Source organism: Monodelphis domestica, chromosome 2 (assembly GCF_027887165.1).
Source record: "Monodelphis domestica isolate mMonDom1 chromosome 2, mMonDom1.pri, whole genome shotgun sequence".
NCBI classification, from domain to species: domain Eukaryota; kingdom Metazoa; phylum Chordata; class Mammalia; order Didelphimorphia; family Didelphidae; genus Monodelphis; species Monodelphis domestica.
This window is the reverse complement of record NC_077228.1, coordinates 282,923,858-282,995,946: the sequence shown is the minus strand read 5'-3', so window position 1 is coordinate 282,995,946 and position 72,089 is coordinate 282,923,858. Positions and strand designations below refer to the sequence as shown.

The window sequence follows — 72,089 nt, the reverse complement described above, 5'->3', positions numbered from 1 at the left end:
AAAACTTTATAGTCGTCTTCTACTCTTCTTTGCCCTTATCCTTTCTATCTAACCAGATGACATGGCTTACTAGTTCTACCTACACAAAATGTCTCACATTCATTACCTTGTCTCCACTCATATACCACCTTAGTTCAGACTCTTCCTTCACCTCTCACTTCTTTCCTCATCATTTTGTCCTCCACACAGTGGCCAAAGTAACATTCTTGAAGCTCAGATCTACCCATAGCCTTTCCCTGCTCAAAATCTTCAGGAGCTTCCCATTGCCTCTGAGATCATATACCAGTGATGGCAAAACTTTCAGAGATGAAGTGCCATGCATTGCCCCCACCAGAGACCACATACTGTGCCCATTGATCCCACTGGGCTGCTGGACAACGGGGAGGGTGAAGTGAGAATGTCCTTAGTAAGTATAGAAAGGAGAAGGGGAGTGGCTAGAGCACTCTGCTCTCCTCCAGCTCTGCCACTTGTGAACTAGCCACCTTACCCACTATGTGCTCCCATTGGGTTGCTGGGCAGAGGGGTGGGGGATGTGAAAAATGTTGTCAGACACAGTGGAGAGGGGAAGAGGAGCAGCTCTCCCCAAGTTCCTCCGCCTTTCTAGTAACAAACTAGGGGTGGGTGGGCGTGGTGGTGGCTGAGTGTCCACAGAGAGTGATCTATGTGCTATCTTTGGCACCTAGCCATAGGTTAACCATCACTGTCATATATGAACTCCTTCCTATTTCACAACCAAAGCCCTTTACTGACTCAGGGCTTATTGTACATACTCTCCTTCATATACTCTGTGGTCTAATCAAATGAATCTATTTACTGTTTTCAGATATGACATTTCCTTTCTCTTTTCCACTCTTGAATAGATTGTCCTCATACCTCATGCCCAGAATGCATTCCCTCCTTATTTATGATTAGAATATCTGTTCGTTATTTTGTTTTGTCTTTGTTCTTGATCTTATTTGGGGTTATCTTGGGGAAGATCATGGAGTGGCTTGCCATTTCCTTTTCCAGATCATTTTACAGATGAGGAAACTGAGGCAAACAGGGTGAAGTGACTTGTCTAGGGTCACAAACCTACTAAGTGTCTGTGGTAAGATTTTTTTGATGTTGTTAATCCTTGCTTTCTGTTTTAGTATCAATACTAAGTGTCTGTTCCAAGGCAGACAAGAGCAATAAGGGCTAGGCAATTGGGGTTAAATGACTTGCCCAGTATCACACAGCTAGTAGGTATCTGGCTAAACCACCTAACTGCCCCCCTCCCAACATGATCCCCTTCCCATCAACTTTTTTTTAAACCCTTACCTTCCAATTTGGAGTCAATACTGTGTATTGGCTCCAAGGCAGAAGTGTGGTAAGGGCTAGGCAGCAGGAGATAAATGACTTGCCCAGGGTCCCACAGCTAGAAAGTACCTGAGGTCAGATTTGAACCCAGGACCTCCCATCTCTAGGCCTGGCTCTCAATCCCCTGAGCTATCCAACTGCTCCCGACCCTTTTTTTAAAGTTCACATTTGAATGCAGGTCTTCATTACACAAGATTTAGCTCTCTAGCTACGGAGCCACTCAGCTATTCCTTAGATATATCTAGCTTCCTTCAAAGTCTAGCTTGCATGCTTTCATCTACATGATGTATTTCTTGATTCCCCAGCTGCTGGTGTTACTTTGTATATATTTTGTGTTTTGTTATATGTGCAAATCTTGTTTCAATTTTGTCTTTGTATTCCTATTGCAGAGTACTTAGCACTCTTTAGCCATTTGATGCATGTTTATTGATTGAATAAGAATCCTTTCTAAAATATACCTGACAAATGGTTATTCAGCCTTTGTTTAAAACTCTGCCTACTCTGGATAGAATTTAAGCCTTTTCTAAAGGATACAGTGGATAGAGTGCCAGGCCAGGAGTCAGAAAAATGAATTCAAATTCAGCCTTAGGCATTTACTAGCTGTGTGACCCTGGACAAGTCACTTAACTCTATATCTATCTATAAAATGAGCTAGAAATGGAAATGGCAAACCACTCTAGGATCCTAGAAAACCCCAAATGGGGTCATAAACAGTCATGTTCAGACATGACTGAAACAAGACTGACCACAAAGACTCTAGTCTAGGTAAATCTACCTTCTCTGGAGGCAGTTCATTCCACTTTTATATAGTTTATATAGTTATATATCTTATATAGTTTTAATTAGAAGGAAGCTCCCCCCCCCCCATTCTGCCCTTCTTGGCCAATTAGAATAAATCTAATTCCTTCAGAAGGACAATCCTTCAAGTACTTGAAGATAGCTATTAGTCACTCCTTATAAATCTTCTTTTCTCTAGGCTAAACATCCTTAGTTCTTGAATCAGTCTAGCTGTGGCACTAAGTGCAATCCCTTCACCATTTTAGTAACTTGCTCAAAGTCCCACAGTTAGTTAATGGCAGAAACAGATCTAGGGTTCAGATCTTCTGACTTCCAGTCCGATGATCTTCCCACTACACTGGGCTACAATAAAAACAAAGCAAATCAAAAAAGCAACTCTCTTGGTTTGGGTTGGGATTGGCTAGGGATTTGAGCCTCCCTGAATGAGGAGGGAGAATTCTAATCCAAGATTCCAGGATGTAGGTGTGGCTTCCAGGATAAGGCCAAAGATGGCTCCTTTCTTTTCCAGGCTAAACATTTTTTTGGTTCTTCTTGCCATTCCTTTTGGAGTAAATGAATGAATCAAAGAGAGGGATGACCTGAACAATTGCTGCTATGGGCTACTTATTTTCCCCTAGGGCTCTGATCTAAAAGGCTGGTTCTAAATGCTTCCCAGGCTAAGGGAAGTCTTATTCAAGTAATACAGACAGTCCCTCTTCTCCTTCCTCCTCTACACCTTCCCCTTACCTCCAAGAATGTCATTTCTTTGTCTGAGGATGAAGGAGGGGTTATGGAAGATATGTGATGGATTTCTACCTACTTTTCTATATGGAGGTTATACATCCTCCTTTACCATGAACATTTTTTCCCCAAACTTGCCTCCCTAGAGATTTGGGGTAATTTCTCCAGGTAGTGTAGAAGATAGAATGATGGGTTAACTTCCATCTACTCTGATTTCCTCAACTGTAAAATGGAGTTAATAATTGTATCTACTTCCCAGGGTTGTTGTGAGACTCAAATGAGGCAATATTTGTAGAGAGCTTAGCACAGTGCCTGGCACTTAGAAGGTGCCCAATAAATTTTTCTCCTTCCTTATCAGTTGAATGATGTGATCTAATTCCCATTGCAATAGCTCATATTTTTAGGATATTCTAGTGCTAGTACTTCTATTTCTGTTTGCTATGTGTTTGGATAAAGTGAATTTACTTACTATTCACTGTGTGTGTGAGGATCTTTTGGGTAACTAACATTTGGTGGGAAGGGTCTGAGTCTGTTGGGGCAGCTTCTCCTTTAAGGGACAGTGGCTAGGGAAGTTATGAACTTTAAAGTTGTCTTTCTAGACTGGTACTATGGAGCAGGTAGATGTATGTCTAGTTCAATGCCACCCTGCCCAACTTCTCTCAGAGGTGAACAGATTTGCCAGTCTCCTGGCCCCTTCTTTGGCTCTCCTCAAGGCAAGATTCATAGTCTCCTCTGGAGAGACAGGTGCAAGATTTCCGAGATATCTATCCCTACTTCCCCTTGAGTCTCCTGTCTATACAGTTATATATCCTACGTGGGTATAGAAAACCTACAAGACCAGCCCATACCTTATATATGAAGATATATGCTGGGGGAAAAGACACAATCCACCTCCCAGAAGTTCTGTACAGAATGAACAGTTTCTTTCAGAATTGGCAGATCTCGGATGGCGCCAGGTATGGCACTAGGAGTAAGGGAAAATGCTTCTAACTAGCAGTATGGCCTTGGACAAATCCTTTCCTTTATATGTCTTAATTTACTAACATCTACTAAATTTCAGGAGGCTAAATAGCCAGATTGGATCCTGGGTCAGACATAATGGAGGTAATGTATACAAAGGCAATTATAATGGAATCCTTGTAATCTAACAGCAGAGGTTTGCCTCAGGTACACGCTGGTTTACTTGACATTTTTAGCTGGGTTCAGATTTCCATTTTCCTTTTTGTAAACATATCTCCTTCTGGTAATTAGGGCAGATGTCAGCATCCTTTGGAAAATCAGGATTCTTCTGATAAGGAGAGTGGGGGCATGGAGAAGTATTTGAAAATAGCCAAAGTCTCTATATAAAGCCCTACCTCACAAATATTCTCTTCCACACAGATTTTGTTGGATTAAAAAAATAATCTTTGCCACATAAATATTCTTTGCATGGTTAAGTCTTTACACGTTAGTGTGAATTGTTTTTAATCACATATTTAGATTGTTTTAAAAGAATTAAATGACATTTAAATAGCTGGTTTTTAGGGAAATTATCCGATTTGATCTTCCACAGGCATTATTATTCCCATTTTAACAAGTGAGAAAATGAGGTTAGGAGAAGTTATGTAACTACTTGCCCAGGGTAAAGATTGAGGTGTTCCCTCCATTCCATGAATACTCAAGTGTCAATGGCAAGCTTTGAATTCAAGTCTTCTTACAGGTTCAGTACTATATCCATTGCACCATACCTAGAACAAATATTGGACCAGTAAAGAGCAGATCAGAGCCTGGTTCAAAAGTGAGGGTGAAAGGGGGGGGGTTAGTTTAGGGAGAAAGCAATGTTCAGTCAGTAGAAGGGAACATTTATTTAAGTCTATTATGTTCTGGGCACTGAGATAAGCCCTGAGGGATAAAAAGGAAGGCAAAGAGACAATCTCTTACCTCTAGGAACCTAAATGCCACTGAAAACAATATGCAAACACCTATGTACAAACAAGATATATACAGGATAAATTGGAGATGGCACAGGGTGCCAGAGGGAAAGAAGCCAAATGCCACCTGGCAGTTCAGAAAGGAGGGAAGCTAAGGCAAGTGGATAGAGTATCCACCGAGAGTCTGGCAGATTCCTCTTCCTGGGTTCAAATCTACCCTCAGACATTTATTAACTATGTGACCCCATCAATCATTTAACCCTGTTTGCCTCAGTTTCCTCATGTGTAGAATGAGCTGAAGAAAGAAATAGCAAAGCATTCTAGTATCTTTACTAAGAAAATCCCAAATGGGGTCACAAAAGAGTACTGAAAAACAACTACATAACAATAAAATTTCAGAAAGGAGGACAGTGGGAAAAGTCTACCAAAAAGACAAGACAGACCTTGCCTGTATTACCATTTTGCCTAGAATCTAGGCTGGTTGCAACTGTCCAGTCTCTGTAAACCTTCCACTTCTGCAATGTTTGGCTCTGTTGGTAGCTATGTGATAAGATCTTCTATTGCTTAGATTAAAGGTTTAGCAAAATATTGCCGGTGATTGCAGGTTTGTGGCACGATTTTGTCCCTGAGAAATACCCTAGTTGCAGCCTGAGAGATAAGGAAAAGAACTAGAAGATAGGATGCAAATCACAGAACTGGGAGGTATCAGACAATTTGAGTGAAAGAATTGGGTGGAGAGGCATGTGGTGACATAGGAACTGGTTAAACCGCTGTAGCTTCTTCAGAGAGAAAAGAAGCCTCTTTTTTTTTTTTAATCGATTGCTTGAATGAATGACTGATTGATTTAAATCTAGCGTCTGTCTTTGGGATCCCAAAGCATAGGAGGACTGGGCAGGGACTAGTATCGGCTGGAGGGACCAGCCCCAGTGCAAGGAGGAGGGTCAGAATTGACACTGCCCCCTAGCCGGCTAGTCCTTGACAGAGGATCCTCACGGTGGGGAGGTGAGGGGAATGGGGGGAAGGAAGGAAAGATGGGGTTTCTGGCTACATTTTGTAGCAGAAGAAATCCAATAGTCAATAGACCTAGATTAGTCCTGCCTCTGATGCTTATTAGCCTTCTGGTCCTGAGGACTCTTCCGAGCCTCAAGACTCTTCCTCACCTGGAAAATGGCAATAAGCCACCAATTTAGCATTGAATCTCAAGAGAATTGGGAAGATCCTGATCCAATCCGAACCCTAGGTTAAAAAATCCCCAATATCCTTGACAAGTGGTCATGCAACTCCAAATTTGTGGAATTCCAATGAGAGCATACTAATCCTCTTTCCTTCTTTTTCCCTTCTTCTCTTCTTCTTTTCTTTAGGTAGCCTTCTTTCTCCCTCCCTTTTTCTTGTCTTCACGCTCTACCTTCCTTCCTTCCTTCCTTCCTTCCTTCCTTCCTTCCTTCCTTCCTTCCTTCCTTCCTTCCTTCCTTCCTTCCTTCCTTCCTTCCTTCCTTCCTTCCTTCCTTCCCTCCCTCCCTCCCTCCCTCCCTCCCTCCCTCCCTCCCTCCCTCCCTCCCTCCCTCCCTCCCTCCCTCCCTCCTTCCTTCCTTCCTTCCTTCCTTCCTTCCTTCCTTCCTTCCTTCCTTCCTTCCTTCCTTCCTTCCTTCCTTCCTTCCTTCCTTCCCTCTTTCTTTCCACAGGAAAAGTCGACAGATGAGGATTTCGGGAACGAGGGCACCCTAAGAAAGTAGGGACTGAAAATCTTGGAGAAAGGCAAGGCCTAGGAAAAGAAGAGTAGAGGACGTTTGAGGAGGGGATCGAGGGTCTTGCGTAGAGTCAAGATTTCCCTGAAAGAGGAAGAATCAATGTGCGTTGAGTGTGTGTGTGTGTGTGTTTTGGGGGTGATGTTGTGAAGAAACAGAGGGGAATTATCCTGTGGATAACGCATCTCTGAGTAAGGGAGGGAAATCTCAGTTTCGTATTTAAGAGCAAGAAGGAAAAAGCGGCCGAGAAACGCTAAATTACGGAGTCATAACCTTTCCAGGGACCAGGTGCTCCACTGGGTCCACTTGAGCCTCCGACCCTTAAGGTTTATGTGGCCGCTACGCCTCCGCAGGACCCCGCCTCATAACTCACACAGCGCCGAATTATTTATTCCCTGTGCGCAGACTGGCCAAAGATAGCCTCCGGCACCCGGAGCGCTAGGGAATGGGGCGGGGGATCAGGGAGAAGTGGAAAGGTTAGGAGGTGGGGTGGGGAGGGAGGGCATCAACCGCAGCTCTCAGCTATGTCATCAGATCTTTCAGAGACTTAGGGATCACAGCGTTGACTTGAGGCGCTCAGACACACCTACATGCCCCCATTGCACAGGAAAGGCCTGGCTATCTTCCTTGCTGCCCTCCCCCGGCGTCCAGCAGACTGACTGACCGGGACTGCGATACAATCCCGCAAACCACAAGTAAGCGAGCCATCCCTGCCCCCAGCCGCAGCAGGAGGGTCTGTTCAGAGCAGCGAGAGCAGCGCCAAGGGACCAGGGAGACTATTTTAAGACTGTTTCCACGCCCTTTATCCCCCCCTCCCCCCCAGCGCACCCCTTCCCCCGGCCCCCATCCAACAAACAGACAGACACAAAAACAAACAAGGCCCAAGGCCCACTCTGTTCTCACGGAGAAGCCACAGGGCCCCTCCCTCCAAATTCCTCCAGAGTCTGAGCCACTTGGGCATCAGAAGTGGACCGTTTGGCCAACTGTGTAAAACGGGAGTAACCTGATTTGCTTATTTCGGGTTTTCCCAGAGCGAATGGGTGGAGCTTTGGCGGAGGTGGTGGCAGTCGGGGAGGGATGGGCTGCCTGGGTTAAGGAGTCTAGATTGCTGGTGCTTCTTCAGAGGTGGACATTCACAAAGTAGCATTACCCTTAGTCGTTTACAATTGGGAGAATGAAAGGAAAAACAGCAGCCACTGGACCAAAAGGTTTAAGTGGATTCTGTAGGTTATATTCCTCTGTGTATTCCATCTGCCCTTACTAAGATTGTAAACTCCATGAGAACAGGTGCCCTTTTCTTAGCTAGCCTGAAGCTCCCGGGTTCTCCTCTGTCCAGTGCTTTGCTAAAGGAAGATGTTTAATCAATGTTTCTCAAACTGACAGAATATTTGGGAAATGGGCATTGGATAAATACAGTGTAGAGTTGTTAAGGGCACCAGATTTGGAGACAGCAAATCTTTTTTTTTTTTTTAACCGTGCTGTATGTAATGTTTACTAGCTTACTAGCTGTGTGATTTTGGGCCAAGTCACTATCCTCTCTGAGCCGCAAGTATCTCATTTGAAAAATGAGGGGATTGGAGTAGGTAACTTCCCAACTGTGAAATTTATGACTCTATTACTTGAATTATGACTTTTAATTTTTTCCTCTTTTCAGTTGTGACTCTCCCAAAGCACCTTAGCTCAGTTCTCTGAAAAGAAAATTGGGTCCTGGTTCTCAGAGCTACTGGGAATCAGGCTTAACAATGGAGGACTAAAGAGGGAAGTGAGAAGGGAGTAGGAGAGAAAATGGTTTATCAAATCTTAGTCCCATGTAAGGAAAGAGTCATCATGGAATCTTAAGAGTTGTAAGACCTGTTTTCAGATCTCTAGATTTTGATCCCATGATTCTACAACATCCCCAACAAATGGTCATGAAGGCCTTGTCCAGCACTTCCAGTAAAGGGAGGATCCTAATAATTGCTCAGCAGCTTTCCCTTTTATTGGGGAAAACTGCTTCCCTGTAACTTGCCCTTCTTGCTTCTAATTTGAGAGGAGGGATCTTTTTTTTGTCTTTGTGTCCCCAGTGCCTGGCACATAATAGGTGGTGTTACTTGTAACAGTGGTTAATAAATGCTTGTTAGTTTACTGATAGAATCCAAACCAAATGAGCTGACCCTTTCTTCCACCCAGCTCCTCCTATATTCCAAAGATAATGGTTATTGTCTACTGTCACCCCTGTCATCTCTTCTCTAGGTTAAATACTCACTCCCTAGGTGCAATTATCTTTTGTTGTACAACACACTTTAGAGATCTCTTTCCCATCATGGTCCTTTTCATCAGTCTGGTCAATATCCCTCCTAAAGTGCTCAGAATTGAAAACAATAATTCAAAATGAATGCTTGACTAAAGAAAAATACTACAGTACTATCACCTATCTTATTGAGCAGTGTTTCTGGCCCACATCTCTTGTATCAGATTATACACCAAGTATTTGCTGGGTGCCTTCTGTGCTCTCAGCTCCATGTTGGGTGCTTGGGGATATCAGAGAAGTCTATTCAATTCGGCTAAGATGTTTTGGAAGCAACCTATGTTCCAGGCCTTACAGGAGGTCAAGTGGTGAACATAAAGCCCAATACGAGAGGTACCTTGCTCTCAAGGAGTTTACAACCACAAGCCTAAACAGATTTCATATAAAGATTAGCAAACAATATTGCTTATTTTTTGAAATGTTCTTATATGAATTGAGGTCCCCAGTTGAGATGGGAGCTGGTTATATTTGACAGAGGGAAGTCTATTCTAGCCTCCAACATTTGCTTTTGCCCAGGCTACTTAAATTGGAAAAGCTGCAGAGACTAATCTCTACTAGGCTTTCTTGTTTTTACTTCCTGCCTTGCTGATCTGCTCCATCATATTTGCAGAGAATGGGCCTCTCATCTTCTGTGTGACATATAGAGCTTTGCAGCCCTTCTCCTTAAGCTCTTCCCTCTCCCTTCCCAGTTTGTCCTTTTTTGTTTTTTGGCCACTAAAGCTAGACAGATTAGACATACCTCATGCCTTTGTGTCCAGTGCTTCTAACAATCCAACAGAAATGTATTAAGCACTTACTGTATGTTGGATGCTGGGGTTACAAAGACAAAAATGAGCCAAAGAGCCTGTGCCCTCAGAGAATTTATATTTTACTGAGGATGGCCAGAGAGACAGCCTATGCTTGGATAAATCCTTTGTTTTTTAGTTTTTAATCAGACCTTCAACTTCCTTGAAGTTGGGGGAACTCCCTTCTGGTGACTAGGGTGGAAGAGTTTAATAAATTATAATTTTAAGGAGCTATTTGGGAATACCTAGAGATTAAATGATTCACTCTCTGTAATCCAGCCAGAAATCCAAAGGCAGGACTCAAACATAGGTTTTCCTACTTTCAAGATCAGCCAGCCTGCTATCCCCCATGCAACACTGCCTCTCACCTCACTAAGGTAACTTGAGGAAGGAGACTAACGTTTGGGAAGATCAGAAAAAGCTTCATAAAGGCAGTGACACGAGCTAAACCTAGAAGGAAGAGAGAAGTGAGAGGCAGAGAAAAGAAGGATGCACCAGTTATTGTTTGGGTTCTTCCTATCCTTCCCTTGCCTTATTTTCCTACACTTTTCCCCTTCCTGCTCCACTTTCTCAAAGGATTTTTCCCCTACTTTGACACTTATGGAATATTGTTCTTGGAATGTTGCTCTATAGAGATTCTCAGTCTAGGCCCCTAAAATTTAAGGGGAAATGCTAGCACAGAAAGCATGATTAACCAACAAAAGCAGAGGTTTGACTTTAATTGCCCCTAAATATAACATGTGTGAGGATTTCAGTTCCAGGTACTATGAGGTCTATATGGAAAATCTGCCCTTGGTACCTGGAGGATGAAGTGATCTCAGTCTCCTTTCCCAAGAAGAAGAGGTTCAAGTAGTGACAGACTGGACCTGGCCATCATCAACTGGAAAGCCTTTAGGAGAAAGTGGAGGGGTTCCTTTGCTTCTTCACTACACCGGTATTCTCTTGTCCTGTTGTGCTAGCATTCTAACCTCAGAACACCACCCCGTCTCAGATGATAGTCTTGTACCAGAAGGAGAGTACCCGAATTTGGGACTGGTCTCAAGCCATTCATGGGTTAAACTGATGGGTAGTGAGGGGTAGGAGGAGATTCTTAATTCGGAGACTGTAGATCTAACCACTAGCCTTCCAGACAGCCATTCCAGGCCATCTTCTCTCCCAGTTGCCTAGACTCTCAGGATAACTCTGGAATTGAAAATATGATTCAAAGTCTATAGTCAAAGACATCAAAGGCCAGCCAAGCCTCCAAGAGGCTCAGACATCTAGACAGGTTGAGTGGCCAATTTTGGAAGAACAGAGATTCAAGGCTCAGGAGCCCTAGGTCTAAGGCTCTTTTAGGAATTGCTTCCCCTTCACCATTTGCTCTGACTTCCAGTTCATAGAAAGTTCTCTTCTCATGACAAAAGCTGCCAGTTCCCTCCCCCAAACCTCCCACATCCTTTCATCCCCTCTTGTCTTTCCCCATTCATCTCTACCAGCTCTCTTCTCTCATCTTGCAGTATCCATCTTCTTGCCCCTTTCTGTCTGTTCCCTTTCCCAAGGTCCTCTGAGCCTGGTTTCCTGACTGCACTTGACTCAGCTCAATACCTGTGTAGTTCTTTGGGTTAAACCAGTAGTCTGGTCCTTGAACTTTGTACTGTTCCTTGCTGACTTTGGCTCCTAATTTCCTCTCTGAGGCTAGGACTTAAATCTGGAGGGCTGGTGGGAGCCACTCATGTTCCTCAATTATTCTCTAGGGCAGGAGTCATGAGGCCAAGGGCTCATCTGGCAGAGACCTTGAGGGGAGCAGGGAGAACCTCTCTGGGAGTCTTCCTTGCCCAGAGGGCACTACCTGCCTGTATAAACCCTGCTCTGCACTCAGACTTGGATAACTGTTGTATAGAAATGAAACAAATTTATTGCTCTGTGCTGGGGTGAGGGTGACCCCAGATGGAGAAGAAAATGATGGTTTCCCTTCAGAAGCCACAGGGCACTTTGTTTTGTGACTTCTTTAATGCATTTATCATCAGATATTGTGGGTCATAGGTCTCTTTGTTCTTAGCTCATTCCCCAGGTAGTCTGTAACCTCCTTGAGGGTAGAAGGCTAGTATCTTTCCTGAGCCTTCCATGTTCCTCTCTGTTGTTTGCAGTGCCCTGAAAACATAAATGTTTGCTTGTAATTTTGTCAGCTGGAAGGGACCTAAGAAACTAATCCTCCCCTTTCATTATGGAGAGGTTAAGTGATTTGTCCAAAATCACAGAGGCAGAAAGAAACCAAGTTGAAATTTGAACTTGGATCCTCTGACTCTAAAGCCAGTGCTTTTTTCACTGTAACAGGAGACAGAGAGGGAAGCTCAGTGGATAGAGTGCTGTGCCTGGATTCAGGAAGGCCTGAGTTCAAAACCAGCCTCAGACACTTACTATTTGTGTGACCCTGGGCAAGTCTGTTTTCCTTAATCCACCGGAAAAGGAAATGGCCCAAACACTCCCAACACCTTTGCAAAGAAAACCCCATGGACAGTGTGGTCCACAGGGTCACAAAGAATCTGACATGACTGATTGGCATGATTGACAACAACAGTACTGCTTTGGGGGAGTTGGGGGTACAGTGGTAAGGGGGAATTCCTTTTACCTCTTCCTATCCCACTCCCCTTTCAGTGTACTTTCTGCCTACTTTTATGCTTCTTTTCTGAAGCTTCCTCTGTACATCTATCACACTGCTCTTTGCCCATCCCCATTCTCTCCCCATCTCTTTGTCTTTCCCCTGTCTATCTGTCCCTGGCTGTCTCCAGGCCTCTCCGGGCTCCCTTGTCTCCTGCTCTTTCTCCCTCCATCTCTTATTGGAGGTGTTTATTTAATTGTTTTCCTTGATGCTCCGTGGCAGGCGATCCCGCCATTAAACCCTGCCATCCACATTCTGACTGTGTAATTTAAAGCCATAGTTAAATTATGACTTCTCTGAACCTGTTGTGGCACTGACGCATAAGCCTAATTAAATGATCACATCCATTCTGAAGGCAGCTCTCTTCTCCCCTCCAACGTTAATTACAACATAAGAGGCTTTAATGGCCCGCCTCACCTCCAGCTCCTGGAAAGAAAGGTCAGGCGATTAATTTTCGTCATTAATCTTTTCCCAATGTGGACACTGGGCTGTCACCAGAGCCTATTAAACCCCCTTTGTCCCCCCTTCCAGCCTCCCTGGCCCCCTCACCCCCTCCTCCCCGAGTGACTGGAGAGAACGAAAATATTTAAGAATCACTTTGTCTCTCTGCCTTTTTTTTCCCCCTTCCTGAGACAGTTTCTCCTTGGGGGTCTACAACGGAGGTGGAGGAGGTGGCAGTGGGGCACCCGGGTAAATGTACTGGGGCTCCTAAGATGGAGGAGAGTGGGGGGGGTAGGTTCTGTTTTATGTTGAGGTAGGGGAAGAGGCAGTTGAGGGAAGCATTTCACAGTCTAGGTAGGCATCCTCACCTTTTTTGGGTGCTGAGAGGTAGGCAATAGACACTGCCATTCAGCCTTTCCAATTGGATCCCAAGCTAGTAAAGGAAAAAGGAAAATTTGTCAGTATTTAGAACTCCAGGGAGAGACCCAGCCTGACATGTTTAGAATCTATCTTGAACCTGTCCCCCACCTATCTCCACCTTTCTGTGTTCTGCTTTCCCTTTAACCAATCGACCAACCAATGAATGACCAATTTTTTGGTCATTTCTTTTCTTTCTAAGAGCAGGAGGGAAGGAGTAAGATATAGATCACTTTAATTGTTATTTTTCATTCTTTTTATTATAATTATGAATACAACTCACATTAATAGAATTTTTTAATGTTTTCAAGAAACTATAAACTGAAAACCTGCCCTCTTCAAAGATTATCATTTACCTGTAAGGAGTCTCAGACTCAAAGAAATTAAGTGATTTGACCAAATCCATACAGCTAGGGGATAATGGAATGGGCACTTGAACTCAGGTCTTTCTTGGTTCAGTGATTTTTCCACTTCTGCCTTATAGAGCTTCAGTTATACCCATCTGTGAAATGGAATCAATATTTTCACTACCTACCACACGGACCCATGTAAGGAAAGAAAATTATAAAGGAATTCTATTTATATACCACACATTCTGTTAAGCTCCATCTCTCTCTCTCTCTCTCTCTCTCTCTCTCTCTCTCTCTCTCTCTCTCTCTCTCTCTCCCCTTTTCCCCCTCTCTCTCCCTCTTCCACACCTCTCCCTCTTTCTTTTTTCTCTTTCTCTGTGAATATACCATACAAATATGGCAAGTCACTTCAGAAAATATAAAACACCATATACTGTAAGATACTAAGTACTTGGGAGAAACTTTGTATACATGAGATTTATCATCATCATCATCATCATTTTTATGAAACAAAGGGAAAACTGAACAGTTTGGTTCTCTGCAGTGACATCCCCTGCAGGAAGCCATAGAATCATTCCTGCTGAGAAAGGTCTGGGCTTCCAGGTCTGGTGTTGTTGAGAGACAAAGTGCCCAAAAGAAAGAGAGGACTGGGGAGAGGGTAACAGAGTGGGGCAGGGTGTGGCAGGTAGAAAAGAATGGCCTGGGGAGGGGATATGAGGGAAAGAACAGGCTGTCCCAACCTTCCCAATTCTAGGACCATGCCAAGAAGGGAAAGGGAAAGGAGGGGCCTGCCAGGCTCTCTGCAGGCAGCTTTATTCCGAGCCCAGAATTTATTTGACTTAAAACTCTAATCCAGAAGAAAGCTCCTAGGAAATGGAAGGAGAGTGAGGCTTGTTCTAGGGCAAGGCTTGGAACTGGTAGGCTGCCTGGCTGAGCCCTCCTGCAGAAGGAAGGCAGGAAGAAGTTTTGATGGTGTGGGGCACGCCAAGGGCATATGTGTAAGGATATCCAGGAATCCACCCTGCCTCTTCCAACCCTTGCCATGGGCCTGAGTCCCTGGTCCTCTGTACTGGGGAGGAAAAGTCTCTAAAAATACCTGGGGTGGGCAGGAGGTTAAAGTCACTGGATACCTGTGTTACAGGTGAAAAATAACCATAAAGTGCCTATAAGGGGAGGAAGTCAAGACAGGATCTCTCACTTACAGCCAGACCCACCCATTTACCTGCACATACTTTCTCACATGATCATAGGTGCCCACCTCCTCAAAGACACACGTTTGCACACTCACATGGAAACCCTATACATGCACATTTGTGTATACTTGTGCATACAGAGAACCTCCAAGAGCATTCCTGTTTTCCTGAATATGCTTGTACACATGAATCCGCTAGTAGGAACTAAAGGAAATAGATCTGTTACCTCTGTTGGGCAAGGATCTGAGGTTTCTATATCTAGAACCCCCCAAAACCCAGAGCCAGAAGGATTTATGGAGCTTTTAGCACCCAAGGTAGGAAAGAAAGAAATGGGTGGAGGGTACTGTCAGAAGCTTTAAGAGCCAGAAAAAGAAGGTGAGGGAGAGAAATGGAGTGAGGTAAAGTAAGCATGCCTATACCTTCCCTGGGGAAAGGGCTGGGCATCTGAAGTGTAGACAGGGCATGGGAGCAGGCAAGACTGTGGAGTGCTGGTCGCTTTTCTAGGCTTCCCAAGTATTCCCAGGATAAAAATGGAACTTGGGGAAGGGGATCAGTGATGTCCTATCTTCAGCCTAGAGCTCCCAGAGTTAGGTGCTTAAAGTCTTTGCACGGTTTCCTGCTACTTGGAAAGAGAAGACTTCTAGGAAAGCTGGAGAACATCTGGCAGGGACCCAGGAGGTTTGGTTCAGACAGAGAGAAGAATTTATTTTCAGGAAAGACTGCCCTCAGGGGTCCCCCCCTCCGAACTAGGGGCAAATTCACATCTGTCCCAGTGATGATGCCCCTCTCCTTCCCTTAACCAGGAGAAAATCCTCTAAGTGAAGAGAAAGGCCCCCCTCCCCTGATACCCCCTCTTCCCCACTGATGCCACCCCAAGGACATTGGGGACATCACGTCCACAGAGCCCTGCACAGCCGGATAATAATAATTAATAACCATTAGGAACAATAAGGAGAATACCAGTGCCCGGCCGGCCCAATGTGCAGGCTCTGCTCTTTTTTTTTTTTACTTTAATGAAAACAATGATTTGACTTTGAAGAAAGTGACTTTTTTTAAAGTGAATGCTAGATCTGGTCTTTCTACTCCCCCCATTCCTACAGCCGGCTGCCCCCCTTTCCTTTCCTGGGCTCCCCCCTCCCATCTTGCCCCCCTCCCTGGTTTTTTTCCCTCTCTCTTTTTTCTTTTTCTTTTAATACTCTGCGTTCTATCATGCAAATCCCCTTTCAAATTATGAGAGTATTAGAGCCATCAACGGTAATGTCACCGCCACAAAATGAGAGCAGAGACTTAAGCACCTAACGAACAATGAAATGTGTGAGCCTTGGGACAGGACAATTAAGAACTGGGCTTAGCCAGCCAGGGAAATTTATTGCTATCAAATCCATATTTCTATTTTCCCCCTGAACAGTAACCTATTTGAATATGATTAAAGGGTTTCATTACGGCGGAGAGAAAGGCCCGTGTCCCACCGTTCCCTGTGAGCTCACAAACACACGCCTGGCTCTGGGGCACCCTGAGGGTGGGAGAAGGAGGGGGATACAGGAGACAGAAGTGGGGAAAGGGTAGGCGGCAATGGGGAGATAGAGGTGGAGAGGTCCCAGAGAGTGCAGGAAATGGGCAGCTAGTGGACTCTGCCAAAATGGGTGGTTGGCTTGGGATGGAATCCAAGAGGCAGAGCAGGATAGTGGGGAAAGGGGTAATGGATTCAGTCAGAAGACCAGGGTTTGAATCTATGTACATACTGTATGACCTTCAGAAAGTCACTTCAACTCTGCAGGCCTCAGTTTCCTTATTTGTAAAATAAGGGACTTGCCCGAGATGATCACGAAGGGCTCTCCTTTACCCCCAGGTGCCTAGATGCTGCTTTGCCATTCAGCAGTTCTGCAGGCAGTAGGTTGTATGTGAGCAGGCTAATCAATCAATCAGTCTATTATACCCTAGGCTGGCAATTTATTAAAATGATGTTGACTTGAGATTAAGGTTAGATGGGGTGGGAAGTGAGAGGTCAGAAGATCAAAATATAATGGAACCACACCTCAGTGGATCTCCAAGGCCATTGAGTCCAATTCCTTCATTTTATAAACGAGGAAAATAAAGCCTCCAGATTTGCCCAAGGTGACATAGATGGTAAGTATCAGAGAAGAGATTTGAACCCAGACCTTCTAACTCCAATGGACATGCTCTTCCTAATGCTTTAGTTGTCGTTGTCGAGTTGTTTTCTGTTGTGTCCAACTCTTTGTGATCCTATTTGGGGTTTTCTTGGCAAAGATACTGGAGTAGTTTGCTGTTTCCTTCTCTGGTTTATTTTTTTTTTTACAAATTTATTTATTTACAAATGAGGAAACTGAGGCCAACAGGGAGAAATGATTTGCCTAGGGTCACACAGCTAACAAGCTAACAGATTTGAACTAATAAAGTTGAGTCTTTCTCATCCTGAGAAGTCCAGCACTCTACCTACTGTGCGACCCTGCACTATCTCTACTGTGCTGCCCAGTTGCTTCTCTTTCTAAATTTACAAGGTAGAAAACTATTGAATCCAGTCCTGGGTAACAGGCCCAATAATACTTTGACATAGATCTGACTTCTCATGAGATTTGGAGATCAGCCTCTGTGAGATGGATCTAAAGAACCTGCTGTTCTACTATTTGTTGTAGTAGGGGAGGAGGAAGAGAACAGAGAGGAAGAAAGAGAGACTTATCCTGGACATACCCAACTTCTGAAGTAGAGAGTGGATTGGCCACCCCTCAGTTCTCAATCCTGGACATCCAGGTCTTCACAGTCCCATGGAATGTTTTAGTTAGAAAGCATTTTCCAGATTGCTTATTCCAACTTCCTCATTTACATATGAAAAACTGAGACCCCAGCTAGGCTATTGGAACCCCCTTATATTCTTGGTTGTCAGCATTTGTATGCTCTTGGCAAGGCTGGAAAATGTTGACCTTCTCTCCTTCCAAACACCAATGAAAGTATGTATCTCCATTAAAAATAATCCTGGAAAATACCCTTGTGTCAGATTCTAGATTTGTGGAATTTTTCTCAGCTGTGTCAGTCCTTAGTCTCTCTGGGGAAAAGGGGTGAAATGAAGATCTGTCTCCTGGGAACCTCTGCATACCCCAGAGTCCTGCCCCTTCTAACTCTTATCACCATTTCTCCAAACTGGAAGATCAGCTTTGGGGTTTCAAACACAACTGTACCCCATCAACATAGTTCCAGAAGACATCAGTCACTGGAGAATGACTGCCATTAGGGATTTTCCCCAGCACCCAGATAACAATAACAGACCACATCTATAGTGCTTTCTTGAAGGTTTGCAAAGCATCTTAAAAGTATAATCTCATTTTATTCTATGGGAGACAGGTGCTATTATTATCCTCATCTTACAGAGGAGGAAACGGAGGCAGACAGAGGTAAGTGACTTACCCAGGTACACTCAGCCTATAAGTGTTTGAGACTGGATTTAACAATAATAAAAAAAAATAGCTTCTATATCTGCTATTTGCCAGATATTCTAAGTGCTTTACAAACATTCTCTCCTTTTAGCCTCATAATAACCCTAAGAGGTAAGTGCCACTATTATCACCATTTTAGAGATGAGGAAACTGAGGCAAATAGGGGTTAAGTGGAGATCAAATGAATCAATATTTAAATTAATTCATTTTACTCTCTTGAAAATCAAAGATTGAAGCTGAAGCCTAAATATTCTGGCCACGTGAGAAGAGAAGACCCTGATATTGGAAAAGATTGAAGGCAAAAGGAAAAGGGGACAGCAGAGGGTGAGATGGAGAGATGGTGAAATGGAATTTGTTTCCAAGGAACACGAACTTGGATAGACTTTAAGAGTTAGTGGAGGACAGAAAGGAGTTGCATGCTATATCCATGGGGTTACAAAGAGTGGGACATGACTGAATAAACAGCAACAATAACTACCCACACACACAGCCAGTGAGTGTCTGAGACTGGATTTGAACTCAGGTCTTCCTGATTCCAGATCTAGCACTCTATGCACTGTGACACCAAGCTGCCTCATGTACATAGGGAGATGGAGTTCTCTCTATCTCTTCTCAGAGGCAGTTCATTTGAGAGGAGTCAGAGGATCCAGATTAAAATTTCAGCTCAGTTTCTTTCCTGTGGGCAAGTCTCTCACTCTCCCTGGGTTTCCATTTTATCTGTAAAATAAAGGAGATATGTATGGCATCAGAAGATATGTATTCAAGGCTCTAATCTCCTACTTGGTACTTACATTGGGCAAGCTTCTCAGAGCCTCAGTTTCCTCACCTGTAAAAGGAAAGCATTAACCTAGATCCCTTCCAGCTCTAGCTCTATATTTTATGATCTTATGACTTAACTTCCCTGAGCCTCAGTTTTTTTAACTATAAAATGAGTGAATTGGACTAAATGATGTTTAAAGCCTCTTATACTTCTAAATCATGTGATCTACAAATGCTTGTGGGGTGATATGCCTTAGCTAGGTCTCCTGCCATCTCTCCAAGGGTCATTTTCCCTTTGATAATGAAATCTGCCCCTTGCCTCTCTATACAGAGGAAAGATGTGAGAGCAGAATCTCTCATACATTGCAGTTGTGGTTAGTATAGTTTAATATAGTATGGTATGTCATAGTATAATTTGTAAAATATAACATAGTATTATATAGTATGTACTGCATTATGTAATACAGTTTAATATTATAGTATGGTATGGTATAATGGAGTATTGTAAAATATAGAGTCATGTAGACTAATAATGTCATTTTACAGGTGAGAAAACTGAGGCTTTGAGAGACTTGCCCACCGTAAATACCAAGAAGGAGATTAGAGCCTTGAATATTCTATTGTACAATATTGTATTATATAGCACAGCATGATATAGTATAGTATTGTTTAGTGTAATATAGTATAGTATAGTAGTAGTATCGTTTAATATTCATTGTGTATCATATGATATAGTATTAGTTGTGGTTACTTATTTGTTGTTATTCCTAATAGGTATTTGTGTGTGTGTGTGTGTGTGTGAGAGAGAGAGAGAGAGAGAGAGAGAGAGAGAGAGAGATGGGGGAGAGGGGAAGAGAGAGTTAATAACAACTAGCACTTTATATCACTTTGCATTTTATAAGTATTATCTCATTTTATCCTTATAAAAACTCTAGGAAGTAGGTGCTATTATTATCCTCATTTTACAGATGAGGAAACCAAGTTATATGGAGGTTAAGTGACTTGTCCAGAGTCAGACACCCAGTAGATATGAGGCTGAATTTGAACTCAGGTCTTTCTCACTCCATGTCCAATGCTCCATCTACTATGCTACAGATCACTAAGAGTTTTAAAAAGGCATTAATGAAATTTATTAAAGACAACAACAACAGTCCTACTGCCTTGTGATCCTTAAGAAGTTCCAAGGGAATATGAATATTGCTACTCTGATTTGAGGCTTAGTAGTTGACCTTAGTGAGTGCTAAGCAAGAGCCTCAGTTTTTGTTGTTCATTTGTTTCAGTCATGTCTCACTCTTTGTGACTCCATTTGAGGTTTTCTTGGCAAAGATGCTGGAGTGATGCTGTTTCCTTCACCAGCTCATTTTATAGAGGGGAAACTGAGGCAAACAGGGTGAAGTGGCTTGCCTGGTCAGTCACATAGGAAATGTCTGAGACCAAATTTGAACTCAGGAGGAGAAATCTTCTTGACTTTAAGTCTAGTACTCTATCCACTGTACCACCTAACTACCTAGAGCCTCAATTTACCTCTCTGCAAAATGAAGGGAATGCCCTAGCACATGGATTTGGCTTTATGAAGTAGATTGAATTTAAGGAACCAGGCAACAATAGAACATGTACCTCTTGATGGTGCTATCCTCCAGAAACTTATGATCTTTTGGGGCAGACATAACAGACCACCAGAAACAATGGGAAAATAACAAATAAAGATCATTCAGTGATAAAGAATATTCCAGAGAGTCCAAGAGCTTTAGAAGGACACAGAAAGAGATCACACTGAGGGCTAGAAGAGATTCAGGAAGCTTCATGTAAGAGATGGGTCTTGAAGGACAAAAATCATCTCTAGTGTCTCTTTATACACTGATATTCAATGATGTGGGCTGAAAGAATTTGGAGAAACAGAATGGAGGAGGGAGAACATAGTAAGGGCATATTGTGGCAGGACTTGGCAAGATTTGCTTAAAGGATAGCGAGGGGATCTGGCACCACTAGGAACAAAGTTGGCCACAGCTACTCACAATCTAGAAAAAAAATTTCCAGCATCAAAGTCTGTGACACTGTCAAATGGCTCAACATCAGAAATGATAGTTTTTATTCATGGAAATTACACTAAAGAAGATGCATTACCATCTGCCTTGTTGCTGTACCCTAAGGATCACTGGAATTTTACAATATCACTTGCCTCCAAAAACTTTCTATATGTCTTGTCTTTTCCTACTAGAATGTGGACTCCTTGATACTGGAAACTTTATCTTCATTTTCTGTTTGTATCACCAGTACTTAGCACAGTGATTTGTACATAATAAGTGCTTAATAAACCTTCTCCCCCATTCATTCATTCATTCATTGTTAAGAAAGGACCCTGAAAAGGAAAATGATACATGTTGGAGGAAATGTGGGGAAATTGGGACACTAATACACTGTTGGTGGAGTTGTGATCTGATCCAACCATTCTGGAAAGCAATTTGGAATTATGCTGAAAGGACTCTAAAACTCTGTATATTCTTTGATCCAGCAATACCATTAATGGGCCTTTGTCCCAAAGAGGTTTTTAAAAAGGGGAAAGGACCTATTTGAACAAAAATATTTATTGCATCTCTTTTTGTGGTAGCAAAGAGTTGGAATTTGAGGAGTTGTCCATCAATTATATGACTGAACAAGTTGTGCCATCTGATTGTGATGAAATACTATTGCTCCACATGAAATAATGATTTTGGAAAACTCTGTAAAGACTTAACATGAACTGATGCAAAGTAAAATGAGGAGAACCAGAAGAACTCTGTAAAAGTAGACAGAAATATTTTTGGATAAGCAACCATGAATGACTTCATAATTCTCAGCAATATAATGGTTCAAAACAATCTCAGAGACTCATGATGAAAAATGCCATTTGCATCCAGAGAAAGAACTGATAGAGTTCAAATGCAAGCTGAAACATACTGTATTTCTTTGTTTCTCTTTGTTTTTTTAATTTATTTTCTTCCTTCCCTCCTCCTCCTCCATCTCCTCCTCCTCCTCCTCCTCCTCCATCTCCTCCTCCTCCATCTCCTCCTCCTCCTCCTCCTCCTCCTCCTCCTCCTCCATCTCCTCCTCTTCCTTCTCCTTCTCCTTTTTCTTCTCTTCCACAAAATGACTAATAAGGGGAAATGCTTTACATGAGTACACATGTAAAATCTGTATCAGATTGTTTACACTTTCAGGGAGGGATGAGGGGTGAGAGAGAGGGAATTTGGAACTCAGAATTTAAAAAATGAATGCTAAAAATTGTTTCTACATGTAATTGGGGAAAAATAAAACCTTTTTTTTTTTTAAAGAGAGGACTCTATATGGAGCCTCACAGATGATAGAATCAGATTTAGAAATGGAAGAAACCTCATAGTTTATATGGTCTAGCTCTTTCTGGAGCTGACAGTATTTGTTCTCCAGAATTGGTCTCTTCCTTATCTCCCTTTCCCTCTCACTAGGATATCTTCCTCTTTTAGTCTCCTTTAAAGGCTGTTAGGCCTCTTCAGGCTTTGTACTTTTGTACTTGCCTTCTCTCCCAAGAGAACAATTCTATTCACATTTCAAATGTGGAAATCCATAGGGCAGTGGCACTAGATCCAAGGAAAACTGGATTAATTGATATCAAGGCTCCTAGTCACCTGGCCATGCTATATGTCACATAGGTTGGTATCAGTCACTGCCAGGGTCACACTTACTGATCTAGAAATACTGATGTCACTCACCTCAGGAAGATACTGGCTTCTGGGAGTATGAACTAGCCCAAGGGTAAAGATCCTGGTTTCTTGTTGATGTTAACTCCTTCTCTTCCATCTTAGAATCATTACTAAGTATTGGTCCCAAGGCAGAAGAGCAGTAAGAGCTAGGCAATAGGGGTTAAATGACTTGCTCAGGGTCACACAACTAGGAAGTGTCTAAGGCTATATCTGAACCCAGGACCTCTCATTTCTAGACTTGGCTCTTAATCCATTGAACCACCTAGCTGCCTGCCCCCTATACTACACTAATGTGTTTTAGTTCTTAGCATGCATTTATTTTCCCCCACACCCTAAACCATTGAAAAATAAAAATAAAACACATAACAAATATGCATGGTCAAGTAAAATGAATTCCCACATTTCCTATGTCCAGAAATATAGGTCCCATTCTGTCTCTTGAGCCCATCTTTATCTGTAAAATGACAGGGTTTGTGTTAAATGGTCTATCTCTAAGGTCCTTTCTCCAGTTATGAATCCATGAATCTACCCATGGTCCTATGACTTTCATTCTTTCTAAAACTTTTTTTTTGATGATAGAATCCAGTCCCTAAGCCTGCCTTTTTCTTGGAATTCACTGACCTGTGTCTACAATATGTTTATCTGTTCTCTTTTGTGTGTTTTTGACATCTACTTTTCTATCTTCACATATTTTAAACCATAAGAGTGCGGATTTATTTATGAGGGAAAAGACAACCTACAAATTTAGAAAATAAATATAGGATTTAGATCTGGAAAGGACTCATCTAGTTCTAGCTCTTAATTTTATAGAGAAAGTTCATAGTAGGAGAGGCACGACTTCCTTGAGATCACATAGTAGCAAATGACAGAGAAATGACTTTTCTGGCTCTTCATGATCCCATTTGGAGTTTTCTTGGCAGAGATACTGGAATGGTTTGCCATTTTCTTCTCCAGTTCATTTTTCAGATGAGGAAACTGAGGCTAATGGGGTTATGTGACTTGCCGAGGATCACACAGTGTCTAAGATTAGATTTGAACTCAGGTCTTCCCAACTCCAGGCTAGGCACTCAGTAGATGCACTGAGCTCCGTAGCTGCCTTCTTTCACATGTTCAGGTAAATAAAGTAAATTAGAAGTTCAAACAGAAGTCTCCTAATTAGGTGATCCTAATCTATTCTATCTAGAGATAGCTTTCAAAACCTAGCTTGGCCTATATACTATTGCATTATATTACTTCTGTCTTGCTACCTAGTGGACTGAACAACAACAAACATATAGATGAAGAAACTGAGGCCCTCAGAAGTGAATGGTTTGCCCAAGAGCATAGAGTTGGTTATTAGCAGAAGTAGAGTCAAGTTCCAAGATTCTTTCCACTGAATCATGCTGCTTACTTTACTCCCAAGCAAGCATGCCAGCAAGGATTTCTTGTTTCTCATGTGCCAGTGCTGCACTAGGTTCTAGGGGTACAAAGATAAAATTGAGAGCTCTGCCCCCAAGAAGCATATACTTGATTGGGGGTAGACACCATTGACATCTCTCTAATACATGTGCTATAGGTAGCATATATAAATATATCATATATATTAATATACACACTGTAATATTACATAAAATATTAATATATTTATACATATACATGAATACACACAAAACAGAAACAGACAAATAGACAAAAACTTTGAAATCCTTACTCTTTCTCTTCATGGTTCCTCAAATACAAATCCCTTACCATACTTTGTTCTCCTGGAGGACCTCGGGATCTCTACCTTTCCTTATCCCCTCCCTTCTGGACACCCCTTTCCTCTGGCTGTTAAATAGACCTAATTTCTCTTCATTCCACTCAGTTCTAGTATCTGTCAACCAGTCACCAAAAACATTTATTGAGTTTGAAGATGGGTATTTGTGAAAAGTTCACTGTAAATCCTGAAGTGTTTAATGAACTGAAGAATATTAGAGCTAGAAGAGACCCAAGAAACCATCTAGCTTAACCCCCTTCTTTTACAGATGAGGACACTGAAGCTCAGAGAAGTGAGGTTGCGATTTGCTAATGGTTATATTGTTAGATTATTATTGTTGTTGTTGTTATACAAGGAAGTAAGAGACAACCCACAGACTAAGTGAGAACCATATTAAAATGTAATTAGGAAATATTTATTTTTAATTTATTTAGAGTATTTTTTCATGGTTCCATGATTCATGATTTTTCCCACCCCTTTTCTTCCCCCCCCCTCCTGGAGTTGACAAGCAGTTCTACTGTGTTATACATGTATCATTGTTCAAAACCTATTTCCATGTTAATCATATTTGCAGTAGAGTGAGTGATCTTTTAACATCAAAACTCCAGTTATATCCCCATCGAAGCATGTGATTATGAATCATGTGATATGTTTTTCTTCTGCATTTCTATTCCCACAGTTCTTTCTCTGGATGTGGATAACGTTCTTTCTCATAAGTTCCACTGGATTGTCCTGGGTCATTGCATTGCTGCTAGTAGAAAAGTCTGGTACATTCGATAGTGCCACAGTGTATTTGTCTCTGTGTACAATGTTCTCCTGGTTCTTCTTTCACTCTGCATCAATACCTGGAGTTCTTTCCAGTTTACATGGAATTCCTCCAGTTCATTATTCCTTTCAGCACAATAGTATTCCATAACCATCACATACCACAATTTGTTCAGCCATTCCTCAATCGATGGATACCCCCTCATTTTCCAATTTTTTTGGTTAGGAAATATTTAACAAAAAATAGAAACATAATAAAATGTAGGCAATAGTATATTTTAAAAAACAAGTCAATATGCTGCCCATTAGGATCTTTATGTATGGATTAGTGGCTCCTGTTTCTATTTAAGTTTGATACCTCTGGACTTGGTCCTTACCTGTATTGATAGAAAGCTTTGTTGTTGTTTTTCAGTCACTGACTCATTGTAACCCTGTTTTGGGGTTTTCTTGGCAAAGATACTGGAGTGGTTTGCCATTTTCTTTTCCAGCTCATTTTACATATGAGATAACTGAGGCAAACAGAGTTACTTGACTTGCCCAGCTAATAAGTGGACTGAGTCTGGATTTGAACTCATGAAGATGAATCTTCCTGATTCTAAGCTCAATACTCTATTGGCTTCACCACCTACTTACTTCTAAACCACTGGAATCCATGCCATTGTCCTCTAGGAACTTATAATTTAGGTAGGTACAGGGCAGGCACATATAAAAAAGCTGAATAACATTCCAAGAGACATCAAAAGGCAGTTGGTGATTAATTGCCCAGAAAGTGATGCAAACAATCCATCCTCTGGTAGTCCGTTGGATAGAGAGATCACTGTGGGTTGGAGTGGCAAAGCAAGGTATTTAGCATTCATTAAGCAGTTACCATTGAATTCCAGGAAGTCAGAATGGAGGCTGGCCACCTTGGACTCTTCCTCAAATGGATGCCCCAAAAAGGGCAGGCATGGTGGAAGAAGTTACCCTGTGAGAAGGCTACAGAGATGGATAGAGGGTCAAAGGAAAAGAGACCTCTGGCTCTGAGGAGTTTCAGGATGGGACTAGAGCTGAGGCATTGGGTTAAAGGCTGTGAAGACAGAAATGGGATTGGTAATCTTTCATGAAGAAGCAATGACTGTGAGCTGGGTCTTGAGAGGATGGATCCGTTATAGACAATTAGAGAGTAGAGGTGGGGGACCAAATACACAAAGGAAAAATGTGAAAGCATGTTTAAGGGATGATGAATAGTCTAGATCAGAGCTTGCCTATAGAACAATAGTGGGTGATTGAGTTAGAAAGGGAGGTTAGGGTCAAATTGTGGATGGCCCTTGTCTCATTCTATATTTATTCTGTCTTTTCTTCCCAACCTCATACTGCTTCTTTCTGCAGCCCTCCAGATGCTGACTATGTCAGAGTAACCTAGGCAGGGATATGGACTCTTACCCTTTGAACCATCTCTGGTAACAGATGAAAGGAGAAAAAAGAAAATGTCCAAACCAATCAACATATCAGTCATGTCTGACAGTTTGGGCCAAATGCCACCTCTAAAGTTCCCCATTTCTACAAAAAAGAGAGAGATGCATTTTCTCAGTTGAGAGAACTTAGTCATTATTATTACCCAGAGGTTCAGCTGTATTTTCATCTTCATTTATGCCATGGAAAAGATTGTACATATTGTTTTACTGGTTCTGCAGATTTTTCTGTGGATCAGTCAATGCCTTCCCATACTTCTCAGAATTCCCCGTTGTCATCATTTTTCTCCTAAATGTCCTCTAGCCCCCTTGGGGCTCTCTCTCCCACCAACAAAACTTCTTTCCTTGCTTCCATTTCACAATTTCCTGCATATATCTGGACTGCAGTTCTTTTGGGGGAAGAATTCAGACGGTCTTCCTTTCCTCTTTTTCCTCTTCCCCCCCTCAACAGATTCATGAAACTGCGTCCCCAGGCCTGAGATTTCTGTCTCTCCCAGCCACACTGCCTTCTCTGAGGGCCCAGTGGTGGCAAAGCCAGAGCAGAGCTCAATTCCCAGCCCTCTTCCCCTCCCTTCTTTCCCTTTCCCTGAGATGTCAGTTTAATGGACAGGTGTTTAATTCCAGCCTGTCAGGCACCTGGAAATGCCAGCATCACTGCTCATCAGTTTGTTGAGTTTGCTGTTAAAAGAGCAGTAAGGATCTGAACTCTGATTTCTGCAGCTCGGAGCCCTCCCTCCTCCCCCTCCCTCTCTCCCTTTGTCTCTTCTCTTCAGACAAATGTAGATGAATTTCTTTCACTGTTATTTTTCTCCAGGGCAGCTGGGTTCAGGGAGATCTGGGAAGCTTGAGAATCAGACACCCAAGAGTGGGGGTGAGGGTAAGGGGGTATCGAGGGAAGCAGATATTCTCGGTCCGGACATGTGCAGATCTGGGAGGAGACATAGGGATTCAGCGGGGAAGGGATTAGTGTTTCACTGGAGCCCTTTGGCCCCCTGCACCGAACCCAGGGAGGACCGAACTGGCGGCTGCTTCTGCCCCAAGGCTGCCACAGATGAGCATTTGGGCTATTACTTGATTTTAATAGTTAAAAACCAGGCTGGGCATGTGCCAGGGACGTGACTTTAGAGACAGGCATAATTGATGACACTAGGCACTTGGGAAGCTGCTTGCTGTTGGAGGCCCTTGGAGATATTCATCCTCTTCACTTTCAGACAGTGAGGCTAGGGAGTGTGTGTGTGTGTGTGTGTGTGTGTGTGTGTGTGTGTGTGTGTGTGTGTGTGTGTGTACCTACACTGTCCAGGACCCTTATTTTCACAGCCCTCTCGATTCCAGATAGATAATTCCAATTCCTCTTTCATTTTCTCAGAGGGGAAACCTTGATAGGAATAGAGATATGGGGACTGGGGACACACTGTGAGTGGGGAAATGGGGAGCATATACCTGCCTCTGACACTTACTGTGTGACCCTGGGCACAAGATTTGACATTCGGGTTGCTATATGAAGTAGGAGCTTCTTCTGAGATCTCTTGAAGTAGCTAGGTGCCAAGGACTAGTGCCAGCCCAGAGAGGGGCAAGAGTCTACCTTGGTGAATGTGGAAGCAGCCAAAGGGGTGTTCGAAATTGTTTTATTCCTCTTCCCACCCCAGGCTTGACTCCTTGTTACTGCCCCAATATCCTCTTCTTACCCTAGCCCCTCCTATACCCCAAATCTCCCCACCCCAATGAAGCATCACAGCTCCTAACAAAACGGAACTGCTGCCAGATGAAATATATTACTATTAAATACTTAATTCTTCTAGTGAGCAGAGAGCAGGCAGTATGAATACGATTATTAAAGAAAATTACTTTGGCTGATCAGATATTTCTGCATACTAATTTCTGACCCCTCTTCCCTCACTCCCGCTTCTCATCCCTTAGAGACCAGGACAGATAAAATTCCATCACAAATAGCTGATTACTGAGGCTTGCATTAAAATCACATTTTTTCCCTCCTCTCTCTCTTGCACTAATGTCCTTGCCCAGAGAAGAGGTGGCCGGCAACAGTTTTTGCCACCAGGAAACATCTGGGGAAGATCTCTTGACCTCCCACCACCTCTTCCCTGATCTTGACACCCTCTCTCCCTTCCTACTTTCTTTATCAGCAAGGCCCATACCTTGAGCTGTCCCTAGATTGTTCTGAGGCTCAAAATGGTCGCTGGAGTTTTCCTTTCTAAACCTTGCAATCATAACAGCAGTCACTCTCGATTTACCCCGAAGCCCCATGGATGGAGGTAACCACCTTTTCAAAATAGCCTGCATCCCAACCAATGGAAGCTAAAGAAATCTCTGTGGATAGAGCTAGGAAGTTTATGTTATTATATCCCTCCCTAAGTGAATGGGACTTCCCAAGTGGTATAAATCTGTCTATGGTCTGTTCCACCTTTATATTCTTGAGCTGGAGCATTGGGGAATTACTTTGGTCTCCTAGCATATCCCCAGGTCTACCTAGTAATGGCTTCTAAATGGCTCTTCTCCATTATTCCTACACAGAGAGGACATTTTACTTGGTCTTCTTTCCAATATTCTGGTTCTGGCCACCTCATCTGTCTGTGCCCCAAAGATCCTTTCTCCCATCCCATCTCCCAGCCCCCCCAATACCCTCTACAGGCCATTGGCGCCTGAGTGATTAACTGGGGCACTGGCAATCATGGGGCGGTGTGGGGATCTTGCTAAAAATAAACCCTTTCCCCACAATCCCATAAGCCTTCAATTTACCTGCTTTTAAAAAAAGATGCTTCTGGAGGTGTCACCAGCAAGAAGGTATAATTACAGCCTGGGAATGTTAATTCCCAGTCCCTGATATGTAGAGCTCAGCTCTGTGGGGATCCTGTCCCCCTTCATGCTTCCTTGAAGTGGGGTGGGGCAGGCCGGCAGGAGGGATTCTGGGACTAAGGGCATGTGCCTGGAGCAGAAGCAAGCAGGGACTCTCTAAAGACCCAGACAAGCTGACAGTCCCAACTGGGCTAGGTGTGGCCATTAGGGAATCTATACCCCATTCTCTCCTTTTGGAGCTTCTGCTGGGTACCCCTGGCTGGGTGAAGAGGTCTCGATGACGTGAGAGCTTCCCTGCTCTCTTGCTCCTTAAGTCCATGGCCATTTGGGAGAGAGTCCTAAAATGGACCACAGAGACAAGTGAGAGGTAATAGCCAGAGTATCCATGGGCTTTGAACTACCTTGCCAGAACAGCTCAGAGAAAGGGGAGAGATGAAGGGTTGGGAAGATGGAGAGGAATCTCTGGTCCTTAAGCAACTGGAAGACCTGGTCCCAGTTACTTTTTACACCTTTCAGTTATTCCAGGTATAAGGCTGGCCTGAAGAGGTGATGATTCGGGACAGATAGGCTTTGGAGTAAGAAAGACCTGGGTTCAGGCCCTGCCTCTGACACTGTGACTCAGAAGAAATCACTTAGCATCTCTGTGCCCTAGACAACACTCTAGGACTAGAAGATGGGCACAGAAGGTAAGTGACTTGCCCAATTCAAATTCAACACCTGAATTCTTTAGGGCTTACTATGTACCAAAAAAAGGTCTATTTTTAGGTATGGAAGGAAAATAAGAGAATGCCCATGTCCTCAAGGAGCTTATGCTTTAGCAGAGGAGAGACTATTTATCCAAATATTTAGCTAGCCTGTGATCTCAGAACATGCAATAAGTGTATAAGAGAAATACAAATACAATCTTTTCCTTCTCTTCCTTCTTTTCCCTATTTTTCCTTTATTAGGATTATATAAATTGTTGCTCCTTCAAGATGCAAGTTGCATCTCCTCTACTCCATGAAGCTGAGCCTACTCTGTCCTCCACTGGCTTCTCCTTCCTCAGAGTGGACTCCTATAGTATTCTTTATATAACTCAATAGAAGGGGCAGCTAGGTTGAACGGTGGCTAGAGAGCCAGGCCTGGGGTCAGGAAGACCTGGGTTCAAATTTGAACTCAGATACTTCCTAGCTGTGTGACCCCTGGCAAATTAGTTAAACTCATTTGTTTAGCTCTTACCCTTTTGTCTTAGAGTTGTTATTAAAACAGACAGTAAGGTTTTAAAATAATGATAATAATAGGAATAGGGACTAGATCTGTGATTTCATTAGTATAGGTAGCTTCTTTGCAACTTCTGATGGTATAGTGGATAGCAACTAGACCTGGAGTCAGGAAGACCTTGATTTCAAATCCAACTCTAGACACTTCCTAGCTGTGCTACCCTGGGCAAGTCAATTTAACTCTAGTTCTATCTGTTTCTTCCTCTGTAAAATGGGATAATGATAGTACCTACCTATCCCAGGGTTGTTATGAGGAATGCCATGCAAATCTTAAAGTGCCTCATACATGCCAGCTATTCTTAGAGTCTTAGAGGATTGCCTAGAGCACCTAAAGTTTAAGTGACATACTCAGAATCATGATTATGAGAGGCAGAGGCAGAACTAGAACCCAGGCCTTATTGGCTCTAAGACTAACTGGACTTCTATCATTTAATTCACCTTTATATAGTTATTAGTTCCTTCTTCCTTCCTTCCTTTCTCTTCTTTCCTTCTTTCCCTCTTTCCTTCCTTCCTTCCTTCCTTCCTTCCTTCCTTCCTTCCTTCCTTCCTTCCTTCCTTCCTTCCTTCCTTTCTCTTCTTTCCTTCCTTCCTTCCTTCCTTCCTTCCTTCCTTCCTTCCTTCCTTCCTTCCTTCCTTCCTTCCTTCCTTCCTTCCTTCCTTCCTTCCTTCCTTCCTTCCTTCCTTCCTTCCTTCCTTCCTTCCTTCCTTCCTTTCTCTTCTTTCCTTCCTTCCTTCCTTTCTCTTCTTTCCTTCCTTCCTTCCTTCCTTCCTTTCTCTTCCTTCCTTCCTTCCTTCCTTCCTTCCTTCCTTCCTTCCTTCCTTCCTTCCTTTCTCTTCTTTCCTTCCTTCCTTCCTTTCTCTTCTTTCCTTCCTTCCTTCCTTCCTTCCTTTCTCTTCCTTCCTTCCTTCCTTCCTTCCTTCCTTCCTTCCTTCCTTCCTTCCTTCCTTCCTTCCTTCTTTCCTTCCTTCCTTCCTTCCTTCCTTCCTTCCTTCCTTCCTTCCTTCCTTCCTTCCTTCCTTCCTTCCTTCCTTCCTTCCTTCCTTCCTTCCTTCCTTCCTTCCTTCCATATTACTTTCAGTTCTAAGATATGAGGGTCAATGAAGATTAAGTGACTTGCCCAGGGTCACACAGTTAGGGAGTATCTGAAGCCAAACTTGAATCCAGGACCTCTCAACTCCAGACCTGGTTCTCTATTCACTGAGCCACCTAGCTGTTCCTAGATACTGGTTTCTTTACAGGCACTTGTGGTAAGAATATGGTTGCAGAACTGGATTTGGAATGGGATGTCTTAGGTTTGATGCCTAGCCCTGCCACTTACTAACTATGAGACTTTAGGCAACATGACTTCATCTCTCTGATTTTCAAGTTCCTAGCTTGAAAAAGAGGAGTGTTAGACAGAATTCTATTTCTAGTCCTCAGATCCAATGAAGACATTTCTATTCTTTTTTAAAAACCCTTACCTTCTGCCTTAGAATCAATACTGTGTCTTGGTTCCAAGGCAAAAGAGGGAAAAGGGCTAGGCAAATGGAGTTAAGTGATTTGCCCAGGGTCACACATCTAAGATCAGATTTGAACCTAGGATGTCTCATTTTTAGGTCTGGCTCTCAATCCACTGAGCCACCAGCTTCCCCCCTGGAGGACATTTCTTGTGTCTCAACTAGAATCTTCCCAAGGGCAGGTTCTCTATTTTCTCTTTCCTTCCTTCCAGTCCTTGGGGCTGGTGGGAGGCAATCCGTCAATCAGTATTTGTTGTCCTGTACCACACCGAACACAGCTGCCAAGAAGGCAGAAAGAACCACCCTGCCTTGAGAGCCAACATAAATGGTGTTGGGCTGAGCCCAGGACTGGTCAGGGACCAATTCTCCAGGGCATCTCTTCCCACCCCCTCCCCATCCCAGGTCCCTAAGGACATGGCCATGTGCCCCGAGGGAATGGCATCGGGGAGGAGGAAGCTGGCCCTGCCTGCCCTTTCCCAAGCCCGGGAAGCAGCCGCCCTGCTCTACAAGTTGGACTCCTGTTGCTCCTCAGCTCGGCTTCCTGGTGTGGTCCACAGCTGGCTCTAGGTAGAGGCTGTCCTCCCTCCCCCTGGCCAGGCTCTGGGATGGGGGAAGGTTGGGATGGTGGGGAGCAGGCCTGAAGCCGCTGAGCCCTCTGGGGAGCTGGCAGGCCTGAGAGGCCTGAGCGGCTTGTGGACCAGTCCCAAGGATCTATATACACAAGGCCAGGAATGTTTATTTTTCCTTATTGACTTTCTCCAAATAAACCCCTGGCCGGCAGAAAGGGGCTCCCGGCAGCAGCTGTTTACCCAATGTTTGTGATAAAGAGGCTTCTCCATAGCAACAGGTGGCAATGTGGACTCTCCAGGAAACACTACAGGGCCCTCAGCAACAGGCTCTGTTTATTTAAAGAGAAAGAGACAGAGACAGAGGGGGAAAGAGAGGGAGGCAGGGACCAGGAGACCCAGGCTGGGGAGCTGGGGGGAGGGGGGAGGAGAAAGCCAGAAAAGAAGGACGTCCCTCCTCGGGGGCCAGAAGCCCTCACTCCCATGGCCGTGCCCCTTTGTGGGTCACATGGCCTGGTGAGCCTGGAGGGGACCCTAAGAAAGCTCCTGGATCAGCATGGGAGGGTGTGGGTCAGTGAGGGCAGGAATGCCGCCTGATGGTGGTGATAAAGATGAATGAATGTGTCTGACTGTGTGTTGGGTGTGAGTTGTGAGTGTAGGCATGTATATCTGCACGCAGTGTGGTCCTTTGTTATGGGGAGAACCGGGCAGATGGGAGGGAGTATGATTTTTAAAAAACAACCTTTACCTTCTTTCTTTTTTTTTAATTAAAATTTTTTTATTTGATAAAAATAACCCTTACTTTGTCTTTTTTAATTTAAAATTCTTTTATTTTATGAAAATAACCCTTATCTTGTCTTTTGAAAAAAATTTTAAACTTTTTCATGTTATGAAAATAATCTTTACCTTCTGTCTTATATCAGTTGTAAGTGAGAAGATCAGGAAGGGGTAAGCATTAGGGGTTAAGTGACTTGTCCAGAGTCACTCAGCTATCTAGAAAGTATCTGAAGACAGATTTGAACCCAGGTCCTTCCACTTCCAGGCCTAGCCCTCTATCTGCTGTGCTACTTAGCTGCCTCAAAAATGAATTTTTTAAAATGAATATTTTTTTTTTTAGAAAGAGATCAGGAAGAATATACTGGAATGAGCTTAGAAGGCTTGGTGATGGGAGAAAGTTGGGAAGAAAGAGAAAAAGAAAAGAGAAGCTATTTCCTTTAACCTGAAACCTTGGGATTGAACATCAAGTGATCCGTCTTGGTATTAGAAGACAAGAAAAACTCAGCCATAGGCATTTTCAGCTTAGAGACCTCTGCCTTGGGCCATGTCTAGTATTGGAAATGGCACCTTGTATCCTTGCAGTTGGTCTGAAGTAGATATGGTTGTAGGGTATGAGTGGGGCACCACTGGTGGGGGCCTTTTTGTTTAGGTCCAAGATGGCACTACAGGAATTGCTTGTCAACTCTGGGAGGAAGAAGGGAAGAGGGGAGAGAGACAACATGAATCCTGTAACCCTGGAAAACTTATGTATAAATTTGTTACTGGAATAAAATAAAGAAAAAATAAAAAACAAAGATGGCACTGCAGATAGGATCATACATTCCTAGGACAAATAAATTAAACTCTGGAAAAGTCCTCTCGTTTTATAGCTGTGGAGATTGAGGGCCAGACAGGTTAAATAATTTGCCCAGGAACACACAGCTAGTGAGGCATGATCTAAACCCAGGCCTTCCTGACTCCCAAATTCACTATCCTAGATAGCTTCAAATAGATGGGCTCCTTGGGGACCATGCAGTGATGAGGGCTTTGTATCTCTGGGAGCTATGAGGCCATGTAGATCCAGGGTGATAAACTTGCAAAAATACCACATGAAACCCATATAGGCCGATCCAGCACCAAAGGAGATACAGGCCAGGCCGCCATTACCCCCCAGATGCACAAAAGAGCTGCTACAATTCTCTTGATATTCAGTGGTTACACTTAGGTAATTATCACTCATTCTATGGCAGGGGTTCTTAACCTTCTTTGTGTCATGGCCTCCTTTGGCAATCCAGGGAAGCCTGTGACTCCTCAGAATCATTTTTTAAAATTAATTTTTAAAATCTTTTAGAGGTATACATTTTTATGATTTTAGTTGCATGAAATGAAATACAGATTATTACAGAGGAAGCTAGTTTTAGTTACCAAAATATTTTAAAGAACAAGTTCCTAGAGCCCATGTTAAGAATCTCTGAACTTTCTCCCTCTGGGGGAGAGAGCCCTTTGAGGCAATCTCAATATTTTTTTTAACTAGACTTTCAATTTTACTGGTCTAAGAAACTAGATTGCCAAATGCTCAGCTCCTCTAAGACTTAAGAGTTGCCGGGGCCACTGAGAAAATAAAAGACTTCCCAATGCTTATAAAGCTAGTATGTGTCTGAGGCAGGATTTGAAACCAGGTCTTCTTGGACTTCAGGCTAAACCTAACTCCACTCTCCTTTCTCACAATAGTCCCTCAAAACAGACAGTATAGTTATTTTTGCTCTCATTTTACAGATGAGGAAAGGTGAAGTGATTAGCCCAACGTTTTAAAAGCTAGGATCTTATTTGAACCTGGTTCTTCTGATTCCAAGTCCAGAGCTTTCTTTAGAACAATGTTTTCTGAGGCTGCTAGGTAACACAATGGATAGAGAGCCAGGCATGGAATTGGGAGAATCTGGGTTCAAATGTGGCTTTTAGATACTTCCTAGCTATGAGATGCTGGGCAAGTCACTTAATCCTGAATGCCGAGCCCCTGCTTCTCTTCTGTCTAAGGAGTGATACTAGGACAGAAGGTAAAGGTTTAAAAAGAAAAAAGAATATGCTTTCCCTCAATAGAAAGAGAGAACTTTGTGATAAGGAGAAATAATTGACCAACACACACACACACACACACACACACACACACACACATCCCCTCTTTCTCTCTCTCATATATATAATACGCTCTGACACAGAATAGTGGTGTATTTTTCTGCCTAAAGAATCATCAAACAGTAGCAGACACTCTAAAATAGCAGTATAGACAGACAGACAGACAGACAGACAGACCTCTAAGAAACTCCTGTCCCTTCTTATGTTCCCCATAGTCTGGAAGATGAATCCCAGAGACGTCTCCCCCCAAACACACACACACACACACACACACACTCCCTTACACCAAGACTAGCCCACATGACAGGCCTTGGACTTTGCAGCTTTCTCCGTTTGGCTGCTGAATCCCCCCAGGAGGCCTGGAGTCGGACATTTGCCGAGTGAAGATCCCAGGCTGGCTTAATGGGGATCAGCATCTGTCACCCTTCCCCAAAGATGCTTTCAGAGCAGCAACGAGGCCAGTCAGCAAGCTGGGGTGGGCTCACTGCTCCTTGGAGATCTGTTGCTCTCTAGCTGCAATGTGTCATCCTTCTCGTTACTATTCTAATCCTCATTACGAGGAACCCGTCCTCACACTCAAACACAACAACCACGCAGAGCTGTAACATAGACCCGTGGGGAGACATGGGCATTTTCCCGTAGCTGGCTGAAAGAACAGACAAAAATGCTTCTGGAAGAGCATTTGATGTCTGTTTTTTTCCCTTCCTTTCCCCCCAACCCCCTCTTTAAAAAAAAAGGGGTGGTTTCTCTTTGAATATCAGAGCCTCCAGACTGAGGGGTGTGGGGTGAGGGAGGGAATGAGGGGTTAGCTGGAAAAGGTGGGAAAAGGCAGAGCAGATGTGAACTGCTAAGAAAGGTTGGAGGCATTGGGCTAAGAGATGGAGGGGCTTTTGGTTAGAGAAAGAAGGGTAGCACATAGGAATGGGAATAAGCAATAGTGTGCAGCTAGCTAGAGGAGTGGATAGAGAGCTCTGAAAGGCTCCTTTTCCTGAATTCAAATCTAGCCTCAGATAATCCTAACTGTATGACTGTGGGTAAGTCACTTAACTCTGCCTCATTTTTCTCATCTGTAAAATGAACCAGAGAAGGAAATGGCAAACCACTCTGGTATCTTTGCCAAGAAAACCCTAAACAGGGACACAAAAAGTTGGACACAATTGAAAAACAACTTAACAACAAGCAGTCACTTACAGGATGAGATTTCAAGGGTCAACCAAGATCTAGCTCTGCCTTCAAAGATCTTCAGCCCCCAGGTTCCTACCTCTCTTTTGGCTCAAACTTTGCTCTATCCACATGAACCTCTTTTAAGATGAAAGGATAACCATGCTGGTTTCTACATATGTGACTTTGGTAAAGTCACTTACTTTCCTCATCAATAAAATGAAGATATCAGACCAGATGATTGCTAAAGTCTCTTCCCAATCTGAACTCTGGCTGCCTATAATTTACTGTGAATTAGGAAGAGGCTTAGGGGATCAGGGATTCTTAACTTGGGGTACATGAACTTGTTCTAAGTGTTTTGAAAACTATAATAAAACTAGTTTCCTTTGTAATACTGTTTCATTTTATGCAGCTAAAATGATAAAAGCACATACATCTAAAATGTTTTTCAAATTAGATGAAAAAAAAAGATTCAGAGAAGGGATTCTTAGGCTTCCCTAGATCACCAGAGGAGACCATGACAAAGAAGGTTTAAGAACCTCTGCCATAGAAGGGGGGGGGGTCTGGCTGAAAGAAGGAAAAGAGGTATAGGCAAAGTGGAGGTAGTTAATACAGAAAACAGATTTTGCTCTCAGAACAATTTTGCCCAGGATGGGCCCCATAAAGAAGCTCTGAGTTGGTCAGAAAGACTAGAAGAAAGCAGATAGAGAAGGGCAAATAGAATCTTCTGGAAAGGGAAGGAGCAGAGTGTGAACAGGAGATCTGGAACTAGATAGACATAACTTTCGGAAGGGATCAACTCTGTTTCCTTCCAGTATCAGAATGATGAACACAGAGGAAACAGCCAGAGAACAGAACCCTCAGAAAGTTTCGAGCACATTCCTGCTAAAATTAGTCTCTTCTTGCGTATGAAGTTCTATATTTAAACCATTGGCGGTGTCAGAGTCACCACGGCCTCACTGCTGGCACACTCCGAAGTGTTTGGGGCCCAGTGCCGACAAGGGGATGTGCATGGCACCATCACAGCCTGGATCTAAGTTTGGATGTGTGTGTGCTTGCCTGTGGGCATAGGAAGATCTGCAGGTGGAAGATGAGCAAGGTCATAGTCTAATCCCAGACTTGTACAGGTCTGGTTGCACACAGATGCATGTGAGAGTTCAAATGTCTTATCATGAGCTGCCCAGAAAACGTGTGTCTGCTTGGATAAATTAGTTAATCCTAGAATAGAAACATAGACTCTCAGCATGAGAAGGCATCTTCAAGATCTAGGTCAATTCCCTCATTCTACTGCCAAGAAGACTGAGGCCTAGAGAGATGAAATCATTTGCCCAATGTCACATTTTTAGTCATAGATATAACTAGGAATTATAGTGCCTAAGGCTAATTAAGTTGGTGGGTGGGGTAGGGTGCTAAAGTGTAGGGTATGATCCATCATGATCTGGTGCAGTCATCCTGGAAAAGGAAAGTCCAGATCCAACTACTGAGGTGGAACCAAGGCCACCCAAATTCTTAAAGGAACATGGAAGGGGTGCTTAGAGGTTGGGAGGCACCAATAGGGAGAAATGAGGCAGAACCCTTCAGGTTAGGGTCCTCTTATTTGGAGCAAGTTGATGGAGGAGAAAATGGACCAGAAGACCATTGCTGGTTGTCTATGCTCTGGTGCATCCCTCCCTATGATTGTCCTGCTGTTGGCTGCAGATCTCATGATTCCCAGCCCAATATATTTCTCCTCCTCAGCCCTGTGTATATGTTGGCATTGAGAAAGGTGGGTGTGGGAAGAGGAGCATATCAAAAGAAACAAGATTAGGCAGTGATGGTGAGGTTATGTGGGAGGGTGATTCCACTGGACTGAGATTCACAACTGGAACTGAGGTTCTTCTCTCTTCACTCCTCAGGGAGCCAGTCACGGAGGGCTTCTGGCAGGGAGAAAAGATACAGAAACAAAAGATTCACAGAGGGGATAGAAAAGAAAGAGTACCTCGAAAAGGGGAAATGAGAGCAAGGGAGAAAGAATCAGAAAAACAGAGAAGGGCAGAAACCAAGAAAGAATGTTGGGTCGAGAAGGGGCCCTGGAGACTATTTATACTAATCCCCTCATTTTACAGGTGAAGAAACTGAGACTCAGACCTGCCTTGACCAAAGCCATACACTGAATTAGTGAACTAGAGCCTAGGTTTCCGGATTCCCAGGCCTGTGATCTTTCCATCATTCCAGAATGCCTTTCATAAAAGACAAAGAGACAGATGGAGAGAACCTTGACAAAGCCTGTGTTATAGTATGGTCCCATAGTTTCATAGCTTGTTAGACTGTGTTCCATTAATATTAATAATAATAATAATAATAAAAGTAATAGCTCACATTTATGTAACACTTTAAGGTTTACAAACCTCTTTTCTTACAGCTGGTGCCTTTATCACTGTCTAGACCCTTTTCCCCAGTTCACAATACAGAACCTTACCTCTTTGAGAGACTTTCACCAGTAGACCCCACTACTGGCCCCCTTTTTCCGAGGGGAAAAAAAAAGGGATGGTGGTGAAGAAGCCACTCCAGTCTCCAATCCCCAGCCCAGACCTCTCCAGGGATCGTTGCTTGGTGATAAGAACTCAGTTTTACCTGAGGCCCGGAACATTAACTTTGACACTGAAAAGGGGATATTTTATTACCCAGGAATATTTCTGCATCTCTTTAGATGGCTTCTCTCTCAACCTGCTGCCTCTACCTTCAATCCCTTTTTGACAATTAAAACCAATTCCTTTGTTAACCCTTCGGATCTTGCTCTGCCTCAAGCTATAAAGAAGGGATTGCTATTGGGACAAGGGAGATCTTTACCAGTAGGAGAAAGACCACCAGATGGGAGTCGTTTAATCATTTCAGTGAAGTCTGACTTTTTGTGACTCCATTTGGGCTTTTTTTTTCTTTTTTTCTTTTTTGGCAAAGACAGTGGAGTGGTTTGCCATTTCCTTTTCCATCTATTTTTATAGTTGAGGAAATTGAGATAAACAGAGTTAAGTGACTTGCCCAGGGTCAAATAGCTAGGAAGTGTCTAAGACAGGATTTGAACTCAGGAAGAGGAGTCTTTCTGATACCAAGCCTAATGATCAATCCACTGTACCACCTAGCTGCCCTGGAGGCAGGAGGAATAGGTTCAAAACCTATATCTCACATCTATTGGCTATATGACCTTATGTCACTTGCCTCTCTGAGCCCTACATTCTTCATCTATAAAATGAGTATGGAAGGAGTGGACTAGGTTTCTAGGTACCGTTTTACCTCTAAAGGCCATGATTCTTCATCCTGTGACTGTGGGAAGGAGGGTAAGGCACATTTTAATTAGAAGTTCGAAGTTGACAAAAATGTTAATTTGGGATGACTGCAGAGATGCAATGTTAAAGCTTGAAAGGATCTTTGAGCTTATCTAGTACAATGCCTTCATTTTAAAGAGGAGGAAACTAAGGCCCAATGTGGCCCAATATCACAGTACAAGAAAAAATGCTTTCCCTTGAATGCTGCAAAATGCAGAAGAAATCTTTGTACTTGTTGAACAAATGAATGAATAAAAAAGCAGTTATTGAACACTGTGTGCCAAGCATTCATCTGAAAAGTTTTGATTCAGTGATGGTGTTCAACTCCTAAAGGAAGCCCATTCTGCTCTAGTCTGTGGATATATTAGCCACACCTCCTACATGTCCTTAAGCTGAGATAGCACCATTTTCCAGAAGCTAGAGCCTGGTGGACTCTTCTTGAGACTTCTGCTGCCTGGGGGCCCTCTCCTTTAGCCAACCCAGCTCCTGTTCATCTGTTATCCTGTGCAGGGGTACTGGTGGTACAATGCTTGCGGTTTATTCTGTTTCCAGAAACCCTTAGCGAAATTACAGCCTTAATTAAGTACAGCTGGATGTACGTTATACTCCGTATAATTATCGTGTTATTATTATTATCACTTAGACAAAAGTTCAAACAAAGTTTATTGTAAATACCACACGTCGGAAACAACCAGGCAAACTGAGAACTGTCAGCCCTTGGCTGAGTGATGGAAAAGAGGGGAGAATTGTGGTCGGAACTGGTGAGGAACAATGGATTTTTGGGATACATTGGAAGTATAGGTGGAAGCCAGAGGCAACTGGGTAGGATCCAGCTTGGGGCTGGAGAAGGAAAAGATTCCTACTAGGGAACCCCTACAGGTAGGGAGCTGGGGACCTCTGTCCTCTACCCCATGGGGAAGTGACAAGAGGGATGTTGAATGTGGGAATACTCTTCAGATAAATTTTGGGACTTTCCTTGAGGGAACAAGCCAGAGACAGAACTCTGCCTGTTCAGTTCTCTAGGAGACCCTGGAGCACTGAGAAAAATGCTGATTCTATGAACCAACCACTTGCCCAGTCCTCCCACAACACATACACCTTCCTTCCATAACACAAGTAATGCCTATTGATTTGCTGAAATGTCCTGTACTTAGAGAGAATCTTAGAGAGAATTGTTTTGAAGCGTGATGGGAGAGGCTTACTATCTTTGTTACTGTTGTTTGTTACAAGTGATCACAGATACACAGAGGCTCCCCAGGATGAGTCTCTCCATATTCAATTATCTACAGTAGGTACATGGGCAGGTACTTGACTTTAGGTATTCCTTTATTCCCTCTTTGCCTTTTTCTTCCTTCCTTTCCTTTTTTCTCTCCTTTATTTTCCTTATCTTCTTTTTAATCCTTCCTTCTCCCCTCCTTCCCACCCTCCTTCCGTCCTATGGATGCATTGGGAAGGGTGTCAGCAAAAATTTGGGCCCCCTCCCTAGGTTTAGAAGTCCATGGTTCCATGGGAAATAGCCCAGAGTAGAGTCCAATGAGATAGCTTTATCCCTTGCTTGCTAAACCTCTTAACTTTCCTGAGTTCCAGGCTCATCATCTGTAAAATGAGGATAAACATTCTTGCCCTTCTTGCCTCTCAGGGTTGTTTCAAGGATCAAAATTTTTTTCTCAATAACATGAGGTGGTTGTATTAGCTGGCCTCTGAGGGACCTTCTGGCTGGGAACTGAAATCCCATTATACCAGCAAACATATATTAAAGTGCATCTGAATTTAGGACTTCATCTGTAAAGGTCATCATCATCATCATTATTATCATGATCTCATCTTTCATCTCTTTTTGATGGAGCCCAGATAGAAATGATCCTGGGACAAGCCACTATCCTGCTAGTATTCTTTTTTATTTAATATTATTTATTGATAAATAAGTTACACAATACGCTTGCTCTTTAGTGTAAGGAGAGTTGGGGAGAAATCAAAACTTCAGCAAAAAGTCCCCAGGTTTTTGGGCTGCTGAAGGCAATAGTGGAGAAGGTTAGTTTGCCTGGCTGACCTCGGGGGCTCCAGTAAGAAATAGGAACTACCTGCCCGGCAATTTAATGGATAGTTGGCCAGGTCAGGGCAGTGAGGGAAATTCCATGAGTCTTTTCTGTTCAATCTAGGATTTGGGGGTGCAGCCCAGGAGATTTCTTTCCTACTCCAGGGTGCCTAGTTAGTTCCTCATCTCAGCTCTTCCTGGAGGGAGGCAGGCAAAGGGGTGTGGGGGTGCTGGGGGTGGCATCCCTCTCCCCAGAACCTGTACGCTACAGTTTCGCCTGAGACTTTTCTCCCACTCCCTCGGCCGCAGCTTCACAGGGTGTCGCTCTCAGCCTATCACCTGGCTCCCCCAGCCGAGCAGATTGTTAACTTATGCTGACACTGGGCGGCGGGGGGAGCCGCTCCCAGGCTGATACCTCATGGCAGCAACACTTGCACAAATCTTTAATTGTTTAGTTTAAAGAATTGTGTTTTGACCGCGAGGGGATTTTGGCTGGAGCTCAAGAAGTGATAATGATATTTCGCTGCCAAGACGTCTCCTTGGCTCTCTGTGTGTTAATGTGCACTTTCAAGAAGCTCCAATTAACTGCATCAGCTCTCACAGGAGGAGAAAGGGGAGAGGAGAGGAGGGGAGAGAGAATGAAAGGAGACACAGGAGAGAGGGGAGAGAGAGAGGGGGTGGAGAGAGAGAGAGAGAGAGAGAGAGAGAGAGAGAGAGAGAGAGAGAGAGAGAGAGAGAGAGAGAGAGAGAGAGAGAGAGAGAGGGAGGGAGGGAGAGAGAGAGAGAGAGGGAGGGAGGGAGGGAGGGAGGAGAGAGAGAGAGAGAGAGAGAGAGAGAGAGAGAGAGAGGGAGGGGAGGGAGGGAGGGAGGAAGAGAGACTTCCTTTTCTTTTTTCACTCTCCTTTCCTTCTCTTTCTTCCCTTCCTTCCTCCCTCCCTCCCTCCTTCCATCCTTCCTTCCTTCCTTCCTTCCTTCCTTCCTTCCTTCCTTCCTTCCTTCCTTCCTTCCTTCCTTCCTTCCTTCCTTCCTTCCTTCCTTCCTTCCTTCCTTCCTTCCTTCCTTCCCTCCCTCCTCCCTCCTTCCTTCCTTCCTTCCTTCCTTCCTTCCTTCCTTCCTTCCTTCCTTCCTTCCTTCCTTCTTCCTTCCTTCCTTCCTTCCTTCCTTCCTTCCTTCCTTCCTTCCTTCCTTCCTTCCCATCTAAAGGAGGAAGACAATTCTTGAAGGTAATTACTGACTTCATGCCTTTTGGATGAGGAGACCTAGGGACTAAGATTCTTAAGGAGAGAGTTTAGAATCTCTCCTGAAGCAGTGAAGCCTCTTGTTTGATAGAAAATTAATCCAGGAGACTTCCTCTATTTGTCCTTTGGTGCTCTTAGTGGATGAACCCCTCCCTCCAACCACATTCTGCCCACCAGCATTCTTAACAGGGAAATGGACACCCAGGATATCTCCAGACTAATCCCAATTCTACTTACCTTAAATGTGCCTCCATCAACTTGCCTTTTAAAATGTGAGGGGGGTGGGGCGGAACTGGAACTGTTTGATTTGTGTTTTTGTATCCCCAGTCCTTCATGTGGTTCTCAGCATATACTAGGCCCTTAAATGTTTGTTGTTCAGTGGTAGATCTCAACTCCATCCCTAACCTAAATTCTATCCCTACTGCCCTCTTTAACGCTATCCTTTCCCTTAACCTCTCTCCTCTCCCTACTCTCCCCCTAACTGTACCTGAACTTTTATCTACAACACCTCTAATTTTTACCCATTATGAATCTATCCTAACTCATATAACCCTAATCCTACCTTTACTCACAACCCTAATTCTATGCTTATCCTCACTTCCAATATGAAATTTATCTATATTCACATTCCTAACCCTCCATATCCTTTACTCCAACACCATCTCTAATCCTCTCTCTAGCTCAGTCCCAAATTTTACCTACCATCATCTCCTAATCTTAATACTCCTTGCCTCCAAAATCCAGGGCTCTCTTGTCACTTTGATCCCTCATCAGTCATGCCCCTAGTCAAAGGAATGAATTTCTGAACCTGTCTGATTACCCTGGCTCCCATGTATAGCCATGCCTATATAGACATTTCTAGGTTGATAGGTAACAGGTACACACACATGCACATATGGAAGCATATACATGCATCCTGGCATGGGCTAAAGCCTACTTCCTTTGCCATAATGACCAGATTGATGGCAAAGGTGAGCTTCCTTCAGGATGGAGTGGTACAAAGGCTGGTCAGAAGATGTGGAGGGAAGGGGGCAGCTGGATAAATGGTAGGACTGCAAAGTCAGGAGAGATGGTGATGGGACACTAGTAATCCACTTTCCCCACCCCCTCTGTTCTCTGCCTTGTCCCCTTCAGCCCTGGGAGAGAGGGTCAGCTCCCCAACGGCTCATGTTACAAGAACTTGAAGACAGGAAGATTTAGAGGGAGATGCCATACCAGTACAGTGCACTGTTTGTCTGCCTTTGAAACCAGAGGCTGTGAGGGATGGGGGATGGGGAGGAGGCCGAAGGCAGCAAGACACTTCTGTGAATTATCGTTTCTCCTGGGTTCAGGCTTTCAAGGTTTGGAGCGACCACCCTCCGCAGCTCTTCCCCCACCCCCAGCTCCTGTTTCTCCAGGTGCTGGGGTGTTTTCCTACGAATGAATTTCTTCACCCTCCCTTCCTTTTTATGCTTCCGTCCTTGGCAAGCTGCCCTCGCCAGGGTACCTCCGCCACCCTGGTCGCTGGTCTGTTGGTCTGAGGCAGCTCCACATCCTTCCCAGGGGTACTAATAGAAGGAAGGAGGAGGGGGAAGGCTGTTGTAACAAGGTGGGAGCTGTGGAAGCAAGGAGAACTGGGGTATATCAGCAGGTGGAGCAAATACCACACAGTATTACCTCCGGACTTACCCTCCTCCTCACCCTCCCTTCACCCCAGAGCCCCCAGGGAGCTCCCTATAGAGTGTGTACTCATAGTGACCTCTGCTGGCCCCATGCGGCCTGATAAGCTAAGTACCTAGCGACTCCAAGGAGTTGACTGGAGCTTCCTTACTCCCCTGAAAAAGTAGGCGGGATGAGGAAATCCAAGGTAAATTCCTCCGGGGAGAGGGAAAAGAAAGATGCTTAAGAAGTCAATTGGGCCTTGGGGAAACCGGAAAGTCCCTCTGCCAGGTGCCCCTTGATCTCTTCCTGGCTAGGCTAAGGTGAGAGGTGATGAAGCTTGGCAAAGGAGTTCCAGCCAGAGGCCTGCCCCAGGTGATTGTAAGTCTGGCTCTGCAGCGGGGCATCGTGCCCCCCCACCCCGGACATTGCCCTAGGGTTTGAAGGGGAGGGGAATCCCTTTCAGCGGCCGGAGCCGGAGGTGGGCGGATTAGAGAGAGGCCAGTTCCGGCTGAAGAATCGCCAGGCACAAAGGATCTCCCCGCGGGCGCGGCCCCTCCCGGGCCAACAAGGATGGCTCTCGCCAGAGAGGAGGGGCGAGAGGAGCCACCACCTCGATTGGATGTCTTCTTTCTGTCTCTGTCTGTCTGTCTGACTTCCTTTCCCTCTCCCTCTTTTCCTCGTTCTCTCTCTCTCCCTTCCTCTCTCTCTCTCTGTGTCTCTCTCCCCCATGTCTCGATTCTCTGGTTTTCTGAGACTCTCTCTCTCTCTCTCTCTCTCTCTCTCTCTCTCTCTCTCTCTCTCTCTCTTTCTCTCTCCCCCCCCCCAGGGGTTTTTGCGCACTCTTCCTCTGAATCCCTCGATGTCTTGTCCCTTATAGATCCCCCCCCCCCCCCATCTCTGTCCCTATCCTCATTTATCAGATACTCTATTTCTCCTCTCTTCCCCCGGTTTCTGCAAAGCACCATTCCATTCCCTACAGGAAGCAGACCTTCTGGAGTATTTCCACTCAACATACCCTTTCTCTTTTCTTATTTATTCCATCCTTGGGCTCCACTTCCATTAGGCACTGGATTCCCTTTACCTTCAGCCAACCAAACAACTATTTGCTGCCCTGCTATTCTCCTACTGGTGATCTGCTTCCTTTTCCACACCTCTAATCCAGTCAATCCATTTAAATTCTAATGCCAGGCTGAAGGAGAGTGGGGGAAAGGTGAAGAGGCAAGAGTCATCGGGTCAGCCTATTTGGGCCTCTGAATTTATGCCTTCTTCCCGACCCTGAAAGCCCAGGTCAAAGGTTAAAAGGCCTCTGTGAGTGAGTGTGTACACACACACACACAGACACACACACACTCAACTTTGGGGAGGAGACTGAGAATTCGGCTAGAGATAAATCTTCCTAGAACATGTGGGAACCAGACTAAGAACTACCCCACACCAAAGGCTGGGATCTACCCTGTCTAGGCCTTGGAGTGGGGGAGTGGAAGACAGACAGAGGAGGCTTCTTCCTTCTGAAATCATGCATCCATAACAATTTTTGGTGCTTCAGTCTTTCTCCTTACTCTGGAAGGCCCTGACTCAATGCATGGTGAAGCTGACCCTGATCTCTAGCATTCCTGGAGGAAATTTGACTAGTGGAAGGGGGAACCTGGATCAGGATTTGAGAAATGACACAATGTCTAGTTTGGCCAGTTGGTTCTTAGGGTATTTGGGTAGGTAGGCAGAAGATGTCTGCTCCACTAGGTATGGAAATTAATATGGGTATGTGTGTTGGGAGTGGGGGTAATCTACTTTCCCAGGCAACCTGGGAAGCCCCTAAAGGCCCTAAAGAAAGAACCAGCCTTTTAGCCTGTCACTGGCTGCCACTTGTACCCCTACCCAAGACGTCATCTGATCATCTGATAGAAAGACTCCCCCTGGTGGCTAAAATGGCAGTCCTTGGATTGGTTAGAGAGTCTCCTGGATGGAGAAAATCAGGCAGGATTGGTAGAAGGTACAGTTAGGCTATGATTCTCTTGGGTTTAGAGAAATGTTGGTACTGGTTTGAGGTAGGAGACTTTTCAGGTATGTAAAGAGAGTATGTATGGGCAAACTTTGTGGGGTTTCTATGTTAGGGTCAGTAGAAGGGACTGTGTCCAAGGATAATGGGTAGAATGAAAAATAGGAGCCAGAAAGGATGCTAGTCTGAATATACAGAAATGAGGATTGTGAGGTGATGTAACTTAATTCTTATTCAATCTGTGAATCTCTGGATCTGGGATCTGAGCCCTGGCTGCTCCCACACTCTACTGGTTTGAGGCAAATATGCTGTCACTTTCTCCATTAAACCTTCCCCAATCCCCCAAGGTAGAAGTCATCACTCCCTCCTCCATCTTTCATTGTTCTCTTTTTGACCTCTCCTGGGAACTTATTCCATTCTAACTTGTACTCAAATATATCTTTGAGCTCAACAACTCGAATATGCCCTTCAATGAGGCCGACCACAATCCATCCATGCCTGACCATCCAAAGTGAAAATATTGTTGGACTTGGAATTAGGAAGACCTGACTACTGACCTCTGGCTTTCTTCAAGCCCCAATTAAAACCTCATGTTCTACAGGAAGCCTTTCTCAACCCCTCTTAATTCTGGTGCCTTCTTTCTTCTAATTATTTCCTATTATCTTGTATATAGCCTGTCCAGAGTTATTTGCATGTCATTTCCCACATCAGATCATGAGCTCTTTGAGGTCAGGGACTATATTTTGCCTCCTTTTGTATTCCCAGCCTTTAGCACAATACTTGTTATATATTAAGTATTTAATAAATGTTTATTGACTTACTGACTGAAGACAAGCTTTATTTGAGGTCTTCTTTAGAGTTCCTTATTTATCATATTTGTAGTGTGCTCACTCCATTTGCTTGATTTTTCTTCAGTCATATTTTTTTAATCCTTGTCTTCTGTTTTAGAATCAATACTAATATGAGACTGAGAAGATGCTAGTCTATCAATATACAGACATGAGGATTGTGAGGCTATGTAACTTATTGGTTCCAAGACAGAAGAGCAATCAGGGCTAGGCAATTGATTTGTTCAGGGTTACACAGACAAGAAGAGTCTGAAGTCAGATTTAAAACCAAGACTGTCTACTGAGCCTCCTAGTTGCCCCTGTGGTGTGAATGATTCAACCAAACTCTTCCAAATAAGTGAAAAAACACTTAGTAAGTGACTACTTAGTGGCAAGCATTATAGCTAAACACTGGGGATACATATATGAAAGCAAGGAAGCCCTCATGGAGCTTCCATTCTAATGGGGTAAACAATACATGTAAGACAGTCATCACCAAAGATGGACATTTTGATCCAGGAAGTGAAGATCCAGAATTTGGAGAATAGATTGATATGTCAGGAACAATGGCTGAGTTCATTGGAACATGGTTTCAGAGTTAGGAAGTAATAGACCATATATGCTCATACTTTCCAGGGTAGGTCTCAGGTATGGAGGAAGATGTGGGGGAGGTAGCCTGAGAGTCAGGAGGCTCTTCATTGTTTCAGGATTTGGTGCTTAAACCTACCAGTGCTCTCTGACGCATAATGAATTTGAATTTTTCCAGAGCTGCAAAAGGTACCTCCTCCCTTGCTTCTCTATTTTCTTTATGATATAACCATTCATAGTTAGTTGTTGATTTTTTTTTGTTCATTTGGAGGCAATTTTGATATATGGTATGAGATTCTGATCTAAATGGAATTTCTTCTAGACTTGTCTAATTCTCCTAGCAATTTTTGTCAGATTATCCAGTAATTAGGGTCTTGGGATTTATAGTGTCTATATTCATTTGCTTCTATGTGTTGTATATTGATTATTAATTTTGTTTTTACAGTACCAGATATTTTCCATGATTTCTGCTTTGTATATCTATTTATGATCTGGTATTGCTAAGCTCCCTAATTAAAAATGTTTTTTCTTTGAATTTCTTGACTTTTTGCTTCCCAGATTAATTTTGTCATTATATTTTCTATTTCTAAAATGAAATTCTTTGGTAGTTTAATTGACATGGCACTGAATAAGTCAATTAATTTAGATAAAATTGTCATTTTTATTAAATTGTCATGACCCAACATGAGCAAAATAGAATGTTGAACTAAGTCAGGAAGATCTGAGTTTGGATCCTGCCTTTGTTGCTTACTGGCTGTGTGACACCAGGCAAATCACTTAACTCCTTAACCTTGGAAGTCAGTTTCCTCATCTATAAATGAGGAAATTAAACTCAGAGACATCTGAGGTCCCTAAGGAAGCCAGGGAAGCTAGGAGGTAGAGATGAGTAAGGAGAGCATTCCAGGCCTAGAGGGCAGACAGAGAAAAATAAATGGAACTGAGAGATGGAGTGTTTTGTTTGAATAAGGAGGCCAGAGTCACTATATCGGAAAGAATATGGCAAGGAATAAGGTATAAGAACAATGGGAAGCCAGGAGTTTGATAAGGACAGAGTTGGGCTGTAAAAGGCTTTGAATTCCAGAGGATTTTGTCTTTGATCTTGGAGATAATAGGGAGCCACTGAAGTTTATTGAGTTGGAGGCAGGGGGAGGGAAGATGGCATGATTGGATCTGTGCTTTACAAAAATCACTTTGGTCCATGAATGGAGGATGGATATGGAGTGAGGAGAGTCTGGAGGTAGGCAGACTTACCCCTAGGCTATTGCAATAGTTCAAGTATGAGTATATGAGGGTCTGTACCAGAATAGTGGCAGTATCAGAGAAGAGAGGAGGGTATATTGAAGAGAAGACTTTCAAGGTGAAATCAACAGGTCTTAGCAATAGAGTGGATATGGGGTGTGAGAGACAGTGAAGAATTCAGGAAGACTCCTAGGTTGTTAGTCTTGGGAACTGGGAGGAGGGTGGTATCCTTGATAGTAATAGAGAAGTTAGGAAGGGGAACAAGTTAGGGGAAAAGATAATTAATTCAATTTTGAACCCATTGAGTTTAAGATATCTACTAGACATTCCGTTTGAGAGGTATGAAAGATAGCTGGAGATGCAAAATCGAAGGTCAACAGGTAATTTAGGGCTAAATCGGAAAAACTGAGACTCATAAACTCATGAGATGGCAATTAAATCCACAGGAGGCCAATTAGTTCACCAAGTAAAGTAGTAGAGAGGGAGAAGAGGTTACCAGACAGAACCCTGATGTTGAAGGACAACAAAGCCTGAGAAGGACTGCTCAGATAGGTACAAGGAGAACCAGGAGAGAATGGTGTTCCAAAAATCTAGAAAGAAAAGAATATTAAGATGAAGGTCCCATAGAGGGGCAGCTAGGTGGCATGGTGGATTTGGATTAAGTGTTGCATGAGGTTGAGTTCAAATCCAACTTGAGACACTTGCTGTATGATCTTAAACACATTGTTTAGCCTTGGTTTGCCTCAGCTTATTAATTGGTAAATGTGGATAATAATAGCACCCAGCTTCCAGGGTTATTGTAAGGATCAAATGAGATCATAATGGTAAAACACTTAACACGGGGTCTCACACATGTTGTTCAACTGTTTCAGTTGAGTCCAACTCTAAGTTATCCCAACTTTTTGGTTGGGGTTTTCTTAGAAGAGATTTTGGAGTAGTTTGTCATTTCCATCTCCAGCTCATTTTACAGATGAACAAACTGAGGCCAATAGTGTTTATTGACTTGCCCAGGCTCACACAATAAGTATTTGAGGTTGGATTTAAACATAGTCTTTCCTAACTCCAGGCCTGGCACTCTAATCACTGTATCACTTATTTGCCCTTGATACATAGTAAATGCTATATAAAGTTTAGTTATTGTTATAAAGTGTCAAAAGCTGCAGAAAGGCTAAGAACAATGAGGACTGAAAAAAGACCATTGAATGTGGCAATTAGGAGATCACTGGTAGCTTTGGAGAGACAGTTTTGCTATAATGATGGGATTGGAAGCCAAGATTATAAGAGGTTAAGAAAAAAGTGATCAGAGAGAAAGTGAAGTAACCTCTTGTAGATAGCCTTCTCAGGGTGTTTAGTCACAAAAGCACAAGAGATATATGATAAAGAACATGAATGGATCAAGTGATGGTTTTTTGAAGGCAGAAAAAATGGGCATATTTGTAGTGTAAAAAGGAATTCTTTATTTCTTTCTTAATTTGACCTGGAGGTCCCCTTACCATAGAGATGTGTAGGGATTAACCAGCCCACAGTGATAGGAAGTAGAAAACATAGTGACAGGAAGGAAAACCATAGAGATAGGAAGTGAGGTAGAAAAAGGATATAAAAGGCTGTCAGTTACTGACAGGGCTGGCAGTTGTGGGGGAAGTTGGCTGCTGGGAGTGCATTGGGTTGATGGTTGGCATTTAGTTGCTGGAATATAAAGGCGGACCTGAATTTACTAAATTGGTTTTAGCCTTTAGAGGGCTTTTTGATCTTTTTTGGGTTGGAAGTTGGTTTTTGGAAGGTGACTGGTCTTCATTGACAGACCTAATTGGGTTTGGATTAAATTCTGATTGGGTTGGTTTGGATTGGATTGGATTGGGTTGGAACTTTGTGGGGTAGTTGTTAGTTATAGGTAGATATAGGCAGTTTTCGGTAGTAATTATAGGTAGTTATAGGATAACTAGTATAGACATTAGGAAATGTTCTTTATCTCTTTCCTATATTTCTCTTCTTTACTATATTCATTTTACTATATTCTTCTACTATCTCTATTTTAATTAAACTAAATTGTTATTGTTAAAAGTTGCTAGAAGTTTTCTTTTCTCTGGCTTTACCACTCTACTATATTTTCATTAAAACTTAAATTATTATTATTTTGTAAACCCTTACCTTCCATCTTGGAGTCAATACTGTGTATTGGCTCCAAGGCAGAAGAGTGGTAAGGGCTAGGTAATGGGGGTCAAGTGAATTGCTGAGGGTCACACAGCTGGGTAGTGTCTGAGGTCAGATTTGAACCTAGGACCTCCTGTCTCTAGGCATGATTCTCAATCCACTGAGCTACCCAGCTGCCCCCTAAAACTTAAATTATTAAAAGCTGCTCTCTTATTTTGTAGAAACTCCTAATTTAACCCTTAGAGTAGGCAGTAGGAGAAGAAATGAGTAGGTAGGGAGAGATAGAGAAATTGAAGATAAATAACAAAGTTGGAATGGCAGTAGGGTCAGTCTGTTGGGGAAAACAATGAAATGGATCATTTGTAAAGGTGGAGAGGTAGACCTTGTAAGGATGTAAAAGCTGCCTTTTTGGATGAAACAGGTGAAGGACATAATGACAGAAGGCATCTGAATAATGTGACATCAGGAAGAGGAGAGAAGTGGGAGCTCATGGCAAATTCTCTTCCCCCCCCCCTATAAAATATGAGGCAAAATTGATTTAGAGGTCAGGGGTTGAGAGAGCCATGGGAAATTTGAAGAGAGATGAAGAAGTTTGGAAGAGTAGGATAGTGAGTTGATAAGTGGGGTATAATAGGATTGCCCAGCAATATTGAAGACCCATTTGAGGTTGTATAACATAAATTTGTAGGGTACCCAGTCAGAACTGTTAGGTGATTTTTATCCAATTTTATTCAGTAGCACATGTGTAAGCAGGAAGGTGGGAGTGATCCAAAAGTTTGGCAGCATGCTACAACAGATCACAGGAAATGGGGACTGGGGACTTAAGAGAATAGGATGGTATACAGACTGTAATATACCTTGTTTTATTATGCTTTGAACATATATATGTGTGTGTATGTGTATATATGCATACATATATACGTGTGTATATATATATATATATATATATATATACACAAATTGAAGGTTTACAGCAACACTGTGCTGATCAAATCTATTGGTATAATTTTTCATAAGCATGTGCTCACATCATGCCTCTGTGTCAAATTTTGGCAATTCTCAAAGTATTTCAACTTTTTTTCATTATTATTATCTCTTATGGTGATCTGTGATCAGTGGTCTTTGATGTTAGTATTATAATTGTTTTGCAGTACCACAAACCATGCCCATATAAGATGCTGAACTTAATGATAAATGTTGTATGTGTTCTGACTGCTCCACCAACTGGCCATTCTCCCATCTTTCTCTCTCTCCTGGTGCTTCTCTATTCCCTGAGATATAACAGAATTGAAGATTATCACATAAACTGCCCAAAGGGCCATCAAGCTGTGCATACTCTTGGACTCAACAATATCATTACCACAGTTGTAGTAAGATGGAGATTAAAGTTGGGGGGGAAAGACTTACCTGTATAAAAAAATATTTAGAGAAGCTCTTTTTGTGATGGCAAAGAATTAGAAACTGAAGAGAAGTTTGTAAGTTCAAGAATGGCTGAACAAGTTGTGTTATATGATTGTAATGGCACATTATTGTGCTAAATGAAATGATGAACAAGATGATCACAAAAAAACCTGGAAAGACATGAAATGATGCAAAGTGAAGTGAACAGAACCAGGAAAATGTACACAGTAACAACAATAATGTACAAAGATCAACTGTGAGTGTCTTAACTATTATCAGCAATGCAAGAATTCAGGACAGCTAAAATGGACTAATGACAAAATAGGTGATCCACTGCCATAGAAGGAATTGATGGGAACTGAATGAAGATTGAAGCATACTAACTTTATTTCTTCCATGATTTTTTTTTTGCTAGTGTAAGTGATATACAATGTGATGAACATGAAAATATGCATTGTATGATATAACATGTACAATCTATATTATCTGCTGTCTTGGGAAGAGGGGAGAGGTGGAAGGGAGAAGACCTTGATCACAAAATGTCAGAAAGAAATTATCAAAAATTGTATTGATATGTAATCTGAAAAAAATTAAAATAAAAAAGGAATATTACATTAACTTAATTGATAAAACAACAGTAGATTCTGAGATGCCACCTCACATCTACCAGATTGGCTAACATGTTTGAAAAGGAAAATGATAAATTTTGGAGGGGATGTGGGAAATTGGGTCACTAATATGCTATTGGTGGAACTGTGAACTGATACAACCATTCTGAAGAGCACTATAGATCTAGATTCAAAGGCAGCTATTCACCACCTTTGACCTAGGAGTAGCACTCCTGGGTTTATATCCCAAAGAGATCAGAGATATGGGAAAAAAAAACCCACCTGTACCAAAATATAGTTAATAGCTTTTTCTTAAGTGGCAAAGAATTGGTAACTGAGGAGTTATCTATCACTTGGGGAATGGATAAACAAGATGTGGTATATGGTTATAATGGAATACTATTAAGCCATAAGGAACAGTGAACAAGATGAGTTCAGAAAAACCTGGAAAGACTTATATAATGGATACAAAGTGAAGTGAACAGGACCAGGAGAACAATGTATACAGCAAGAGAAACATTATACAGGCATCAACTGAAGTACTAAACCATACTTAGCAAAGCAAGTCTCCAAAATAGCCACAAGGGACTCATGACAAAAATGCTATCCACAGTCAAGGAACTGTTAGAATCTGAGTGCAGATTCATGTGTGCCATCTTCCACTATATTTCCTTCAAGAGATTTCTACTATATATGTGATTTTTTTTGTCATGACATGAGAGACATGGATATATGTATTACACAAAAATTACTGGTATAACCAACATCAAATTATTCTTTGCTTTGGGTAGGAGGGAAAGTCTGAATTTTAAAATGTCAAAAAACAATGTAACTAAAAAATAGAAAATAAAAATATTTTTAAAAAACAGTAGCAGAGTTTGAGAGCACTGACTCTAGTTTTAAAGAAGATGCTATCAAGTAGTGTCTCCTGCTTTAGAGAAATCTTTAACGAAAGGAAGAGTGAATTGATGTGGCAAACTTCATTGTTGCCTTATTTTAAGAAATTGCTACAGACACCCCAGCTTTAAGCAACCACCACCCTTATTAGTCAGCAACTATCAAGGCAAGACCCTCCACCAGCAAAAAGATTGACTTCATGAAGGCTCAGATGATGGTTAGCATTTTTAAGCTAAGGTATGTATATGGGTTTTTTAGACATAATACTATTTCATACTTAGTAGATATAGTATAGTGGAAATAAATTTTATATGCACTGGGAAACCAAAAAATTCAGGTGATTCACTTTGTTGTGATGGTCTAGAACAGAATATTTCTGAGCCATGCCTGTAGAGTTGAATTGGTTCACCAAAGAAACAAGATGGGAGAAAAGAGGAAAGAGTGTCTAGTGGAAAGGTGCTATCCAGGGAGAGAACTGAGGTTATCAAGGGATTGGAGGTGATGATATGGACAAGGCATAGAATTTGGTAAGAAAAGGTGGGGGGGGGGGGATGTGGAAAGCCAATAGATTATGATCAGATAAAGAGATTTGGAAATTCTTGAACCTGGAGTTTGTGTATTTGTGGATGATGGCAAGATCAAGGTTATGGCCATTTCTGTGTGTGATTGAGGTGGTGTGGAGGAAAAGGCCATGGGAAGTGAGTAGGTTGAGGAACTGAGTGGTTAGGGTATTTAAGGGAGAGTCAGTATGTATATTGGAGGGGGAAGTTAGGCGGCTCAGTGGATTGGGAGCTGGATCTAGAGACTGGAGGTCCTGGGTTCAAATTTGACCTCAGACACTTCCTAGCAGTGTGGCCTTGGGCAAGTCACTTCATCCCAGTTGCCTAGCTTTTGCACTTTTGTCTTAGAGTTGTTAGAAAGTAAGGGAAGAAGTTACTAGGTACCTAGGCACTGTTAGGCACTAGGCATATATAAGTAATAAAGTAAGATAATCTCTGCCCTCCAGGCCTTACATTTAAGTAGAGGGATATAACATATACAGGAGAACCAGGCTTTGGAAATGGAGTTTTAGTCTAGAGAGCTAGAGATTTTGCATGGAATGACAGGGCAATGGACTGTAAAGCATTTTTGAGTAGCAATGGCAGGAATGATTTAATTGATTTGATTCATGTTGCCAGAGAACAAAGTGTAAAGCAAGGGGTGGGAGCCAGGGGTACAGGAGGGGAAGCATGCATGGAGAGGCAGGGCAGATGTTGTGCCTGTGCTGAGGTTTCCTGGCAGATGTCTGGATAGGATTTAAGGCATAGTCTGTCCAAGCCTGATCCAATAGGTAGGTATTTTCACTTATCCACTACTCAGAATAATTCTACTACTCAGTGAGATTTTGTACCCTTATGTCTTTCAGTTCATTGTGAGATGGCAAAAAATGTGATCTCCTAAGGAATATAATTTATGAAAGCCTGTTTGTCTTATATCAGTAATACATCAAGGATGCCCTCAATAAGTGTGCTATTTTCCCTTCCCCTTCCTTCCTTCCTTCCTTCCTTCCTTCCTTCCTTCCTTCCTTCCTTCCTTCCTTCCTTCCTTCCTTCCTTCCTTCCTTCCTTCCTTCCTTCCTTCCCTCTTTCCTTTCTTCCTTCTTCCCTCCCTCCCTCCTTCTCTCTCTCTCTCTCTCTCTCTCTCTCTCTCTCTCTTTCTCTCTCTCCCTCTCTCTCTCTCCCCTCCTTTCTTCCCTTCCCTTCTGTCTTAGAATCAATACTAAAAGATCAATAACATCTAGGCAATGGGGTTAAGTGACTTGCCCAGGGTCACCCATATAGGAAATTCCTGAGGCTAGATTCAAACTCAGTACCTCCCATTCCTAAGCCTGGCTGTCTATCTACTGAGCCTAGTATAACCTAGCTGCTCCTGTGTATATTATTTTAATAAATTTTTACATGGAAAAGAAGATGACCATATAGATTAGACACTGATATTCCTTGGTCACCTTTATTTGGTGGAGACCTTTGGCATCTTCCCCTCCTTCTTTTTAGTGAATTGAAGCCTTCAATACCATCACAGTTTACTTTCTTCAGCATGGAGAAATGTATATACTTCTATGTACCATTGGTCTAATCCATCTGCTTTCCCATCTTTGCTTTATTTTGTGCCATTTCTTTATAGACACATCTAAGACTGTAATGTTATAATTCATGTGTAGTGGCTTCTCTTTCTCTGATGGTAAAAAGTTTTTTTTTAAATCTTCAGATATTTTCCATCTTTGTTGTCCCTCTTCTGGCTTCCTCTATGCCTTTGAAATGACTTTAATGATCTGAGTATCTAGTAAAATTTTCTTTAAACTGGCTTTTTTCCCTCTGTGAAGGCAAGATTGCTCCTAATCTTCTGCTATCTTTCTCCATAAGACCATACAAATAAGTTATTCTGACCTGGTGTTGCCTTCAGCTTCCATATCTATATACTGGGCATTCAGAAAGTTTACAGATCAGGAATCAGAAGCTGAGGCAGTACTCATCAGTTGGTGAATGGCTGAACAATGATGAAATATGATTGTATATGCAAAATGATTAAAGCAATCATTTCAAAGCAACTTGGGAAGACTTGCAGAGTGAAGTGAGCAGGACCAAGAAGACAATATATGCAATGACACAACACTGTAAAAGTAAACAATTTTGAAAATCTTAAGAACTCTGAGTGATACGACTCAAAATTACTCTGAGAATCAAAGATAAAGTTTGCTACCCATCTTATAGAGAAGTGATAGATTTCCATTGCAGGATGAGATATATATATATACATTCTTGAACACAGCCAATTTGGGAATTTGGTTTCCTTCACTATACAGATTCATTACAAAGGTTTTGTTGTTGTTTTTTTCCCTCAGTTTTGGCGAGTGGGAAGCTAGAGAGAGGGTTGCCCCTCCCCCCCAAAAAAGACAAGAGGGCTATTGGACTATTGGAACATGTTTTTTGAAATGAAGAGAAAGAATCACATACAAGCAGGATGGTGATAAAAGTAACATGTTAAATTTATTATATGCTTAAAAAGAGAAAAAAGCTATATATCAAAAGTGTCAAATTTGCTATCCATAGGACCTATAAGTGTCTGTAAAACTAACTCCCCTGTGAGGCTAGAACTGGATTAAAATGTAATTGGTAAATATTTAACAAAATAAATAAGAATATAATACAACACAGGCAATGCTAATTGATGGTTTTCAGACAATAGCAGGAATGAATTTTTATTTGAGTTTGACATCATCACTGCACTCAGTAGAGACTCATAGTTTTATATACAAATCTTTCTATTTTACTATCTATATAGAGTATGGTTTTAGTGGAATTTTGTTAAGTTCAGTATTTAAAAAATATGGGGAAAGTGCCTACTAAAGTGCTTTTCAGGCACATGTGGACTTCTTGTTATGGTGATTATTTACATTATTTAAACTTTTGTATGAAATTATTAAAATTGGTGTTTTTGATAAAGAAAAGATAGAGACATTCTATGAAGAACTCAATAAAATGTTCTAATTGAATGACTTTAAAGAAAAGGTGGAAATAAATAAAAAATATAGAAAAACATATTAGGAAATATGGATCAGGAATAAGGAATAAAAAAAGCCAAAGACCTTATGGACCACATTAATTTGTAAAGTAGAACTCATTCCTGTACACTGTCAAACAAAACAGGGTAGGGACAGCTAGGTTGGCTCTGTGTGTGTGTGTGTGTGTGTGTGTGTGTGTGTGTGTGTGTGTGTGTGTGTGTGAGTGTGAGTGTGAGTGTGTGAGTGAGATGGGGAGGCAGCTGATTGAGAGCCAGGCCTAGAGATGGTAGGTCTTGGGTTTGAATTTATCCTCAGATACTTCCTAACTGTATGATCCTGGGCAAGTAATTTAACCCCTATTACCTCTCTTCTGCTTTGGAACCAATACATAGTAATAAATTCAAAGACAGAAGATACATTTTTCAAATTATTATTATTATTTTAAGAAACAAGCCCTAGATAGGACAAGCAGGAAAGAGAAGAAATTTACTATATAACTGGAGCTACTCTAGCTAGTAGTAGATCATATTTTATATCCAATCCAGCTGTCTAACATGAGACCAAGACTTACCTGAACATCTTGTCATCTTCCTTAACCCTGGGTATAAGTCTCTGCCCCCATTTCCTTATTTCCCCATCCTTCTTTACACTCTTTCCATTTCTTGCTTTGGTAATAGTAATTAAATTAGTTCTCTGTCTTATTCCTCTACTCACTATCTGAGAGACACTTCAGACAAAACTCTCATCCTTGGCCACCCCATATAGATTGTCTCCTCCTGCTAAAACGTGAGCATCTTGAGGATAGGGGCTGTCTCAATATTGTATTTGTATGTATAGCATCTAGCGAAGTACACAATATAAATCAGGTTCTTAAAACATACTTTTTTGTTCTTTTATTAACTAATTCATTCATTTAATAATTCATTCCTTCATTCTATTTTAAGATAGGGAACAACTCATTACTGATGTGGGAGTCATTCTTGAATCATATCTCTATGTATAGTCAGATCCCTGACTTACAAGAACCAAGATAAAAATTAGTGGAAAGCCATAAGAAAGAATAAAAATGAGAAAAAGATATGGTGCGCTATTAAAATAACTCTAGCATGACCTATTTAAACAAGTTATTGGTGCTGAAAATGGGATATGGACAGAAGAAATGACATAGAAATTCTAATATATTTATTTGTGTACATGCCTTCCTCCTCCTGGACTGTAAGCTCCCTAAGAGCAGGAATCATAGAATTAGTACCAGAAGGGTCCTCCGAGGCTAGCTACCCCCTCATTTTACAGATGAGGAAACTGAGGCTCAGGGAGATTAAGTGATATTTCCAAGGTTGCACAGGTAATATCAGTGGTGGGATTTAAACCCAGGTCCCCTAATTCTAGAGCTAGCATTCTTTCCCTGACAGACTATGCTGTTTTTGAAGTTATCTTTGGAGCTTTCACTGTCAAGGGACTATCCATGTCTACCAATTGCCAGCTAACTTCCACACAGAACAGACAGACAAGCCAGCCTAACTGAAGCAGCTAGGAATCTTGAGGGAGAAATAGGAGATAGCAATTGCCAAGACCAGACATCTCCGACCACTTTGATTGCCATCTCCCATCAGAGCCTTGAACGTCTCTCAGCTCAAAACAGCCTGGGATCTTGAACCCAAGATACTTCCAGTGCAGTGCCCTTAGCCATCACCTGGAAAACAATCCCTGTGAAGACGCAGCTTGGCCATTGTTCTGGCAGGGGCTGCAACCACAGCTACTGAAGACCTAGGACAGAAGGGTCTCCTCACCAAAATCCTTAGCACTGTCAATTGATTAACTCTCATAAATGGATTTATTTTTATTAGGGGAAATAATAATGATCATAGATAACATCATCATTATCATCATCATCATAAATAGTGCAGTGGATAGAGGGCTGGGCTTAGAGTCAGGAAGATCTGATTTCAAATGCTGCCTCAGATGCTTCCTAACTGTATGATCCTGGACAAGTCACTTAACTTTGCTTTCATTATCTCATCTGTGTGTGTATATATGTATATATACTTTCCCATTCCTGAACTCAGTTAGGGTATGCATAATATAAATTTGAGGCCATTGGGCTAGGAATCAAAAGACCTGGCTTCTGGTCCTAGCTCTGGCACTTACATAATTTTGAATGTCAATCATTTACTGCTTCATAACACCAGTTTCATCATCAGTAAAATAGAGATAGTGATGTCTGTTCCCAATGCCTGGAGATGGATTAGCATCTGAAAAAAAAATATTTGGAAAGCCTTTTAGCACAGTTCCTGACACATAGTAGAACCTATCTAAATACTAGATATTATCTCCTACTGTTAGTGTGAGTTTCTAATTAGATAATAGGCAATGAATTTATAAACTATTATTGTTGGTCCTTAGTTTTCAAAGAGGACCAGTGACATCACGGGGTCATTGTCTTGACTTGTGAGTGTATTGAATTTAAGTGAGGCAGAGTTATACAAAGCTTCATTCTCTCTTCTAAAGTCACCAAAGTCCAGTGGCAAGACAGAAGTCAAGGTAAGGTGATGATTATATACAATGTAAGGTGGCCCCTAAGATCTTTTCTAGGTCTGACATTTTATTCTATTTTTTTAAGATGTTATATCCGATATTCTAAGGTCCTTTCCAGTCCTGAAAGTTTATGTTTCCTAATATTCTGTTTTAAGGTCTCTTTGAAGTCCAGTATATTAGGATGACCCCATACCTCTATGACCTCATTCTGCCAGAGTGAGATATGGGAGTAAAACAAAAGTTACAAATTGGTGATTATTCCAGGCATCTGAAGGCAGGGAGCTCCTACAAGGTGCTAAGGACCCAGAGTTCTGGGCCAGGGTAAGGTGAACGACTGGACTATGTCAGCAGACAAACAGAATGGAGGAGGGTTAGAAGAGGACCCAAACTCCTTCATTTCTTGTACCTTGGTAACCTTCTCTGCTGTTGATCTGTCATCTTATTTGATAAATGTTTACAATTCTTCTCTAACAGACTACTAAACAATTTAGAAAAAAATTACCATATTTAATTCACCTCATATTCCTGAACAACATGAGCTACAATTTTTCACTCTGTCTTCTGGTTACTTCTTCTTGCTCTCATAAGCTGGAACTGAGCCAATGGAAGGATGAAGATGAGACTGATGTACCTATCACAGATGAAGAAACTAATGTTAACTAATGTTAAATGACTTGTCCAGGGTCTTGCAAACAGTGATAGAGCTCCTGGAACTGATTGATGGAAGTGTTAAGTTGAACATAGGATGGAGGCAGGACTGGTGGGGATGGAAGGGAAATTATCAACACAATAAATTAAAATTCTAGAGTACCTAGGATCATTTAAGGTCTTGTGAGAGAACAAAGAGAAAGCCTACTTTCAGAGTGGTTACCACCTAGGTAAAATTGTAGATTTAGAACTGGAATCTTGATATTCAAAATCATTTGGATTGTAATGTTTAGAATTTAGAATTGTAATGATTTAGGAACATTCAGAGCAACAGACTACTTCATGCTCATTTTCTGTCATTTAGTAAACAGTATGCACTTAATAAATGCTAGGTGCATGGATAAAGAGCCATGCCTGGAGAAGGGAGGTGCTGGGTTTGAATCTAGCCCCAGACATTTCCTAGCTGTGACCCTGGGCAAATCCCTTAACTCCTATTGCCTAGACCTTACTGTTCTTCTGTCTTGGAATTGATGCTTTGTAGTGATTCTAAGATAGAAAGTGAGGATTGTTGGTTTTGTTTTTTATTTTTAAAAAGTTTTAAATTTTTTTCTATGGTTACATGATTCTTGTTGTCTCCTTCCCCTCTTCCTTCCCCACCTCCTGGAGTTAAGCAATTCCAGTGGGTTATACATATATTATGACTCAAAAACTATTTCTATATTATTCATTTTTGTAATAATCTTTTAAAATGAAACCCCCAAATCCTATACCCATGTAAACAAATGATAAATCATATGTTTTCTTCTGGATTTCTACTCCCATATTTCTTTCTCAGATGTGAATAGCATTCTTTCTCATACATCCCTCAGAACGGTCCTAGGTCATTGCATTGCTTTTAGTAGCAAATCCAATTACAATTGATTGTCCCATAGTGTTTCAGTTACTAGATATAATGTTTTTCTGGTTCTGCTTATTTCACTCCACATCAGTTCATGGAAGTCTTTCCAGTTCATATAGAAATCCATTGATTCATCATTCCTTATAGCACAATAGTATTCCATCACCATCTTATACCACAATTTGTTTAGCCATTCCCCAATCCAGGGACATCTAAGGGTTGTTTTTAAAAAAAATTCTAGTCGACAGACAAGGAAATTGAGGCTTATGAAGGTAAAGTTTGACTTGCTACTCACTTGCCCCGTAATTCTGAATGGCGGTCATTGGCTTGTTTGAGTCTCCAGTTTCCTTACCTGTAAAATGGTAATACTGATGTCCATGCCCCATCTGGCTCACTATAACGATCTCACACTGTCCTTGTGAGGTCACACAGATCACAAGTTGCAGCATGTGAACCCTAGCTCCTCTGACTCCAAATGCATTGTGCTCTTTTTACAGCCCTCGCTGGGGGCATATATATATATATATGCTTTCCTCTAAAGCAGCATCTGCTCAGGGCTGAGTGTGGTGTGGACTCTTCTGATGTGGGAGTTGAGAGGGCAGAGGGCTGAGGTGGTCAGGGATGGCTTTTGGAAAGAGCTGAGAGTTCATTCAAGCTAAGCCTGGAAGGATGAATGAGATTTGGAAGCAGGTAAGGGATCCAAGGATAGGGTAGAAGCTGCTTGATTTACCCTTTCCCTAGATTTCTTCTCCCCTTCTTGTCTCTGTCTTTTTTCTCTCTCTCTCACTCAAGTCTGTCTGCATCCAGGCAGGACCATGCTGGACAAGTGAGGTGCATTCAGTCACAGCTTCCTGTCACCTGAGCAACAGGAAAATGATGGTTCTGACAAGAACAAGCAGGGCCAATGGCCCTTATTCTTCTGATTGCTTCTCTTCCCTTTGTCTATACTAACTTAAAAAAAATCTTTACCTTCCATCTTAGATCAATACTAAGTGTTGGTTCCAAGGCAGAAGACAAAAAGGTTCTTCTTTTTTTTTTTTTTAAAGCTAGTTATGGAATACAATTGCCATATGTGAAAAACAGCAAGAAAGTTTGATGGACTGTAGAATGTGGGAGGATTAGGTACAATGAAGTTGTAAAGATAGGTTGAGGGGCAAGATTATAAAGACAGTAAAAATAATAAATAGAAGGACCTATATTTGAACCTAAAGAACCACCAGTGTCTATCTAGTAGGAAGGAAGGAAATAATCATTCATTGTGCACTCTCCTTTGCCAGGCATCATGCTAGCCCTTTATAAACATTATCTCATTTGATCCTGACAACAACCCCATGAAGTAGTTGCCATTATTATTCCCATTTTATAGATGAGGAAACTGAGGCAGATAGAGGTTAAGTGACTTGCTTTGAGAATGACAACCCAAACCTGAATTAAAAAATAAAAAACTATCACAAGGCTATTCTGAAGTCAGTGAGGAAAACATCTTGATTGAGTATAAACTCCTTGAGGGCAAGAATGATTTCATTTTTCTTTTTTAAACCCTACTGTCCATCCTAGAATCAATATTGTGCATTGGTTCCAAGGCAGAAGAACCCTGAGGGTTAGGCAATGGGGGTTAAGTGACTTGCCCAGGGTCTCAAAGTTAGGAAATGTTTGAGACCATATTTGAACCCAGGGCCTCCTGTCTCTAGGCCTGGCTCCATTCACTGAGCTACCCAGCTGCCCTGAGCTGTTTCATTTTTGTCTTTAATTACTCAGTGGCCACACATGGCACGGAGTAGACACTTAAAAATGCTTATTAAAAATAAGGATGGTAGGGGTTCCACCTATATTATTAAATAGCCAAGACTAATTAAATATTAGCTGCTCCATCAAGTGAAAACAAAGTAATGCAAATGAATATGGCATGGCCATCCTTCCCAAAGTAGGAATAATACAGCCCAGTGGAGACATAAATCCACAAAGTTCACAAAAGGCAATCAATCCATTCCCTACAGAAATACTCTCAGATATTTGTAGACAACTCTCATCTCTCCCTATATAACCCCCAAGATTTCCTTTTTCTAAGCAAAAACATTCTTAGTTCTTTTTCCTTTTTTTTTCTAACCCCATACATTCTGTCTTAGAACTTAGAAAATATCAATTCTGAGTCAGAAGAGAGTGGAAATGGATAAAGAATTGGGGTTAAGTGGAACCCAAGCCTATAACTTTATATTTATATCTATTAAATAGGGATTTTTAAAAAGTTCACATTCATACAGAGCTTTAAGCTTTTTAAACACATATATTATTTGATCCTTATGACATCCTTTGATGTAGATACTATAAGTTTTTGTTATTCCTATTCCGACAGGTTAGGAAAGTGAGGCTCACAGAGTTTAAATGACTTGCTCATGGTCATGCAGCTAGGGTCAGGGAAGGAATATGAACCTGTCTCTGTTGATTCCGTGTTTGGGACTTCTTCCAATAGAATATAATGCTGCTATGATTAAATTTCATCTTACTTTAAATTTAAAAATATTTGTTTATAATTGCACTGTTCCCTTCCCATTTACATGTAAGAACAATTTTTGGCATTTATTTTCTGACGTTTTGAGTTCCATATTCTCTTTCTCCCATCCTCCATCCCTCCTCCAGATGGTAAGCAATTTGGTTACACATGTGCTATCATACAAAAGGTATTTCCTGATTTGTCATGTTGTGGGAGGAGACACATTTTAAAAAAGAACCCATGGAGAAAACAAAGTGAAGAATGGTCTGCTTCCATCTGCATTCAAACTCCATTAATTTTTTCTCTGGAAGGGGATAACATTTTTCATCATAAGCCTTTTGGGGTTGTCTTGGATCATTGTGTGATGGAGAATAGCTAAGCCATTCAGAGTTGTTCACTTTATAGTATTCTGTACAATCTTCTTCTGGTTCTTCTCATTTCACTTGGCATCAGTTCATGTAAGTCTTTCCAGGTTTTTCTGAAATCCTCCTGCTCATCATTTCTTATAGCATGATACTATTCCATTATGATCACATGCCACAACTTTTTTAGTCATTCTTTTTTTTTCTGTTTTAAATATATTTTATTTGATCATTTCCAAGCATTATTCGTTAAAGACATAGATCATTTTCTTTTCCTCCCCCCCCCACCCCCCATAGCCGAGGCGTAAGTCCACTGGGCATTAGATGTTTTCTTGATTTGAACCCATTGCTTTGTTGATAGTATTTGCATTAGAGTGTTCATTTAGAGTCTATCCTCTGTCATGTCCCCTCAACCTCTGTATTCAGGCAGTTGCTTTTTCTCGGTGTTTCCACTCCCATAGTTTATCCTTTGCTTATGAATGGTATTTTTTTCTCCTGGATCCCTGCAAGTTGTTCAGGGACATTACACCGCCACTAATGGAGAAGTCCATTACGTTCGATTATACCACAGTGTATTAGTCTCTGTGTACAATGTTCTCCTGGTTCTGCTCCTCTCGTTCTGCATCACTTCCTGGAGGTTGTTCCAGTCTCCATGGAACTTCTCCACTTTATTATTCCTTTTAGCACAATAGTATTCCATCACCAACATATACCACAGTTTGTTCAGCCATTCCCCAATTGATGGGCATCCCCTCGTTTTCCAGTTTTGGGCCACCACAAAGAGCGCAGCTATGAATATTTTTGTACAAGTCTTTGTGTCCATTATCTCTTTGGGGTACAGACCCAGCAGTGCTATGGCTGGGTCAAAGGGTAGATATTCTTTTGTCGCCCTTTGGGCATAGTTCCAAATTGCCCTCCAGAATGGTTGGATCAGTTCACAGCTTCACCAGCAATGAATTAATGTCCCTACTTTGCCACATCCCCTCCAGCATTCATTACTTTCCTTTGCTGTTATGTTAGCCAATCTGCTAGGTGTGAGGTGAAACCTCAGAGTTGTTTTGATTTGCATCTCTCTGATTATAAGAGATGTAGAACACTTCTTCATGTGCTTGTTAATAGTTTTGATTTCTTTATCTGAGAACTGCCTATCCATTTCCCTTGCCCATTTATCAATTGGAGAATGGCTTGATTTTTTGTACAATTGATTTAGCTCATTATAAATATGAGTAATTAAACCTTTGTCAGAGGTTTCTATGAAGATTTTTTCCCAATTTGTTGTTTCCCTTCTGATTTTAGTTATATTGGTTTTGTTTGTACAAAAGCTTTTTAGTTTGATGTAGTCAAAATTATTTATTTTACATTTTGTGATTCTTTCTATATCTTGCTTGGTTTTAAAGCCTTTCCCCTCCCAAAGGTCTGACATGTATACTATTCTGTGTTTACCCAATTTACTTATGGTTTCCTTCTTTATGTTTAAGTCACTCACCCATTTTGAATTTATCTTGGTGTAGGGTGTGAGGTGTTGATCTATTCCTAGTCTCTCCCACACTGTCTTCCAATTTTCCCAGCAGTTTTTATCGAATAGTGGATTTTTGTCCCAAAAGCTGGGATCTTTGGGTTTATCGTATACTGTCTTGCTGAGGTCGCTTTCCCCCAGTCTATTCCACTGATCTTCCTTTCTGTTTCTTAGCCAGTACCAAATTGTTTTGATGACTGCTGCTTTGTAATATAGTTTTAGGTCAGGGACTGCAAGGCCCCCATCATATGTGTTTTTTTTTCATTATTTCCCTGGATATCCTTGATCTTTTGTTCTTCCAAATGAACTTTGTTATGGTTTTTTCTAAATCAGTGAAGAAGTATTTTGGTAGTTCAATGGGTATGGCACTAAATAGATAAATAAGTTTGGGTAGGATGGTCATTTTTATTATATTGGCTCGTCCTATCCATGAGCAGTTAATGTTTTTCCATTTGTTCAAGTCTAGTTTTAGTTGTGTGGCGAGTGTTTTGTAGTTGTGTTCATATAGTTCCTGTGTTTGTCTTGGGAGGTAGATTCCTAGGTATTTTATTTTGTCTAAGGTGATTTTGAATGGGATTTCTCTTTCTAGTTCTTACTGCTGAGCTGTGTTGGAGATATATAGAAAAGCTGATGATTTATGTGGGTTTATTTTGTATCCTGCCACTTTGCTAAAGTTGTTGATTATTTCAATTAGCTTTTTGGTTGAATCTCTAGGATTCTTTAAGTAGACCATCATGTCATCCGCAAAGAGTGATAACTTGGTCTCCTCCTTGCCTATTTTGATGCCTTCAATTCCTTTATCTTCTCTAATTGCTACTGCTAGTGTTTCTAGTACAATGTCAAATAGTAGAGGTGATAATGGGCATCCTTGTTTCACTCCTGATCTTATTGGGAATGCATCTAGTTTATCCCCATTGCAGATGATATTAGCTGTTGGTTTTAGATATATACTGTTTATTATTTTTAGGAATGACCCTTCTATTCCTATGCTTTCTAGTGTTTTTAATAGGAATGGGTGTTGTATTTTATCAAAGGCTTTTTCTGCATCTATTGAAATAATCATGTGGTTCTTGCTAGTTTGCTTGTTGATGTGGTCAATTATGTGGATGGTTTTCCTAATGTTGAACCAGCCCTGCATCCCTGGTATGAATCCTACTTGATCATGGTGAATGATCCTTCTGATCCCTTGCTGGAGTCTTTTTGCTAGTATCCTATTTAAGATTTTTGCATCTATATTCATTAGGGAGATTGGCCTATAGTTTTCTTTCTCTGTTTTTGACTTGCCTGGTTTTGGAATCAGTACCATATTTGTGTCGTAAAAGGAGTTTGGTAGAACTCCCTCTTTGCTTATTATGTCAAATAGTTTGTATAGTATTGGGATTAACTGTTCTCTGAATGTTTGATAGAATTCACAGGTGAATCCATCAGGCCCTGGGGATTTTTTCTTAGGAAGTTCTTTGATGGCTTGTTGGATTTCAATTTCTGATATGGGATTATTTAGGAATTCTATTTCCTCTTCTGTTAGTCTAGGCAGTTTGTATTTTTGTATATATTCATCCATTTCTCCTAAATTGGTGTATTTATTGCCATATAATTGGGCAAAGTAATTTCTAATGATTGCCTTAATTTCCTCTTCATTGGAGGTGCTGTCCCCCTTTTCATCTTTAATGCTGTGAATTTGCTTTTCTTCCTTCCTTTTTTTAATTAGATTGACCAGTACCTTGTCTATTTTGTTTGTTTTTTCAAAGTACCAGCTTCTTGTCTCATTTATTAAATCAATAGTTCTATCACTTTCGATTTTATTAATTTCTCCCTTAATTTTTAGGATTTCTAATTTGGTTTTCTGCTGGGGGTTTTTAATTTGATCGCTTTCCAGTTTTTTCATTTGCATTTCCAATTGATTGATCTCTGCTCTCCCTTGTTTGTTAATATAAGCATTCAGGGATATGAATTTACCTCTGATTACCGCTTTGGCTGCATCCCAAAAGGTTTGAAAGGATGTTTCGCCATTGTCATTTTCCTCGATGAAATTATTAATTGTTTCTATGATTTCTTCTTTAACTAAACGATTTTGGAGTATCATATTGTTTAATTTCCAATTGGTTTTATATTTGGTTTTCCATGTACCATTACTAATCATTATTTTTATTGCCTTGTGATCTGAGAAGGCTGCATTCATTATTTCTGCTTTTCTGCATTTGTGTGCTATGTTTCTGTGACCTAATGTATGGTCAATTTTTGTGAATGTGCCATGTGGTGCTGAGAAGAAGGTGTATTCCTTTTTATCCCTATTTATTTTTCTCCATATGTCTATTAATTCTAATTTTTCTAAGATTTCATTCACTTCTTTTACCTCTTTCTTATTTATTTTTTGATTTGATTTATCTAAATTTGATAATGGTTGGTTTAAGTCTCCCACTAGTATGGTTTTATTGTCTATTTCTTCCTTCAATTCTCCTAGTTTCTCCATTAGAAATTTGGGTGCTATATTATTTGGTGCATACATATTGATTAATGATATTTCCTCATTGTCTATAGTCCCTTTTAACAAAATATAATTACCTTCCCTATCCCTTTTGATCAGGTCTATTTTTGCATTGGCTTTATCAGATATCATGATTACCACTCCTGCCTTCTTTCTATCAGTTGAGGCCCAGAAGGTCTTACTCCATCCTTTAATTCTGACCTTGTGGGTGTCAACCCGCCTCATGTGTGTTTCTTGAAGACAACATATGGTAGGGTTTTGGATTCTAATCCATTCTGCTATTCGTCTACGTTTTATGGGTGAGTTCATCCCATTCACGTTCAAAGTTATGATTGTCATTTGTGGACTCCCTGGCATTTTGATTGCCTTCCCTAATTCTAACCTTTTCTTCTTCGGCTCTACCTTTTAGTCCAGTGATTTACTTTGAAACAGTCCCCCTTGTCCCCTCCCTTGATGTTTCCCTTTTTAGTCCCTCCCTTTTTGTTCCCTCCCCCTCCCCCCTCTCTTTCCCTCCCTTTTTGTTCTCCCTCTCCCCCTTCCCCCCTTGGTTTTCCCTTCTCCTTACCCTTGTTGGGTAAGATAGAATTCAAGATCCCAATGGATCTGGATGTTTTTCCCTCTCAGAGTTGATTTCCCTGAGATTGAGGTTTAAGTAAACCCACCCCCCCTCTCTTCCTCTCCTTCTTATAGGAGTTTTCTTCCCCTCCCCTTCCCATGTGAATCTTTGTGTGAGAAAGATTATTCTATTTGGTCTTTCTTTACCCCCTATTTATACATTACATTTTCCCCACATATTAGTATACATAGATTGATATAAATGTAGTCCTTATAGAAGAGAGTTTGAGTAAAAGAAGAAGATAACATTTTCCCCTTTCCTTAATATTTACCTTTTCAGGTATTCCTTGCTCTTTGATTTTCGGTATCAAACTTTCCACAGAGCTCTGGTCTTTTCTTTGCAAAAAGTTGGAAGTCTTCTATTTTGTTGAATGCCCATACTTTCCCTTGGAAGTATATAGTCAGTTTTGCTGGGTAGCTGATTCTTGGTTGGAGACCCAGCTCTCTTGCCTTTCTGAAGATCATGTTCCATGCCTTATGATCATTCAGAGTAGAACTTGCAAGGTCTTGTGTGACCCTGATTGGCATTCCTTTATATCTAAATTGTCTTTTTCTGGCTTCCTGTAGGATTTTTTCTTTTGTTTGATAGCTTTGGAATTTGGCAATTACATTCCTGGGAGTTGTCGTTTGGGGGTTTAGTGTAGAAGGTGTTCTGTGAGCTCTGTCAGTGGCTGTATTGCCCCCTTGTTCTAGAATCTCTGGGCAATTTTCTTTGATTATATCTTGTATCACCATGTCCAGTTTGGTGTTTATTTCTGGCTTTTCTGGGAGTCCAATTATTCTTAAATTATCCCTTCTCCCTCTATTTTCCAGATCTATCACCTTGTCGGTGAGATATTTTATGTTCTCTTCTAATTTCTTGGTATTTTGGCTTTGCTTTATTAATTCTTGCTCTTTTACACGATCGTTGTCTTCCAGCTGCCTGATTCTGGCCTTTAAAGCCTGGTTTTCCTTTTCAGTTTCATCATACCGGTTTTGTAGATGCGTGAATTTCTTTTGCATTATTTCCAACTTTTCCTCCCAGAAGGCTTCCATCTTTTCGGTCATTTCTGATTCAAATTCTTCATAGGTTTGTGGAGAGTTTCCATTTCCTTTGGAAGGTTTTGGAGCATTTTCTTGTATATTATCTTCTATCTGCTCTGTATTTTGTATTTTGGCTCCATAGAATGTGTCCAAAGTCGCCCCTTTCTTCTTATTTTTCTTGGTATTTTGGGGCTTCTGTGCTTCTGTGGAGTTTGCCATCTCTGAATGTGGAGGATTAGCTTTTCTTATCTCTGTCTGGTGTTCAGAGGCTTTAGTCCTGGGCAGATGGTTCTATGAGCTTTCCCTGGGTTAAACTGAATATGCCTCACTGGAACTGGAATGGAAGGCGGACCACGTTGCTTTCCGGAAGTTGCCTTCAGAATCGCTGGCCGTGAGGCTGTTTCATCGGCCTGTGGGGGGATGGGCTGCAGCTAACCCAAGCTCCGAGGGCAGGGACTTTCACTGAGACTTGGATAGCAGGATCCAGCCCGTGAGGCTGTCTTGCTCCAGGCAGTGACTTTCACTGGGACTCGGATAGAAGGCCCTGAGGGCTGTTGTTCTGAGGATCCTGCTCTCTGAGCCAGGCCGGGCTGTGGCTTCTGGGAGCCTTGGACTCTGCGCTCCTACCCCTGAGGTCCGAGTGATCTCGGGTTCTGGCTTTTGAGGGGAGCCGTACCTTTTGATCCGGATCCAGGTCCAGGAGGAGGGTTCCCAGGGTCTGTGCTGTTGATCGTTTTGAATTTCGGCGCCTTAGGAGCTTATAGTTTGAGATTGGTCGGGAAGGGTTTTCCGGAGATCTGAACTTTAGCTTTCTCTAAGCCGCCATCTTAACCGGAAGTCCCTTTAGTCATTCTTAATTGATGGGCATCTTATTTTTTTTAGACCATTACCTTCTGTCTTACAACTGATAACAAATATGAATTTCAAGGTAGAAGAGTAGTAAGGGATAGAGAATTAGGGGTAAGTCACTTGCCCAGGGTCACACAGTTAGGAAGTATCTGAGGTCAAATTTGAACCCAGGGCCTTTCATTTTTAGGTCTGTTTCTAGCTTCCCTATATATATATATATATATATATATATATATATATATATATATATATATATATATATATATATATATATATATATATATATATATATATGTCTTTTTATTATTTAAGTTGCTTCATGAGTTCTTTATACAATCATATTGGTCTTTTAAGGCAACTCCCCCTTATTTTTATCAGAATAGTTTCTATTTTCATCTTTAATATTGAATTCTTGTAAAATTTTATCCTTTTTGGGAACCTAATAATCTTTTTTCAGAACCCTTTGAAATCTATTCCCTCCAAATCTGAAGAACACATTTGATTTCCTTTTCTCTCAAAAATT

General features: G+C 41.8%; 1 long non-coding RNA gene across 3 annotated transcripts; it reads right to left on the bottom strand.

Moving 5' to 3' along the window:
• Positions 1-38,000: 38,000 nt before the first annotated feature.
• LOC103098681 (uncharacterized) lies at positions 38,001-62,615 on the bottom strand. Of its 3 annotated transcripts, none has more exons than XR_008916540.1 (4): positions 62,521-62,615; positions 61,196-61,310; positions 60,293-60,396; positions 38,001-38,596 (listed from the first exon to the last, which is right to left on the bottom strand). It is a non-coding gene; the product is annotated as an uncharacterized LOC103098681 (long non-coding RNA). The 3 variants fall into 3 exon arrangements; XR_008916539.1 differs by lacking the exon at positions 38,001-38,596 and adding an exon at positions 53,198-53,268; XR_462507.3 differs by lacking the exon at positions 38,001-38,596 and adding an exon at positions 56,460-57,254.
• Positions 62,616-72,089: the final 9,474 nt, after the last annotated feature.